The 72,089-nt window shown below is 42.9% G+C and overlaps 1 protein-coding gene and 1 long non-coding RNA gene across 3 annotated transcripts; one reads left to right on the forward strand and one right to left on the reverse strand.

Moving 5' to 3' along the window:
* Positions 1-823: 823 nt before the first annotated feature.
* On the reverse strand, positions 824-22,840 carry LOC135506044 (zinc transporter ZIP1-like). 2 transcript variants are annotated; one of them, XM_064925415.1, is made up of 4 exons: positions 22,427-22,840; positions 16,379-16,509; positions 14,941-15,255; positions 824-2,726 (listed from the first exon to the last, which is right to left on the reverse strand). In XM_064925415.1, the coding sequence occupies exons 1-4, from the start codon at positions 22,539-22,541 to the stop codon at positions 2,373-2,375; spliced, it is 915 nt and encodes a 304-aa protein (XP_064781487.1). In that variant the 5' UTR covers positions 22,542-22,840; the 3' UTR covers positions 824-2,372. The 2 variants fall into 2 exon arrangements, with proteins under 2 accessions (XP_064781487.1, XP_064781496.1); XM_064925424.1 differs by lacking the exon at positions 22,427-22,840 and adding an exon at positions 18,178-18,250.
* Positions 19,889-24,231, forward strand: LOC135506056 (uncharacterized). The gene is made up of 2 exons (XR_010450338.1): positions 19,889-22,221; positions 23,345-24,231. It is a non-coding gene; the product is annotated as an uncharacterized LOC135506056 (long non-coding RNA).
* The last annotated feature ends 47,858 nt before the right edge of the window (positions 24,232-72,089 follow it).

A 72,089-nucleotide genomic window follows, 5' to 3' on the forward strand; every position in this document is an offset into this window, starting at 1 on the left:
TAGAATAAATCAAATCAGTAAACATTGTAGTAACAGGCTCAGACAGGCAGGTCTAATGTAACTACAGTTACACTAGGCTACCTGCCGTTTGGGGCGGCAGGTAGCCTAGTGGTTAGAGCGTTGGGTTGCTAGATCGATTCCCCGCGCTGACAAAGTAAAAATCTGTCGTTCTGCCCCTGAACAAGGCACCGTTCTGAGGCCGTCACTGTAAATAAGAATTTGTTCTTAACTGCCTAGTTAAAAATATATAGTGCTTAACGCACACCAGTTTGTGATGTCTAAATACATATTTAAAATTGTATATGCACGCAATCCAAACCTCATTACCCAAGATGACCATTTTATTACTATTATCAAAATGTTTTCTTTGTTTGAAATTGTTCATCCCACAAACTGCTTCGATTGTAATACACAGGAGGCTGCTGGAATGGAGCAAATGGAATGGCAAACACATGAAAACCACCTGTTGGATACCATTCCACTAATTTCGCTCCAGCCATTACCACAAGCCCGTTCTCCCCAATTAAGGTGCCACACTATACCTACCGACGTATCTACATAGGTTTGGGGACACTTAGGCTGCGTTTACAGACAAATTCAGATCTTTTGCCTATAATTGGAGCAAAATATTAGAATTGGGCTGCCTGTGTAAACGCAGTCAGACCATCCAGTTATTTCAGGACACAAATCACAGGCTGACGATCACTTAATCTCAATTCTTCAAGCCTGCTCACCTACTAAAAATAAAACCCTGTGCTTCTCTTAGTAATCATGATGAGCGTGCATGTACCAAAAGCATACGCAATAGACACTTTAAACAAAATCCTAGTCAACTTGTTTAATCATTATTTTACTGTAACAGTGTCAGAGGAGATTGGAGGAGTAAAAGGAAGCTGAGGGTCACTTGTGAGTGTTATAAACTTGAAGCCTTGTTAACACAACAGAAACATGAGTCATGGCTGGGATATGTAAACTAACAACACAATGAGGAACAGAGTGAGGAAAATACATGCTTTAGTTGAACTTCTTAACCTCTAAAATAACTTCATAATCTCTCTTTAAAATATTATGGTCTCTAAAAAGTGATTGGATTATTGCCCTATATCAAACTTGTGATGTGGCACTGACAAGACACGCTCTCGATTGCATCATGCCGATTACGAAAGGAATGAAGCCTCCACGCAAAAAGTGATGAGGTAAAAACGACACATACCAAGATGGTGTTTTAACACTGAAGGAGAAGTGTCTCTCCCTACCAATCACTCAAGTATCTCATGTAAAATAATACATTGTAGACATTTATCATTGATATCCTATAGGTACATTTAACACATCTGTTGATTTCACAGACAATATTGTGAGGTTCCATGCAACGTCTTTAAAAGAAATACTGTAAAATGTTGGTCATAATGTTTTGTCTTTGCATATTAGCCACCAAGGTGAAACATCTGCCGATGTGCCCTTGAGCAAGGCACTTAATCCTAATTTACTCCAGGGGCACCGTACTACTATGGCTGACCCTGTAAAACACATTTCATTGCACCTATCCTCTTGACAATAAAAACAGCTTTAGTCATTTGTAAGGCATAGTATAGTTCAAGGTGAAAACAAGTTGTTCCACAACAGTGATAAAACATTTAATTACTTCAATTTAACTGTGGAGGCTACAAAAGTGCTCACATCCAAATAGTGCAAACATGATGCAATTGACATTTTAACTTGTATACATAATGAGATAGATTCGACAGATTCATTTGACTATTAAGAGATGTTAGTCTGGGTACCTATCTTTTTAGCTAACATTCCACTCCTTGCCACACCTGTCATTTGCTAAAGAGACGAGGCAATCATGTCCGTTTGAACAGCTCTTTTTTTCAGTGATCCTCAGTTATGTGAAAAAGATAAGTGATTGTTAAAGAATATAATAAGAACCACTGGTATGTATGCCACAGAATAAAAACAACCAATATTGCCACCGTGTACTTATTTTCCCAGTGCTAAAACAAATCAAATTAAGACGTAGAACCTAACTAAATATCATCTATTTGAAATCATTAAAAGTTCTTAAATGAAAAACTGTCTTACCATCCTTGGCTGTGAAATTAAAAATCTATGCTAAAAGCAGTATAAAAAACAATGAGTATCACAACCTTAAAAACAAAAATACTGAGTAAGAACAGCTATGACTCAAATACAGTAATCTCCCCTGCACACACCCTGCAGAAAAAAAGGACAATTTTTTTTTTATGTTGGCCGTCTCCCTGAGACACCTCCCCTCATGGCGACCTCAGTACACAACATCAAGTCCCATGAATCATATGAGCCACACCCATATTCCTGCTAGGTCAGTTGCCCCAGTGGGTGACATGCTCTCAACCCAGGAAGGTGAGGCCTGCCATGACGCTGAAGCCGAGCAGAATGAAGAACACCTTGAGCAGCTGGTTCTCCGGGGAGTTCAGCTCGTGAGGCAGGATCTCCATGAAGGTGATGTAAATAAAGGTCCCGGCCGCCAGCCCCTCCAGGATGGCCTGGATCAGAACGCCTGCCGCCAGCTGGGCCTCGATAACCCCGATGCCCACTGCGATGCCCAGCGGAGACATCATAGCGAAGACGCCCACGTAGGCCGCAACCCACATGGGCGGGACTGCGCTTTGCACCAGCTTCACCGATAGGCTGAACACGATGATGCTCTTGTGGACCACAATGGCAATGCAGATCTCTAATACCTGGATAGGATGGAGAGAAAACTAGATAAAAATGAGGTTGAAATTCCTCTCCTACTTCCTTTTAATCATTGCAGTAAGATTAAGAAAGCTGTATAAATATCAACACAAGCTGTAAAAATTACACATCTGTCATTTAGAATTCTTTAAAGTCTAAAAACAGGTTAGCTTAAATAATCACTTCAAGCCAGATAAGTCTTTGATCAACCAAAGAAAGTAGTTTAAAAAAGGACAAATTCCAAAGTTAATAAAATAGTCAGATGTTCAGACTTCAAAAGTAGTCTAATATCAAATTAAGTTCACATCCCAGGCCATCTGTTTTGTAGATCCAGGGTCGTATTCACTATGAAACAAACCGAAGCAAATGGGCCAAAACAAGGGACCTACCTGAATTTACCTAGAAACACTTGTTTTTGCTTTCACAATGTTTAGTTTCCACAACATTGCAAAATAGTTTCGCTACGGTGTCTAATGAATACGACCTTGCTATAGTCCACAATCCAAAATAAATTGAAAAGAAAATAATTTCCTATGCTCTTTTCCATTTGAGGTTGCGGCTATAGCTGGATCTACACAACCGATTACAGTCTGTCATGACGAGTCAACATCCTGTTTGAGATCTGAAAACGTGACATTTGATTTGAATGTAATTTCCCTCTAACAGTTAAGTTACGTTCCTGTCTTTCCTTCTCTTCTTTCTACCACAAATGAATCAATGTGTCAGCAACTTGCATGCCTTTATAGTGTATTGATTTATAAACTCAGCAAAAAAAGAAATGTCCCCTTTTCAGGACCCTGTCTTCCAAAGATATTTGGATTTTTACGAATTAACTACACAGATCTTCATTGTAAAGGGGTAAACACTATTTCCCATGCTTATTCAATGACCCATAAACAATTAATGAACATGCACCTGTGGAATGGTCGTTAAGACACTGACAGCTTACAGACAGTAGGCAATTAAGGTCACAGTTATGAAAACGTAAAACACTAATGAGGCCTTTTACAGACACTGAAAAAACACCAGATGCCCAGGGTCCCTGCTCATCTGTGTGAACGTGCTTTAGGCATGCTGCAAGGAGGCATGAGGACTGAAGATGTGGCCAGGGCAATAAATTGCAATGTCTGTACTGTGAGACGCCTAAGACAGCACTACAGGGAGACAGGGGGGGGACAGGTGATCGTCCTCACAGTGGCAGACCACGTGTAACACCTGCATAGGATCAGTACATCCGAACATCACACCTGCAGGACAGCTACAGGATGGCAACAACAACTAACCGAGTTAGACCAGGAATGCACAATCCTGCCATCAGTGTTCAGACTGTCCACAATAGGCTGAGAGAGGCTGGACTGAGGGCTTGTAGGCCTGTTGTAAGGCAGGTCCTCACCAGACGTCACCGGCAACAACGTCACCTATGGGCACAAAAACCCACAGTCGCTGGACCAGACAGGACTGGCAAAAAGTGCTCTTCACTGACAAGTTACAGTTTTGTCTCACCAAGGGTGACGGTTGGAATCACGTTTATCGTTGAAGGAATGAGGGTTCTTCTGGAGCGGGATCGATTTGGAGGTAGAGGGTCCATCATGGTCTGGGGCAGTGTGTCACAGCATCAGACTGCTTGTTGTCATTGCAGGCAATCTCAACGCTGTGCATTACAGGGAAGACATCCTCCTCCCTCATATGGTACCCTTCCTGCAGGCTCATACAGACATGATCCTCCAGCATGACAATGCCACCAGCCATACTGCTCATTCTGTGCGTGATTTCCTGCAAGACAGGAATGTCAGTGTTCTGCCATGGTCAGGGAAGAGCCTGGATCTCAATCCCATTGATCTGGGACCTGTTGGATCGGAGGGTGAGGGGCATTCCCCAGAGAAATGTCAGGAAACTTGCAGGTGCCTTGGTCAAAGAGTGGGGTAACACCTCACAGCTAGAACTGGCAAATCTGATGCAGTCCATGAGGAAGAGATGCACAGCAGTACTTAATGCAGCTGGTGGCCACACCAGATACTGACTGTTACTTTTGATTTTGACCCCCCCCCCTTGTTCAAATCAAAGTGTATTTCTCACGTGCGCCGAATACAACAGGTGTACAACAGGTGTAGACCTTACAGTGAAATGCTTACAGGCTCTAAACAATAGTGCAAAAAAAGTGTGTGTGTAGGTAAGTAAAGAAATAAAACAGTAAAAAGACATTTGAAAATAATAGTAGCAAGGCTATATACAGACACCAGTTAGTCAGGTAGTATGTACACGTAGGTATGTACATTGTGTCCCCCCCAGGAGTCTTATGGCTTGGGGGTAAAAACTGTTGAGAAGCCTTTTTGTCATATACTTGGCACTCCTGTACCGCTTGCTATGCGGTAGTAGAAAGAACAGTCTATGACTGGGGTGGCTGGGGTCTTTGACAATCTGGATAAGAGCGTCTGCTAAATGACTTAAATGTAAATGTAAATGTTTTAGGGCCTTCCTCTGACACCGCCTGGTGTATAGGTCCTGGATGGGCCGTACGCAATACCCTATGAAGTGCCTTGCGGTCGAAGGCCGAACAATTGCCGTACCAGGCAGTGATGCAACCATGCTCTCGATGTTGCAGCTGTAGAACCTTGAGGATCTCAGGACCCATGCCAAATCTTTTTAGTTTCCTGAGGGGGAAATAGGCTTTGTGCCCTCTTCACGACTGTCTTGGTGTGTTTGGACCATTCTAGTTTGTTGTTGATGTGGACACCAAGGAACTTGAAGCTCTCAACCTGCTCCACTACAGCCCAGTCGATGAGAATGGGGGCGTGCTCTGTGCTCCTTTACCTGTAGTCCACAATCATCTCCTTAGTCTTGGTTTTGGTGAGGGATAGGTCGTTATTCTGGCACCACCCGGCCAGGTCTCTGACCTCCTCCCTATAAGCTGTCTCATTGTTGTCAGTGATCAGGCCTACCACTGTTGTGTCGTCTGCAAACTTAACGGTGTTGGAGTCTCTTGGCCATGCAGTCGTGGGTGAACAGGGAGTACAGGAGGGGACTGTGCATGCATCCCTGGGAAGCTCCAGTGTTGAGGATCAGCGTGGCAGATGTGTTGCTACCTACCATCACCACCTGGGGGCGGCCCGTCAGGAAGTTCAGGATCCAGTTGCGGAGGGAGGTGTTTAGTCCCAGGTTGCTTAGCTTAGTGATGAGCTTTGAGTACTATGGTGTTGAATGCTGAGCTGTAGTCAATGAATAGCATCCTCACATAAGTGTTCCTTTTGTCCAGGTGGGAAAGGGCAGTGTGGAGTACAATAGAGATTGCATAATCTGTGGATCTGTTTGGGCGGTATGCAAATTGGAGTGGGTCTAGGGTTTCTGGGATAATGGTGTTGATGTGAGCCATTACCAGCCTTTCAAAGCACTTCATGGCTACAGACACGAGTGCTACGGGTCTGTAGTCATTTAGGCAGGTTGCCTTTGTTCTTGGGCACAATGACTATGGTGGTCTGCTTGAAACATGTTGGTATTACAGACTCAATCAGGGACATGTTGAAAATGTCAGTGAAGACACCTGCCACGTCCTGGTAATCTGTCTGGTCCCGTAGCGTTTGTGTGTTGACCTGTTTAAAAAGGTCTTACTCACGTCGGCTACAGAGAGCGTGATCACAGTCGTCCGGAACAGCTGATGCTCTCATGCATGCCTCAGTGTTGCGTTCCTCGAAGCGAGCATAAAAGTGATTTAGCTCGTCTGGTAGGCTTGTCACTGGGCAGTCTGTAATAGTTTGCAAGCCCTGCCACATCTGACGAGTGTCGGAGCCAGTGTAGTATGATTCAATCTTAGCCCTGTATTGACGCTTTGCCTGTTTGATGGTTCGTCACAGGGCATAGCGGGATTTCTTGTAAGCTTCCGGGTTAAGAGTCCCGCACCTTGAAAGTGGCAGCTCTACCCTTTACCTCAGTGTGAATGTTGCCTGTAATCCATGGCTTCTGGTTGGGGTATGTACGCACAGTCACTGTGGGGACGACATCCTCAATGCACTTATTGATAAAGCCAGTGACTGATGTGGTGTATTCCTCAATGTCATCTAAAGAATCCCGGAACATGTTCCAGTATGTGATAGCAAACAGTCCTGTAGTTTAGCATCTGCTTCATCAGACCACTTTATTGCATGAGTCACTGGTGCTTCCTGCTTTAACTTTTCTTGCAAGCAGGAATAAAGGAGGATAGAGTTGTGGTCGGAGTTACCAAATGGAGGGCGAGGGAGAGCTTTGTACGCGTCTGTGTGTGGAGAACAGGTGATATAGAATTTTTTTCCCTCTGGTTGCACATTTAACATTATGATGGAAATTTGGTTGAACTGATTTCAGTTTCCATGCATTAAAGTCTCCGTCCACTAACAGTGGGTGAGTGGTTTCCGGTTTGCTTATTTCCTTATACAGCTGACTGAGTGGGGTCTTAGTGCCAGCATCTGTTTGTGGTGGTAAATAAACAGCCACAAAAAGTATAGCTGAGAACTCTAGGCAAGTAGTGTGGCCTGCAATGTATCACAATATACTCTACTTCAGGCAAGCAAAATCTAGAGACTTCCTTAGATTTCGTGCACCCGTTGTTTACAAATATGCACAGCCCCCCCGGAGTGTGCTATTCAAGCCTGCCGGTGCAGCGTGTCGCGCCAGCTGAATATCCATGTCGTCATTCAGCCACGTTTCCGTGAAACATAGGATATTACTGTTTCTGATGTCCCGTAGGATATTAGTGATCGTACCTAGTCTGATTTATTGTCCAATGATTGCACGTTGGCGAGTAATATTGAAGGTAACGGCAGCTAGCCGACTCGCCTTCTGCGGGTGCTGACGAGGCATTCGGCTCTTCGTCCTCTGTACCTGCGTCGCTTCCTCTTGCGAATAACTGGGATGTCGGCCCTGCCGGGTGTGTGGATAATATCATGCGAGTCTTGCTTGTTGTTGAAAAAAAATTGTCTAATCTGAGTTGAGTGATCGCTGTCCTGATATACAGAAGCTCTTTTCTGCCGTAAGATATGGTTACAGAAACATTATGTACATAATAGCACAATTGTTTTCGTAAAACTGCTGCCATTTCTTCCTGCGCCATTATTCAATTTCTGTTAGTCACGTATGTGGAACTTGTTCAGTTTATGTCTGAGTTGTTGAATCTTATATTCATACAAATATTTACACGTTACGTTTGCTGAAAATAAAACGCAGTTGGCAGTGAGGGTGTTTTTTTTGCTGAGTTTAGTAAAATGTCTCAGGACCTTGTCATTAGAATCCGCTGACTTGGTGCATGGTGTGCGAGTGATTTTGTACTAAGGATGTGAGAGAAAGTACATGGAAATCATGCATGGGTCTCACTTCCTCTACTCTAAAACCTCCTGACACTAGGGGTGATTGGAAATAGTTTTCCTAGGGCTTCCTCCTAAGCACAGAGAACTTTCACTATGCTTTTGTGATGGAAAGAAAGAGACTTCCCTGAATACCAACAAAGGACAATACAGTGAAAAGGAGCACCATGTGAAGAAAAAGTCCAAGAGCACATCACATGAAAAGCACAAGTTAGAACATGTACTTATTTTTTTTTACCCAGATAGAAATAACAAATTCTCAATGTACAACTTGATAAGAGCTTTTGATAAATTCTAGGTAAATAAGTAACTCGTTTGGGAATTGTAAATATATTTTTAGATAAATACATTTAAAAAAAAAAATCACTGGAGACACATGTGAAGCCAATCATATGGCAGCAACCTGCATAATGAGAGTTTCTTAGCAATTTCTCGCATGGAATAGCTTAATTTCTCAGAACAAGAGACTGATGAGTTTCAGAAGAAAGTTTTGTTTCTGGCCATTTTGAGCCTATAATCGAACCCACAAATGTGATGCTCCAGATATTCAACTAGTCTAAAGAAGGCCAAATTTATTGCTTCTTTAATCAAAACAACAGTATTCAGCTGTGCTAACATAATTGCAAAAAGGGGTTTCTAATGATCAATTAGCCTTTTAAAAATTATAAACTTGGATTAGCTAGCACATGCCATTGAACACAAGAGTGATGGTTGCTGATAATGGGCCTCTGTACGCCTATGTAGATATTCCATAAAAAAAAAAAAAGCAGTTTCCAGCTAAAATAGTCATTTACAACATTAATGTCTACACTGTTTCTGATCAATTTGATGTTATTTTAAAATGGACAAAAATATACATTTAGTCCCCATTTCGTTGTCTTTAGCGGATTTCACTCACGAACCTGCAGCCACTAGCTAGATTGTCAGTTGACGTCCGAAGTTTGCTCCGTTCTGCCACGGAGCAGTGCCACAGAGTTCTATTGACGAGTGACCACTTGATATTGTATTCACTCCAAACATGAAAAAGTGAAATGGGTGTATTTATTCAAATGAGCAGATCGCTTTATATACACTGCCGTCGGGAAAGTATTCAGACCCCTTTACTTTTTACACATTGTTACATTACAGCCTTATTCTAAAATTGATTATTTTTTCCCCCTCAAGCTACATACAATACCCCATAATGACAAAGCAAAAACAAAATTTGAAAATGTTGCTAATCTATTTAAATAAGTATTCAGTCCCTTTACTCAGTACTTTGTTGAAGCACCTTTGGCAGTGATTACAGCAGTGAGTCTTCTTGGGTATGATGCTACATGATTAGGAGAAACACTCCAAATAAAAGGTGTGCCATTCTTCTCTTCAGATCCTCTCAAGCTCTGTCATGTTGGATGGGGAGTGATGCTGATCCTGACTAGTATCCCAGTCCCTGCCGCTGAAAAACCCCACAGCATGACGCTGCCACCACTACGCTTCACCGTAGGGACGGTACCAGGTTTCCTCCAGACGTGATGCTTGGCATTCAGGCCAAAGAGTTCAATCTTGGTTTCATCAGACCAGAGAATCTTGTTTCTCATGGTCTGAGTCTTTAGTCGCCTTTTGGCAAACTCCAAGCGGGCTGTCATGTGCCTTTTACTGAGGATTGGCTTCCGTCTGGCCACTACCATAAAGGCCTGATTGGTGGAGTGCTACAGAGATGGGAGAGTCTTCCAGAAGGACAACCAACTCCACAGAGGAACTCTCGAGCTCTGTCAGTGACCATCGGGCAGTTGGTCACCTCCCTGACCAAGGCCCTGCTCCCCGACTGCTCAATTTGGCCGGGTAGCCAGCACTAGAAAGAGTCTTGGTGGTTCCAAACATCTTCCATTTAAGGATGGAGGCAATTGTGTTCTTGGGGACCTTCAATACTGCAGACATTTTTTGGTACCCTTCCCCAGATCTGTGCCTTGACACAATCCTGTCTCAGATCTCTACAGACAATTCCTTCGACCTCATGGCTTGGTTTTTGTCTGACATGCACTGTCAACTGTGGGAACTTAGACAATTGTATGCCTCTCCATGTCTAAATGGGTTTGGACTAGAGGTCGACCGATTAATCGGAATGGCCGATTAATATTAGGGCCGATTTTAAGTCTTCATAAATTGGAAATCGGTATTTTTGGACACCGATTTGGCCGATTTTTTAAAACACCTTTATTTAACTAGGCAAGTCAGTTAAGAACACATTCTTATTTTGTATGACGGCCTAGGAAGGGTGGGCTAACTGCCTTGTTCAGGGGCAGAAAGACAGATTTTTACCTTGTCAGCTCGGAGATTCAATCTTGCAACCTTACATTTAACTAGTCCAACGCTCTAACCACCTCCACGAGGAGAATGCCTGTTAAGCGAATGCAGTAAGAAGCCAAGGTAAGTTGCTAACTAGCATTAAACTTATCTTATAAAAAAACAATCAATCATAATCACTAGTTAACTACACATGGTTGATGATATTACTAGTTTTTCTTGTGTGTCCTGTTTTGCATATAATCGATGCGGTGCATATTCGCGAAAAAGGACTGTACTTGCTCCAATGTGTACCTAAGCATAAACATCAATGCCTTTCTTAAAATCAATACACAAGTATATATTTTTAAACCTGCATATTTAGTTAATATTACCTGCTAACCTGGCTCGTTGCGAACTCTGAAGACTATTTCTTCCTAACAAAGACAGCCAACTTCGCCAAACGGGGGATGATTTAACAAAAGCTCATTTACAAAAAAAGCACAATCGTTGCCAACTGTATCTAACCATAAACATCAATGCCTTAAAATCAATACACAGAAGTATACATTTTTAAACCTGCATATTTTGCTAAAAGAAATCCAGGTTAGCAGGCAATATTAACCAGGTGAAATTGTGTCACTTCTCTTGCGTTCATTGCACGCAGAGTCAGTGTATATGCAACAGTTTGGGCCGCCTAATTTGCCAGAATGTTACATAATTATGACATAACATTTAAGGTTGTGCAATGTAACATGAATATTTAGACTTATGGATGCCACCCATTAGATAAAATACAGAACGGTTCCATATTTCACTGAAAGAATAAACATCTTGTTTTCGAGATGATAGTTTCCGGATTTTACCATATTAATGACGGAGGGCTCGTATTTGTGTGTTCTATTATAATTAATTCTATGACTTGATAGAGCAGTCTGACTGAGTGATGATCGGCACCAGCAGGATCGTAAGCATTCATTCAAACAGCACTTTCGTGCGTTTTGCCAGCAGCTCGTCGCTGTGCTTCAAGCATTGAGCTGTTTATGACTTCAAGCCTATCAACTCCCGAGATTAGGCTGGTGTAACAGATGTGAAATGGCTAGCTAGTTAGCGGGGTGCGCACTAATAGCATTTCAAACATCACTCGCTCAGAGACTTTGAGTGGTTGTTCCCCTTGCTCTGCAAGGGCCGTGGCTTTTGTGGAGTGATGGGTAACGCTGCTTCGAGGGTGGCTGTGGCTGTCGATGTGTTGCTGGTTCGAGCTCAGGTAGGGGCGAGGAGAGTGACGTAAGCTATACTGTTACACTGGCAATACTAAAGTGCCTATAAGAACATCCAATAGTCAAAGGTATATGAAATACAAAATCGTAGAGAGAGAAATTGTCCTAGAATTCCTACAATTTCTTACCTGTGAATATTACCTGCATTGTATATAGACTCCCCCTTTTTTTCTACTGTGTTATTGACTTGTTAATTGTTTACTCCATGTGTAACTCTGTGTTGTCTGTTCACACTGCTATGCTTTATCTTGGCCAGGTCGCAGTTGTAAATGAGAACTTGTTCTCAACTAGCCTACCTGGTTAAATAAAGGTGAAAAAAAAATAAATTTTGAAGACTCCTGTTAAAAGGAACCACCAGCTTTCATATGTTCTCATGTTCTGAGCAAGGAACTTAAACGTTAGCTTTTTTTACATGGCACTTTTACTTTCTTCTCCAATACTTTGTTTTGCATTTCATTTGATGCTAAATTTATGTTATTGATGTATTATATTAAGTTAGAAATTAGTGTTCATTCAGTATTGTTGTAATTGTCATTATTACAAATAATAATAATAATAATAAAATGCAAAAATAGCCTACAACCTGTTTTAGAGAAATGTAATCATTTCATATTGTAAAAGCTTTTGTTGTCTGTTTATATGCCCCATTTATTTATCCTATGGTTCTGACTGGTACAGGGAGTACACTAAGAACGGCCCATGTTCTGAATTCTGTCGCTGTACATTTCAAAGGTGCTGAATAGAGTTATATTGCCTACATCAGTCGTCGCTTACTCATTAATGTCTTAATCGAAATTATGGATTGCCCCTCAACCGCTTGTCGACCTCTTATACCATAATATGTACATCTCAATTGTCAGTAGGAACCACATTTGTTTAAGCAAGTCTGCCATATTAGCTGTTTAAAAATAATAATTTTTTGTTGCTGTAAAGGCAGTAAATGAGGTTGAATGAACTGTTTCGCTGCCAGACAAGGCTCCGCTGAAAGCCAGGTTTAGCAGTGGTAAGGTGTTGGGACAGCTTTATATAGGCCATAACAGTTTGTGGGCATTGTTTGTCACCGTTATAGTGCAATTAATATATTATTTAGTGCTGTGTAGTGGCTTTGCTGGCATGCATTTCACTTGTTTTTTCTTGGGCCCCACCAAGAATTACATGCAAAAATCATCACTGGAATGGTCCCACCTGATCTTGCCTCTAACTGCCTTCCATCTTTGAAGACAAGCATTATCATTGTTAGAGCAGCCACTTGAGCATCTGGTTAATATAATAGATCATCTGTGGCTATAAGGACATGCCTGGTGCCCAAAATTGATGACACATGAGTTGAGAGTTGAGTGGGGACAAACGGATTTGGTTCAGTCAGTTGTCGTAATGAGCACTATCCAGCTAGCTAGTTTATGCTTGTGGCTAGAAACGTCAGCAAGAATTTGAAACATGTCTGCCAAATTTGGGACTTGGGAGTATTCAGAATCATTCTTTTTTTATTGGACTACAAAAGCAATAAATATGCTTTAGCGGTCACCCTGCCCTGATATTAGCTACTACACTTAAGTGGTATCTAGATTTTCATTTCATATCATACTTCTCACATCCCATGATTTACGGTATTACCAGCATAGCCCACAAGGGGTGCTATGCAAGAAAAGCCCATTTAGCCTATACTACCAGAACGCTAACAAAATTTGCAAACTAGTAGCAAAATCTCAAACTAATCTAACGAATAGCAAAGACAGGCAAACCCAGCTCAAAGTTATACAAGCATAGGGAGTAGCTACCGAATGTCATTTTCAGTGAGTGTGGACATTTACAAGTTTTGATGCAGGCTTTTCTGAAGGAATAGCAGCATGTGTACACGGAGCAGAAGGGTGAACAACAGAAGGTGAAAAAAAGCGCTAGTAGGAAGCACAGGGCATAACTTATCCAGAGCTCTTTGACATCTGGCAGAAAGTCATTCTAAAAGATCTGATGGCAAACATTTAGTAGTGAATTGCATACAAGTGTAACTTCATCCCCTCATGTGCGCTGCACAACAGAGACTCAGCGCTTAGATATACACTGAACAAAAATATAAAAATGCAACATGTGAAGTGTAGGTCCTATGTTTCATGAGGTGAAATAAAAGATCCCAGAAAAACATTTCTCTCAAATTTGTTTACATCCCTGTTAGTGAGCATTTCTCCTTTCTCAAGATAATCCATCAACCTGCCAGGTGTGGTATATCAAGAAGCTGATTAAACAGCATGATCATTACACATGTGCACCTTGTGCTGGGGACAATGAAGGCCACTCTGTATTGTGACACAACTGCACATTTTAATGACACAGATGTATCAAGTTGAGGGAGCGTAAAATGGGCATGCTGACTGCAGGAATGTCCACCAGAGCAGAATTTGTCAGTACGTCCAACCTGCCTCACAACCGCAGACTACATGTATGGCATTGTGTGGGTGAGTAGTTAGCTGATGTCAACGTTGTGAACAGACTGTCCCAGGGTGGCGGTGGGGTTATGGTATGGACAGGCATAAGCTACGGACAATATACACAATTGCATTTACCGATGGCAATTTGAAAGCACAGAGATACAAACCGTGACGAGATCGTGAGGCCCATTGTCATGCCATTCATATGCCGCCGTCACTTCATGTATCAGCATGATAATCCACGGCCCCATGCTGCAAGGATCTGTTCACAATTCCTGGAAGCTGAAAATGTCCCAGTTCTTACATGACCTGCATACTCACCAGACATGTCACCCATTGAGCATATTTTGGATGCTCGAGATCGACAGCATACTTCAGTCTCCACCACTATCCAGAAACTTCGCACAGCCATTGAAGAGGGACAACATTCCACAATAAACAGCCGGATCAACTCTAATCGAAGGAGATGTTGCGCAGCATGAGGCAAATGGTGGTCACACCAGATACTGGTTTTCTGATCCATGCTCCTACCTTGTGACTAACAGAGATCTATACATACACCCACTCATGTGAAAACCATAGATTAGGGCCTCGAATACATTTAAATTGACTGATTTCCTGTAAAACAGTAAAATCTCTGAAATTGTTGCGTTTATATTTCTGTTCAGTATAAATAATTCAAATTGTATTTTCACTTGAAGAAAATAAGCAGCTGAATAATATTGGAATAAATTTGAAAATACACAAGAAGTGGCATGCATTTGGAATGCATGGGTGCATTTGTTTTAGCTGACCCAGTGCCACAGGTGGGCAGACATTTCCCTTTTAGGACCAACGGAAGAACGGTCTAATATGTTCTCCGGGCAAGCTAAAACTAATCGACCTATTGCGCAATTTAAGTACATCTCGCTCTCCACCGCCTACCTTTGAGTCTGTGGTCTGCAGTCCGATGGCCAGGCCCTCAAACACAGAATGGAGGGAGAGTGAGAAAAAGAGCATGAATGAGCGAAAGGAGGAGTGGGCCTGGAGGTCCATGTGGACGTGGTGGGCACTACCCTCCAGGTTGGTGGATACGGCTTTCTCCTGCCCATGGCTGTGCCCTTTGGCCCGCATCAGAGGTGCTCCCTCCTGGTCTGACCCTTGCATGGCATCTTGTCTGCAGTTCAGAACGATCCTCTCCACAATGAGCACAGTGAAGAAGCCTGCAGCCATGATGAACTCTGGGAGGGGGAAGCTGGTCTGTTTGAGAGAGAGAGGTGAAAACGACCAAAAGTAGGAGTTCTGTTTAAATAAACGCTAAGGATAAGGGTTATATACACACACACACACACACACACACACGACCGTTCAAAAGTTAAGGGTCACTTAGAAACATCCTTGTTTTTGAATGAAAAGCACATTTTAGTCCATTAAAATAACATCAAATTGATCAGAAATACAGTCTAGACATTGATAATGTTGTAAATGACTTGTTGCTGGAAACGTCTGATTTTTTTATGGAATATCTACATAGGAGTGATGATTGCTGATAATGGGCCTATGTTCAATGGCACGCTGTGTTAGTTAATCTAAGTTTATAATTTTAAAAAGGCCAATTGATCATTAGAAAACTTTTGCAATTATGTTAGCACAGCTGAAAAATGTTGTTCTGATTAAAGAAGCAATAAAACAGGCCTTTTTTTAGACTAGTTGAGTATCTGGAGCATCAGCATTTGTCAGTTCGATTACAGGCTTAAAATGGCCGGAAACATAGAACTTTTTTCTGAAACTCAGTCTCTTCGTGTTCTGAGAAATTAAGCTATTCCATGTGAGAAATTACCAAGAAACGCTGTGTACTACTCCCTTCACAGAACAGCGCAAACTGGTTCTATCTAACCAGAATAGAAAGGAGTGGGAGGCCCCGGTGCACAACTGAGCAAGACGACAAGTACATTAGTGTCTCTAGTTTGAGAAACTTATGCCTCAAGTCCTCAACTGGCTGCTTCATTAAATAGTATGCGCAAAACACAAGTCTCAACATCAACAGTGAAGAGGCAACTCCAGGATGCTGGCCTTCTAAGTGACCCCAAACTTTTGAATAGTAGTGTATATCATAAGTAAGTGGTCCTTAACACATCACCAGGTATTGAACCTGTGGATTAATGATAATAATTTCTGCACTAACTAGCACATTTCCCCATGAGGGAACACTGTTTTACAGATACAATAAAACAAAAGTATAACTAATATCAATTATAACACTTAATACATTGGTTTGTGCCATGGATAGTCATATAGCTTTTGTCATTTTACAAAGGGGATAAGAGTGTGGCCAGGTATCAATGATTCTTTGTGATGTTACTGACAGACAGAAGACACTTACGTCCACACCCCGTGCGGCCAGCTCAGCATTGATGTCTGACAGGTAGTCTGGGATGATGTCCAATAGACAGGCAGCCAGGAAGACACCTCCGGCAAAACAGCTGATGAAACTCAGGACCACACGATGGGTTTCTACATGATACAAAACGCTACTGTTTAATGCTCAACAGACAGAACCTGGGGTTTTCCCTGACCATGTGACCTGACCAGGAACAACTTTGGGCCCTGATCAGGTGATCTGTTAATGAACCCAGAGCTCTTCCTATTCAGGTCACATGGTGGGGTTAGAAAAAATATATATAATAAAAAAGCCTGACCCTAGCCATATACAGTGCCTTCAGAAAGTATTCACACTCCTCGACACCCCCCACCCCCCAAAAAAGTGAATTTAAAATAGACTGGATTAGACTGAACTCCATCAATTAAAAAGTTGACATGTCTTGAGCCAATAAGTATTCAAACTCAATTTTTCAGATGAACTACATGTTCACACAAATGGTTCTCCAATCGAATGTGTTCCCGCATAGAAATACTTAGGCATTTGGATTGATATGGATATGACGTTTAAAAAAAACAGATGAGCTTGTTAAGGAGCTAAGGTTTAAAAAGTTGGCTTTTTCTACAGCAGGAAGCAGATTATTCAGTCAACCTTTTTAACCCTAACCCTTTTATCGGTTCTTGTTTATGGTGACATTCTATCAAAGAGCAGCTGCTACTACTACTCTTAAACCTTTGGATGCCATCTACCATAGTGCCCTCTGTTTTGTTACAGGTTACAGTTGATACAGTTTATCACTGCATCCTTTAGCAAACGGTTGGCTGGACTTAGCTAAAGACCTGTAAATCTCTACATTACTCCCTTTTTGTTGACAAGGCCCTACTTCAGCAGCAAAGGTAGATAAGACGGAAGTAGACACTGGAGTTGCCTAACTCGTTCAAAAGATTGGTTAATGGCTACCTGAAGTCAACTGAAGTTGTCTGTTTAACTTAGGTTGTGAATCAAGGAAACTATGGATTTCTTTCAGTAAATGTGATATAAGCTGTGATATGAATAATGTGTGAATATCTGATGACTGATCATTTCATCTGACTTATGGGTCTAAATCAGCTGTTAACCCATCAGAAAAGAGACAGCTTATAGAGATACCACTGATAAAAAAATAAAACTGGAAGTTATCAAGAAGTGCAAACACACACTCTGGGAGCACTGTATTGAAACGGCCATAATAGCTCCTAAGGTCATCCTCTACTTAAAGGGGGGAAAAAGGAGAAGCAACAGAGATAACCATCATGCAGAGACCTGAAGTATTTGAGCATAATTGCACAAACAGAAGTGAAAACAACTCCTCAGCAAATCAGCCATTGCAAAACAAAAACTCTTAATATGTGACTGAAGGGATGGTATTGGCCCATACAAAGTTATGCACACATTAAACGGTCTCTTACAGTAAATGTTATGGTCCTTCATTGTTTTAGTAGTGCCCGGAGTCATAGTGTATAATATATATTGACAGTGATACAGAGACTGCTGGCCTAAAGAGAAAGTTAAAAGCAGGGGTATATTCACTAATAACCAAACTGAGGCAAATAAGCTGAAACTGGGAGGGACCTAAGTGAACTTGCACAATAGCAAAACATTTGTTTTTAGGCCTTTTTAATAAATAATTTTATATATATATATATATACACATACACACACTTTAAATGGTTGCTCAATGTTAAAATGTTAGATTTTTGTCTACAAATGAAATGTATACATATTACTAGTTTCCATCGCAAAAAGTTACGGTTTGCACTAACCTCTGACCCTAAGCAGGGCTGAGTTCAGTCTTTTTTTTAACATTCTGAAATGTTCAATTGAACAGAAATGGTGCTGTACTGAATGACCAGTTGAAAAATTGGGAGGGGTTGCTTTGTGAACGCTGTCAGCATGGCCACTGCCCTTTAAATACACCTCTCATTGCTTCAAGCCACACCTACCAAACGGACCTCAAAGTTTGTACAAGAACGTTTTGGGGAATCATGTCATTCAGTACAAACTGTTCTGCAACGTATCAAACATTCAACTGAACTGAATGCACCTCAGTTGAAAAACAGGGTGGGGTTGTGTTATGGGTTGGGGAATGCTGTCAGCGTGGCCACTTCCCTTTATATACGCCACTCAGTGCTTCAAGCCACAGCCACCAAACGTACTTCAAAGTCTGTTCAAGAAAGTTTTGGATAAATGTGTCATTCAGTACAAACCCTTCTGCAACATAGCAAACTGAATGCACCTCAGCTTTTGTTTCCCTTCAGCTGAAGGTCGGAGGGGTGATTGTTCACTGGAATGTGCCATCTCAAGGGGCTTATCCCTGTCAGGTGACTCTAGTCCAGTGGTATTCAAAGCTAGCGGCCCTGGAGAACTGCAGTAGGGTCACCAGTAACTGTATTTTTAGGAGTACAGATTATTGTATGGGACAATATACAAATAGAGACATTTTTGCAAATGTATTTATTGGTTTCTTTTGATTTTTAAGGTTATTTATTGATTTTTGGGTGGGGTAAAGTCGGGAGAAATCCTAGCAGAAAAGAAATAATGGATTCCCCGCTGAAAAAGTTTGAATACCACTGCCCTAGTCTGTCTCCTTGGAGGAGACTCATGATAGTAAGAAATCAATTAAGCAAATGTGCTAATCTTGGCCTAAATCAATTATGCAAATAGTATAATTAAGCAATAAATCCCAAGGGGTGTGGTATATGGCCAACATACCAGAGGTAAAGACTGTTCGGTACCACACAACACGTAGCCCTTAGCCGTGGTATATTGGCCATATATCAAACCCCAGAGGTGCCTTACTGCTATTATAAACTGGTTACCAATGTAATTAGAGCAGGGATAATAAATGGTTTTGTCATACCCATAATATTTACGGTCTGATATACCATGGCTATCAGCCAATCACCATTCAGAGCTCCAACCACCCAGTTAATAATACATCGCACACTTCTCAAGCAAAATAAGAATTTTTGGAGAGAACACCATTGTTATCTACAGGGGGAACTGGTTCAGAGAACAGAAGCAAAAACAGTAAAAGAACATTTTTTGAGGAACAGAACTGATAATGAAAGTGATCTATACTGTTCCAGAACAGAACTGTTACTTTAACATTGTAACCAGTTCCCAAACTTTTATTTAAATTAAAATGTTTGTCACATGCGACAAATAAAACAGGTGTAGACCTTGCTTACTTATGAGCCCTTAAAAAAAAGATTACTTATTATTAATAACCAACAATGCAATGTTGTTTCCTAAATATACTAATTGACTCAGTACTGGAAACCGTTGTATATAGCCTCTGTTATTTTATTGTGTTACTATTTTTATTTTCATCCATTTTTTTAAATAAAAATTATAATTCTGCATTGTGGGTTAAGGGCTCGTAAAAAGGAACTCAAGTTCTTCGGCATACACATCACAGACAAACTGAAATGGTCCACCCACACAGACAGTGCACAACAGCACCACTTCAACCTCAAGGGGCTGAAAAAATCGGTCTAGGCCCCTAAGACCCTCAAACTTTTACAGATGCACAACTGAGAGCATCCTGTCGGGCTGTATCACCGCCTGGTATGGCAACTGCACCTGCCGCAACCGCAGGGCTTTCCAGAGGGTGGTGCGGTCTGACCAACACGTCACCAGGGGCAAACTACCTGCCCTCCAGGATACCTACAGCACCCTATGTCACAGGAAGACCAAAAAGATCAGGGACAACAACCACCCGAGCCACCGTCTGTTCACCCCGCTATCATCCAGAAGGAGAGGTCAGTACAGGTGAATCATAGCTGGGACCAAGAGACAGAAGCTGTTTTTCCACTCTCAAGGCCATCAGACTTAAATAGCCATTACTACGCAGCTTCCACCCAGTTACGTAACCCTGCACCTTAGAGGCTGCTGCCCCATATACATAGACTTGAAATCACTGGCCACTTTAATACTGGAACACTCGTCACTTTTATAATGTGTACATATTTTTGTTTTACTCATCTCATATGTATATACTGCGTTCTATTATACTCTATTTTAGTCTATGCCACTCCAACTTTGCTCATCCTAGTATTTATATATTCCTTAATTCCATTATTTTACCTTTAGATTGTGTGTGTGTGTATTGTTAGATATTATTGCACTGTTGGAGCAACACGCAAGCATTTCGCTACACTCGTAACATCTGCTTAACAAAATTTGATTTGTTGAGCTAAATGTAAACTTTTTTTTTTATGGAACAGAAATAAATCGAATCAGTTCATAACTTTAGTTTGCTGGTGGAAACTGGAACAGAAGAAAAAAAATAACGTTTCTGTTCACGATTGGAAAATTATTACTTTGGTTCCAACTCACGGTAAGCTATACACAGATATTTTAGAGGCATCTCTTTCAAAAGTAGACTTATGTGCTAGGTTTGTACTACGATTAACCAATCAAACTAATCCATAGTGGATAAATACATTTTAAAAAATCCTTAAAGCTCTGAGCCGAAGCTCCATCTTTTGTAGATTACTAAAATTGATGAATTGATGAAAATTGATGAAACTAAAATTGATTGAAAAGTAAATTGTACTGTTACCCCCTGTATATAGCCTAGTTGCTGTTTTAGGGTTTCTCTTTAATTATGTGTTACGTTTCTATTTCCATTTTTTGGTTCAGTTTATTTAGTAAATACTTGAACACATTTATTTGTTTTTTACGGCGTTGTTGGCATACAATTAAGCATTTCACTCTAGGGTCTACACCTGTTGTAATCTTTGCATGTGACAAATAACATTTGATTTGATAAATTGACATTTGAAGGTTATAAACCAATGGAAGAAACAAGGATAAACACAGGCCCACAGCAAACACTGATTGGATTTGGCAAACACTTGCATACCTAGTTCAGTGGCAGAATGGGGATTCGATCCAGCCACCTTTCGGTTACTGGCCCAACGCTCTGACCACTAGTAACCAAAAGGTTGCTGGATCGAATCCCTGTTCTTTTTATTTATTTATTTTATTTCACCTTTATTTAACCAGGTAGGCCAGTTGAGAACAAGTTCTCATTTACAACTGCGACCTGGCCAAGATAAAGCATAGCAGTGTGAACAGACAACACAGAGTTACACATGGAGTAAACAATTAACAAGTCAATAACACAGTAGAAAAAAAGGGGGAGTCTATATACAATGTGTGCAAAAGGCATGAGGAGGTAGGCGAATAATTACAATATTGCAGATTAACACTGGATTGATAAATGATCATGTACAGGTAGAGATATTGGTGTGCAAAAGAGCAGAAAAGTAAATAAATAAAAGCTGTGGGGGTGAGGTAGGTGAAAATGGGTGGGCTGTTTACCAATAGACTATGTACCAATAGACTATGTTCTGCCAATGAACAAGGCAGTTAACTCACTGTTCCCCAGCAGGCCGAAATTGTAAATAAGAATGTTATTTTAACGGACTTGCCTTGTCACATGTAAGTAAAGGATAAATAAAACATGTATGGATGCCAGGCTACGGAGCTTCATAACCAACCAAACCTAAAATATTCGGTTTCACCAAAATAACGTTTCCAACAACAGAGGCAAATCCAATATATCTAGGAACAATACTTAAAATACGTCAGGTTGAACGCTTCCTTCGCTATCGAATAAGCGTTAAAAACACGTTTTTCTAATTCCCGTCTGTAAAAGTGGGAGTTAAGTAGTATTTTACTCACGTGACCGAGAATGGACAACATGGCAGCCCACACAGGCGGAAAATGGGACACCCTGGATAAAAACGTGCTTTAAAAAGCTTATTTGATAGCGTAGTACACATCAAACACGAATCGTAAGTATTGTTCTTATAGATAGGGTATGTATGTATCTTGTTGACGGGAAAAACTTGAAACCCAATAGTTTAGGTTTGGTTGATGAAGGAAAGGACGCAACGAGCCATCTGGCTTGTGTGAAAAAAGCAATTGCATACGGGGTTACAACATGAGACTAGCTAGCTAGTAATTATATACATTTGTAGGTTACCTACTGAAACTTACCTGTCCCACTGGTTTCTCTGAACCACTTCATCCGAGCAGGAATAAATCCGAAAAATAGCGTCAGGAGCAACAAACCCACGAGGGCACCTATTTTCACCTGTAACAAGTAGTCCATCTCGATTTGTTACTACCGGACAGAATCAAAACTGTTTTGGGATAATCCTGATAAATAGCGATTTAAATAAACGAACAGTGAAGGCAATGAGATGAATACGCCATACGAACAGGTTTGCGCTACTGAAAAACAAAAACCTATGCTATTCGAAAAGTCATCCTTGCTATATCGGCTAATTATGCGCCTGTTAGCTACATGTTTATACTGTCCTGCAATTTGTTGGACTTTGCACTACTAGTCTTCTGACCAGTGTTGCAAACAAATGTTCAGGTTAAGTTGCTTGAGGCACGTTGATTTGTTGCTAAATGACGTTGTGATGTCATTGCGTAAATCTGCGACATTACGTCGAATACACTAACGTTACTCATATTGACTGGCCATCTCGGCAAAAAATATTATTTGACACTTGTTCAGGTACAGACATCCACTCTTTTCTGTACAATTTTGATTGAGTTCTGTTCTGTTCAAGATCAAACATTCGTGACCAACTATATTCATTGGGTTTGGCTTGTCGAACACGTACTGCTGCTGCAGTCAGCCAAGAATGATTTGCAATTTACTGAAATTGCTGCTGGCCTGCTGCTGCCTGTGCACGAGTTGAGCGCCTGCTACTGACATCACTCACAATGCACTTTTGCAGCCAGGCACGTGTGTTGTGACTGAGTGTGACAGAAAATCGTTTTTGTGTCGTTTAGAGGGTAAATGCATGCATTTGAGCGTTTCTCACTTTTCAAAAGTTGCTAAAAGTTCCAAATATATTTTCTATGCTAATTTTAAGATTACACTACGATTTTCTTACACAGGGCAGCTCATTGCCGAGTCCACATAAAGGTACGAATCTTTCCTAGGCAAATGATGACGCCTGACTTGATTCTTGTGACCAAACAGGGAAATATAATCAATGATGTCTCACACCATACAAGGCCTACTAGGAATTTGGTGCCTTTCAGTGTGTTCCACAATGTTTTATATTTTTCCATGGTAGGCCTAGTTCTAGTTGTTACACAGCTTAATGGAAGCTCAGATTCATGATTATTCACATGTACAGACCCAGCAGTGCACCTGGCACCTACTAGCATACCCAGTTCAAAGGCACTCAAATCAAAGCTTGATGATTATTTGAATCCGCTGTGTAGTGCTAGGACATAAACGTCCCTATTATCTAATTGTGCTGTTAAAATGTAGACACCTGAAGTTTCCTAACCCGTTCACGGGATTGGTTACTCGAGGTTCCTATTGCAGGGATGGGAGACTCCTGGCTTCTGTAGGAGTTGTCACACTTTTTCTCAATCCCAATGAAACTACTTACGTTCTAAACTGAGGTCATGATTAGTTGATTATTAGAGTCAGGTGTGTTAGTTGGGGCAAAAGTATGACACCAATCAGGCCTGTGAGGCCTTGAGTTTCCCAATCTTTATAGGGTCTCCATCAAGCTAGGTAAATTTGCTTTTAATTTTTCCAGATTGCTGGAACAAAATTCAAAATGTATTTCCTCTAGATGTTCTGGTGCTGTTCAGGCAATTAACTATTGATGGGGGACTTATTTTTGGGGGGATTCCCATGACTATGTTTTTGTATTTTATTGTGTATTTGCTGATTTATTATAAGGGGTACATTTTTAGAGACCTAGGTCTCAAATGTCTTCCCTGTTTTAAAATAAAGATGAAATAAAAAATGTCTCAAGGCTAAACCTGTCTCCTCCCCTTCATCTACACTGATTTAAGTGGATTTAACCAGTGACATCAATAAGGGATCATAGCTTTTGCCTGCATTCACATGTTTGGTCTGTCATGGAAGGAGGTGTTCATAATGTTTTGTACAGAGTGTATAGCTGGCTCATTTGGATGTGTATTCTACCTGTGATCCAAAATCAAATGTTACTTGCTAGGACAAGGAGACATCATGATATTACTTTTGTCTTTACACATCTATTCAATACTGGCCACTACCCATCAAGTACTGAGCAAATGTCCAAATTAACAAAATTCACTGCATTTGCATTGCGAATGTTGCTTTGATGGATACCAAACATGTGACATGTCAAGTGTCATACAAAGTGGGTAATGTTGAACCTCCAACTCCTGTCTGTCACTCATCATTTAAATATCTTAAACATATACAGTTTAAGGTGTGGTCTGTACCTTGTGAATATTCCCTTTTGATAGCACAAATATTCCCATTTGTTCTCTCTGCTATAAAATATAGTTTTTCAGAATTACTGCCACTGACATGTTAATAAATGTCTGAGCCTACAGCCCACTAACATTTGACCAGTCAGGGTCCCACACACACCTACAGTACACTCTTCTCCCCGCCCCCACTTACTTATACATATACAATTCAAAGAAGATCTAAGTCTGTATTCACAAAGTGCCTCAGGGTAGCATTGCTGATCTAGGATCACTGATCAGGTCCGTCTATGTAGTCAGCAGATGCAGCTGCTGTTTCAGCACTGAGGACCGGACACCTGATCAACTTCCCATTATAGGAAAAGTCACATGTAATAAGTTATCGTGGCGATGACACACTTTGTCTTTTAATATAGAATTGATTACATTCTATTTTCGGGACTCCTCACATCTGGTTCTTGGGCCACAGTGCCGAAAATGATTCCAAAAATGTATTTTGCCCATGCCCTTAACACACTTAAGTCATTGTTATTGACAACCAAAGAAATGTGTGCTTCGGATATAAACAAGGTTTTTGGCATTCTTAAGAAAAAGGACTATTCAAATAAGTCAGTAGCTTTAAAAGTCCTCAGGGTGGCAGTAGCGAGCAGGAGTTATTCTTGGAGTCTGTTTGAGACCCTGGACTTTTTCCACATTTTGTTATGTTACAGCCTTTATTTTAAAATTGATTCAATCTACACACTACACCATAATGACAAAGCAAAAAATGTTTTTTAGATTTTTTTTTTGCAAATCTATTGCATTTATTGCACTTTAGAGAAAAGCTTTTTATTACATGTGACTTAATGTGTCCTATAATAGACTACCTAGGGGGATCTAATCAGTGATCCTAGATCAGCAATGCTACCCTGCGAATATAGACTTAGAACTTCCTTGAATTGGATTTGTGTAAGTAAGTGGGGGAGGAGAGTGTATTACAGGTGTGTATTCTGGCTGGTCATTTGGTAGTGGGCTGGAGCCTCTGGCCTTTGCCTCTTATCTGACCCCTCCCCTCTCTTCTTAATTTTATAGCAGAGACAACAAATGAGGATATTTGTGCAATCAAAAGGGAATATTCACAAGGAACAGACCATGCCTTCAACTATATGTTTAAGATATTTAATGGATGTGAGTGACAGACAGGAGTTGGGGGTTCAACATTACCCACTTTGTATGACACTTGAAATGTGCATATCATGTGACTGGATCACAACCAGTCATATCTAACACCCATAAAGCAGCATTCAGGGAATTTCATTAATTTGGACATCTGTTCAGTACTTAAAGGGTGAGTAGAAAAAATCTCACAATAGACCTCTTGAAAGTGGTAGCACATTACTGCCATCGAGTGGATGAAAATTGGTATAACACAGGTTATTCTGTAAATACACCACAATTCAGCCATATGAGACTTGACACAGGATTAATAATGGTAATTTAAACCCATGTCCGATTTAAGAATATTGGATACCTTATTGTACACACAATACATGCATCATAATACAGCCAGTGTCAATTTTGTTTACACTTCATCAAACGTGCTTTACCTTACATTTTTAAACAGGCCTACAAACAGGAAATGCTAGCTGAAGTGGATGGTGACTGCATTTGGCCAATAGTGAATAGATTTGTAAAGACAAAGTAATATCATGAAATCTCATTTTGTCTTCGCTATGTAACTTATAACCTATTTGATATCACAGGTAAAATGTAGCAATTACATTCACTTATTACTTATCAAGAGAAGGAAGGGAGGTACATAGTACTCATAGTAATAGCCATGTATTAATCGAACAGTACATTTTATGTCCCCAAAAAATGGTTGCATTTGTAGCCTACAGTCAAACATATGTTAACATTGTTTATTCCACTTGCTTTGGCAATCAAAAATGAACAGTTAACACTCCCTTAACAATCCTTATAGTTCATTCACATATGGTATGGCCCATGTTGACTCCAATGCTTACCACAGTTATCAAGTTGGCTGGATGTCCTTTGGGTGGTGGACCATTCTTGATCCACACGGGAAACTGTTGAGTGTGAACCCCAACAGCGTTGCAGTTCTTGACACAGCCCGGTGTGCCTGGCACATACTACCATACCCCTTTCAAAGGCACTTACATATTTTGTCTTGCCCATTCACTCTCTGAATGGTACACATACACCCAGGGCTGCATGCTACATGCTAATGCTTAAGACCACATAGAGAACACAGCCAGCACCAGGCTAGCAGGCCTGGACAGCAGTAGGCTGGACAAGAGAATGAGTCAAAATTCACCCAAAGCTGAAAAACTGCCAAAGAATGTTGACTGAGCTGGAACACTAGAGTGAGGCCATAGCAAATTCATTGAAATGAAACTTCACTGAGCCTCTTCTGACTGGAGTGATGCTTAGAATTCCATTTCCCTTAAATGGCACAAACATTTAAACTTTTTTTCATTTTACCACTACAGTCTGTTCTTAAGACGAAAATGAAAAATAACAACTTGTGTAGAAAGTAAACATCCACACCTCGATGGTGTCAAGTGTGCTTATGTCTGCGTAAGGAGGAAGTAGAAAAAAAGGCAACAACTATTTCTGGTCTAGCAATCGGTGACAGCAGAGTACGCTGCCCAACCATATGTTATTAGAAAGAGGAGATTATCCTGATTTTAAAATGGTGTCGACTTGAACAAATTAAAATATACACTTTGTGAGATGTTTGACGAAATAGACCAGCATACCTCTCCATAGGAAAACATTGAGGGGAGCTCAGAGTTCCAAGCAATGTTCCCTCTAAGTTGCGTGTGCAGTAGCCCGAGACTGCTGTGCAGCAGTCAGTGCAGAAATATCAGCCCACAGAGAGAAGCATGAGATTGCACTTCACTCAACTTTCTAAAGCAGCAGTCACAAACCGGTCAATCGCGATCGACTGGTCGATCTCCAAGGCATTCCTAGTCGATGGTAAAAGCCTTGTATTCATATATATTTTTTTATTTGTCTCGTGCTGTTTTTACATTTTCTGGGTCAAGGTTTCAAGACAGGCGTTATTACTGCCACCTTTAGGGAGTTTGGTACACATCCGGTGGATAGGGAGCCATTTATTATGTTCAACATAGGAGGGCCAATCACAGGAGGTAGCTCTTTCAGTAGTTTAGTTGGAATATGTCCAGTATTCAGCTTGAGGGTTTAGAGGCCATGACTATTTTCATGAATGTGTCAAGAGATACATGATTTAAAAACTTCAATGCATCCTATGATCCTAGGTCCTGGCAGTTCTGTGCAGACTCAGGACAACTGAGCTTTGGAGAAATACGCAGATTTAAAGAGGAGTCCATAATTTGCTTTCTAATAATCATGATCTTTTCCTCAAAGAAGTTCATGAATTTATTACTGCTGAAGTGAAAGCCATCCTCACTTGGGGAATGCCGCTTTTTAGTTAGCTTTGCAGTATCAAAAATAAACGTAGGATTGTTCTTATTTTCCTCAATTAAGTTGGAAAAATAGGATGATCGAGCAGCAATAAGGGCTATTCGATACTGCACGGTACTGTCTTTCCAAGCTAGTTGGAAGACTTCCAGTTTGGTGTGGCACCATTTCCGTTCCAATTTTCTGGAAGCTTGCTTCAGAGCTCGGGTATTTTCTGTATACCTGGGAGCTAGTTTCTTTTTCTTTCTTCCTTTTTTTTTTAGGGGTGCAACTGCATCTAGGGTATTGCGCAAGGTTAAATTGAGTTCCTCAGTTAGGTGGTTAACTGATTTTTGTCCTCTGACGTCCTTGGGTAGGCAGAGGGAATCTGGAAGGGCATCAAGGAATCTTTGTGTTGTCTGTGAATTTATAGCATGACTTTTGATGCTCCTTGGTTGGAGTCTGAGCAGATTTTTTGTTGCAATTGCAAACGTAATAAAATGGTGGTCCGATAGTCCAGGATTATGAGAAAAAACATTAAGGTCCACAACATTTATTCCATGGGACAAAACTAGGTCCAGAGTATGACTGTGACAGTGAGTAGGTCCAGAGACATGTTGGACAAAACCCACTGAGTCTATGATGGCTCCGAAAGCCTTTTGGAGTGGGTCTGTGGACTTTTCCATGTGAATATTAAAGTCACCATAAATGAGAATATTATCTGCTATGACTACAAGGTCCGATATGAATTCTGGGAACTCAATGAGGAACGCTGTATATGACGCAGGAGGCCTGTAAACAGTAGTTATAAAAAGTGATTGAGTAGGCTGCATAGATTTCATGACTAGAAGCTCAAAAGACGAAAACGCCATTTTTTTTGGTGTAAATTGACATTTGCTATCGTAAATGTTAGCAACACCTCCGCCTTTGTGGGATGCATGGGGGATATAGTCACTAGTGTAACTAGGAGGTGAGGCCTCATTTAATACAGTAAATTCATCAGGCTTAAGCCATGTTTCAGTCAGGCCAATCACATCAAGATTATGATCAGTGATTAGTTCCTTGACTATAATTGCCTTTGAAGTAAGGGATCTAACATTAAGTAGCCCTATTTTGAGATGTGAGGTATCACAATCTCTTTCAATAATGACAGGAATGGAGGAGGTCTTTATCCTAGTGAGATTGCTAAGGCAAACACCATCATGTTTAGTTTTGCCCAACCCAGGTTGAGGCACAGACACGGTCTCAATGGGGATAGCTGAGCTGACTACACTGACTGTGCTAGTGGTAGACTCCACTAAGCTGGCAGGCTGGTTAACAGCCTGCTGCCTGGCCTGCACCCTATTTCATTGTGGAGCTAGAGGAGTTAGAGCCCTGTCTATGTTGGTAGATAAGATGAGAGCACCCCTCCAGCTAGGATGGAGTCCGTCACTCAGCAGGCCATGCTTTGTCCTGTTTGTGGGTGAGTCCCAGAAAGAGGGCCAATTATCTACAAATTCTATCTTTTGGGAGGGGCAGAAAGCAGTTTTCAACCAGCGATTGAGTTGTGAGACTCTACTGTAGAGCTCATCACTCATCACAGGGGGCCAGAGACAATTACTCGACGCGACACATCTTTCTAGCTGATTTACACGCTGAAGCTATGTTGCACTTGATGACCTCTGACTGTTTCATCCTAACATCGTTGGTGCCGATGTGGATAACAATATCTCTATACTCTCTACACTCGCCAGTTTTAGCTTTAGCCAGCACCATCTTCAGATTAGCCTTAACGTCGGTAGCCCTGCCCTCTGGTAAACAGTGTATGATCGCTGGATGATTCGTTTTAAGTCTAATACTGCGGGTAATGGAGTCACCAATTACTAGGGTTAGCCTTTAATCCACCTGTCGTGTCAGATTTTGAAAATATGCTTTACAGCGAAAGCAATCCAAGCGTTTGTGTAAGTTTATCGATCGCTCGACAAAACATTATGAAAACCTAGCATCAAGTAGCTTGGTCACGAAAAACAGAAAAGCAATCAAATTAATCTTTTACTTTTGATGATCTTCAGATGATTTCACTCACGAGACTCCCAGTTACACAATAAATGTTCCTTAAAGATGATTTTTATATCCAAAATACCTCTGTTTGTTTGATGCATTATGTTCAGAAATCCACAGGAAAGAGCGGTCACAACAACGCAGACCAATTCCAGATAGTATCCGTATTGACCACAGAAACATGTCAAACGTTTTTATAATCAATCCTCAGGTTGTTTTTAAAATACATAATCGATAATATATCAACCGCAACTGTCTTTTTCAGTAGGAGAGGGAAAGGCAATGGCTGCCCAAACTCTGTTGCGCCAAGAAAAACGCTGCTGGTTCCCGGCCATACAATGATGCGATGTTATCGTTCTCGCTCATTTTTCAAAATAAAAGCCTGAAACTATGTCTAAAGACTGTTGACACCTTGAAGCGATAGGAAAAGGAATCTGGTTGATATCCCTTTAAATGGAGCAAAGGCAGGCTATGGAACATGGAGTTTTCAAAATAGAAGCCACTTCCTGGTTTGATTTTCCTCAGGGCTTTGCCTGCAATATCAGTTCTGTTATACTCACAGACAATATTTTTGACAGTTTGAAACTTTATAGAGTGTTTTCTATCCTATTCTGTCAATTATATGCATATTCTCACATCTGGTCCTGAGAAATAGGCCGTTTACTTTGGGAACGTTATTTTTCCAAACATAAAAATAGTGCCCCCTAGCTTCAAGAGGTTAATGGGGAAAACCGGTTGAAAACCGGTTGAAAGCCCAGTTATAGATCATTTGTAGTAGGCAATAGGGGATGGATTGCTTTCTACAAGAGAACAAAACATACAGTTGAAGTCGGAAGTTTACATACACTTCCAGGTTGGAGTCATTAAAACTAGTTTTCAACCAATCCACAAATTTCTAATTAACAAACTATAGTTTTGGCAAGTCGGTTGGGACATCTACTTTGTGCATGACACAGATCCCTTTTCCATCAATTGTTTACAGACAGATTATTTCACTTATAATTCACGATATCACAATTCCAGTGGGTCAGAAGTTTACATACTGTGCCTTTAAACAGCTTGGAAAATTCCAGAATATGATGTCATGGCTTTAGAAGCTTCTGATGGGCTAATTTACATAATTTGAGTCAATTGGAGATGTACCTGTGGATGTATTTCAAGGCCTACCTTCAAACTCAGTACCTCTTTGCTTGACATCATGAGAAAATCAAAATAAATCAGTTCAAGATGTCAGAAAAAAAATGATGGACCTCCACAAGTCTGGTTCATCCTTGGGAGCAATTTCCAAATGCCTAAGGGTACCACGTTCATCTGTACAAACAATAGTATGCAAGTATAAACACCATGGGACCACGCAGTCGTCATACCGCTCAGGAAGGAGACACGTTCGGTCTCCTAGAGATGAATGTACTTTGGTGCAAAAAGTGCAAATCAATCCCAGATCAACAGCAAAGGACCTTTTGTGAAGACGCTGGAGGAAACTGGTACAAAAGTATCTATATCTACAGTAAAACGAGTCCTATATCAACATAACCTCAAAGGCTGCTCAGCAAGGAAGAAGCCACTGCTCCAAAACTGCCATAAAAAAGGCAGTCTACGGTTTGCAACTGCACATAGGTACAAAGATTGTACTTTTTGGAGAAATGTCCTCTGGTCTGATGAAACAAAAATAGAACTGTTTGGCCATAATGACCATTGCTATGTTTGGAGGAAAAAGGGGGAAGCTTGCAAGCTGAAGAACACCCTCCCAACCATGAAGCACAGGGGTGGCAGCATCATGTTGTGGAGGTGCCTTGCTGCAGGAGGTACTGGTGCACTTCACAAAATAGATGGCATCGTTAGGTTGGAATATTATGTGGATGTATTGAAGCAAGATATCAGTCAGGAAGTGAAAGCTTGGTCGCAATTGGTTCTACCAAATAGACAATGACCCCAAGAATATTTCCAAGTTGTGGCAAAATGGCTTAAGGACAACAAAGTCAAGGTATTGGAGTGGCCATCACAAAGCCCTGATCTCAATTATATGGACAATTTGTGGGGAAAAACTGAAAAAGCGTGTGCGAACACATTGTTCGCTGGTAGGCTCTCATTGTAAATACAAATTTGTTCTTAACTAACTTGCCTAGTTAAATAAAGGTTAAATGCCTCCCCCCAAAAATAAATAATAATTCCTGCAATAAAAATAAAAAGTACCTCTTCAATTCCCTTAAAGATTGAGTTGGTGACCTCTAGTTGCCATTGTCTGTAAGTACACGTTGGAACTCGACTCAGAAGCAGCGTGTACACAGCTGAAACCAAGGAGGCCACATATGGCGGGAATACACAGGTATTGGTGAGTTACGTAAATAGTGCGTGAAAAACTAGGATAATATAAATACGGAATGGTGCACTACAGAGAACGGTCATCATATTGTAATTTGGATATTTTGCACTTAAAGTAATTCGTGTATACATATGATGTATTGTAATGTTGCATATGTGGCTAGTTAGCTAACGCATTTCTTATACTGGTATGCTGACTAACTAACCTTAGTTTGCCAGCTTGCTAGCTGACCTTCTATTGAGCATACGCCAAGCAGCTGTTTGGATTACCGCGTTATTCAGGCAACTCAAAGTAAACGAAACCTGCACTGAAAAAAAAGTGGTTGAACTTGTTAGGCACACATAATGGCAATGCCCGTTAGCTACATCTATCTGGTTAGCCAGTTCATGCAATGTTTTAACACTTGACATCAAAGATTATACCTATCCCCCGCCGACACTGTGACAGATCACGACGGTGGAGCAGGGGACGATGTGCCCGATCTCTCGGACAGTGATAATGAGGAGCAGTGGATGGAGGAGGCCAATGACAACTTTCAAGTTACTTGCTTATTCTGTGACAGGTCTGTATCATTGCTGTTCTAAGCAACTCAACAATACATTTAATCTGGGTTGAAGTAGTTGGGTCTCTCTGAAAGTGTTGTTGGTTAAAATAAGTCTTGTCCCTCATGTTTTCTCAGGTTGTCAAATTCTGTACCAGAAACACTACACACTGCCTAATAGAGCATCGAGTTGAGCTTGTTGAAGTGGTTAATGGGGCGGCAGGTAGCCTAGTGGTTAGAGCTTTGGGCCAGTAACCGAAAGGTTGCTAGATCAACTCCTCGAGCTGACAAGGTATAAATCTGTCGTTTTGCCCCTGAACAAGGCACTTAACCCACTGTTCCTAGGCAGTCATTGTAAATAAGAATTTGTTCCGAACCGACTTGCCTAGTTCAATAAAATTAGTGTAGACCTTTGGCCAAAGCAAGGTCCAGGTAAAAAAAAAGTGATGACCCAGATCTCATCCATGCTTCTTGTCAATAGGAAGTGTAGTTGTCTCGAAGCTGAGATTGAAGTTGGACAGTTTATAGAAATTGTCATTGCAAAATACCTGCTAGAAATACCTTTTGGGCAATTCTGCGCCAGGTGTGCCCAAAGCTAGTTATACTGATCAAAAATATAAACGCAACATGGATAATCCATCCACCTGACAGGTGTGGTATATCAAGAAGCTGATGAATCATGATCATTACACAAGTGGACATTGTGCTGGGGACACTCTAAAATTTGTCACACAACACAATGCCACAGTTGTCTTAGGTTTTTGAGGAATGACTGCGGGAATGTCCACCAGAGCTGTTGTCTGTTTTTGTTCAGTGTATAATATTTCGGATCTTACTGAAAGGAAATCCATAGAAAGGGTATTTGCGGTAAGATTGCTTGGCATGCTTTTGAAATCAGTGTCCAAAATAAATAATAGTTATGACTATAATTAGAAAGGGTCGTTTTTAATTAGCCATACATTTATTTAAAGAAATTGTATTCTTAATCTTAACAGTACTCAGATCATCCGATACGGTTTCAAATGACACCAACACTTTCTTTGTAGTATCTACAAACGAATCATTGTAGTGTCTTAATTAAGCGATGCCCACCCACCAAAGGATTTCAAATGTATGCCAAACATCCTTCCCCCCCAAAGGACCTTTCCAGGGATTTAATTTCAGGAAGATCCAAAACTTCAGAATTATCTTTGGGCCTGTATCTTGTGTGGAAAGCTCCATTGCTGATATTATTGCAAGCATACAGTGTGCTTTCTCCAACACCCATGTAAACAAAAATCCGTTATAGCTATGATTTGATTAATCATGAATTTTAGGTTCTCAAACCTCAAATGAATCAGTTACTTCTTAACGTTAAAACAGATCGCCTTTCTATGGCGTGCCAAGTACATCCCTGGTTTTCCAAGTTCATGGACAATTATGACTGTGTGCTTGCAGAAGTTCAGTGGGCAGAGCCTGTCTACGATATCTGAGTGTTCAATTCCCTGGGAGAGTGATGAGAACTTGAGGCCAGCTTTACAGGATGACCCCTTACTGCAGATAGGAACTGGCATTCACAGGTTCATTGTTCAACTGAAAGGCCTCAATTTAATCAAGTGCAGATAAAGGGTAACTGCATTACAGGTATATTTAGAATGTTTTCACCAGATGTGGTGTTTTGCATCAATATCCAATGTTGTTTTAAAGAAGATCTTGAACCTGTTTAAAACCAACAAAGCCTGCAAGCTGTTCCTATAAACAGTGAAACTGTAGTGCTGTTTTCTTTTATCTAGCATTATTTGACTGGGCATTTGGATGGGATGACGTCACTGGTATGGTTCAGACAAAGGAGGTTTGGAGCATTGCATGTTTGGCAGAGATGCAATTGTACACAGTACTGTTAGAGTAGGCAGTCATTATCTTTCTGTGTTTTAAATGTGTTCAAGTGAGTCCCCCACTCTCTTTTTCTCTTTCCCTTTTGTTAGATCTGGAAGAACTGTGTGAGGTGACGGGGATGTTGCCTGGCCCCTCTACTGGGGGCCAGTGTGAAACCAGCTACTCCCCTGATGCTATTCTGCAGAGGGCCCAGGCTGCAGAGAAGAGGGCCCAGGGCACAGAGGAAGCCCTGGTCAGAGCCATGGATGACCTACACAAACTCAAGTCAGTGCTGCCCACACTACTGTTAATTACTGCGACTACTACTGTTATAAGCATCACCACTACTACCATTTCTGATATTATTACAAAAATACAAATACTACATTAACCCCTTATACTCGAGGGAATTGGCCAATATGGATAGGGACACATTTAAATGTTTCTATCAGAAGAAATATGAGAAGCATATGCACCACCGTGGTAGAAATTGAAAGGGGAAGTAGTGGAAGGTGCTCAACCAATGTGAGTTGAGGTGCAACCCAAAAATTTGATTATCATTGAAAAGGGTAAGGAACAACACTCACTCACCATTGAAAACGCATTATTTTATTTAAGCTTTTAATAGTTCCTTAAATAAAATAGTATTTACCTCTGACATAAATTATAGTATGTTACTCCATTGCGCAATCAAACACATTTTCTCTTCCTCTCCTGGGGTGCTTGGTGGGAGAGGGAGTGAGTGTGTTTCTCTTCACAGCAGCTACCAGTGAAACTGGTACAGGGGTAGCGCAGACACTTTCATTAAGGAATCAGGCCAGAGTAATGGACTTTACTTTTTGACCAGGTTTGAGTGAAGTAACCACCTAGAATTTGCAGCTGGCACTGATGCGACCAATACATTTTTTTTTTTACTTGCACAGTCAAGTCAAAGGGTCGCATATTGCGACCAAATGGTCACACTCTGGATCCTTGCATTTGATTGCACTGGTGTTTCTCATTCTCACACTTGCACCTCCCATCTGCGGGCAGCAGGGGGACTCAGTGAACTGGTGAGGCCTTTCCTTTGACTTGGAGGAAAAGGAGAAGGGGGGGGGGGGAATTCCAATACTGCATAGAGTGGGGGGTAGAGAGAGGGGGGGGTATAGATGCGCTTTTTCCATTTACTGCTATGTCCTGTCGGAAGGTTGTGCTGTAAGTGTGTGACTGTGCTGCTGTAAATCTGTTCCAATATGTTCCGGATAGAAGTTGCCTGTACGCATTGCTCCAGGATCAGCCAATCTGAACCTTAATCCATTGGGGGGAATGCAAAACTGACCTTAGATCAGGGTCTAGGGGCAACCTCATCCTACTCTGTTGTAAAATACAATGGTATTTGTTTCAGGTTGCTGGCCCAGGGTCTATTATTGATTGCAGATTTGGGTCGGGGCCCCCGGGGCCTTGGGTGCCGTGGTTGAGCTCCGGGAGGACGAGGATGAGGCCTACTTCAGCTCATATGGCCACTACAGCATCCTTGAAGAGATGCTTAAGGTCCGCTGCCACAATGGCCTGCCTGCACGTATGCATACACTGATGCCCTCTATTAAACTGCTGTTTCTTCTTAACTCAGTAGCCACTGCAGAGAGAGGAGGGACGCAGGTTTAGCAGTGCGGTTTATGTGAAAGGCTCGATGTAGCATTAAATTAAAATGATCGTCTCTATGCAAACTACGATGTTGATAACATGACACTTTTCTCAAAGTGACAAATCAGCAATAAGGAGTGAGCTCTCATGCAAAACATCAGCATTACTATAACATGGTGGAGCTTTGAGATGTGGTGATTTATATTTCACACTTCTTAAGCATTGCAAGTTGTGTGTGGGTAGGAATGTGGTCAACCCTATATTCCTCTCTCACTTACCGCAGTGCTTCGACATGATTCGTTCCCTCTCTCCGATTGGTGCTTAGCACTATATATACGTCAGACTAAACTTCATCAAAAACCCTTCCTCGGAGGAAAGAGGAACCACGTGACAGGTTTGCGGTAGAAGATCGTCAACTCTTTTACGGGCTGCCATAAAGTGGATCACACTGTGTGTGTGCGAGAGAGAGCGTGCGTGCGTAAGACAGGGCGAAAGAGAAATTTAGTCTCACCATTTAACCCTCCCACTTCCTCCCCTGCCCCATCATCAAAGTTTAATCTGCATCTCTGGTCAAGTTATTGAAGATGAATCTGGAAGAATCAATTCTCTATTTCTAGAAGCTCTGGTTTTCAATCATCCTTGCTCCAAGGATCCTTTGCGCCTCCTCATGTCAGCCTAGTTTAATGAATATGAGGTCAGCTGTCATGTCAGATCAGTCTTTGGAACAGATACAATTAATTTATTTCAACACCATGAGGGGGGTTTCCTTGACGCTCTTATACCTAGTCCTGGACTAAAAGCAAGCTCAATGGAGAATCTCTGTTTCCGGGAAACTGCTCCTATGGGATTTAACTGTAATTTGGCAAAAGATTTGATCACTTTGTTCGGTTTCTGTCACCTCACCAAAAGCATGCGAAGGCATCATCCAAAGTCAGTGAGGATAAGTTGTGAGTTTTAGATAAATGTGTGTTTCATGGGTATGTAAAGGGCCTCCCTCTGAAAAGCGTAAGAATTTGATTGGCAGGTTAATTAGCCAGCCCTGACCAACTAGATTCCATGTGGAATGGTTGAAAGGAAGCCAGTCCTTTCTATTTCTATGTTTGAATAAGTCGACTCTTCTTTAGATTTCTATGCCTAGCAAGCATTGAACTCGTTTTTTGTGGAGTCAAATCCCCAGTCAGCTCTGATTCAACGAGATACACATACAAACATGGCACTCCAGAATCCTGTGGTCATCTCCCCTCTAGTTTTCATGGGAACTCTCCATCACATAGACATACAACCGTACGCCCGGCTGTGACACACACCGTGGTCTCGGGTGATTTGATAATTTTTTTCAGTGTGTTATGTTGTTTCTGAAGACATGCTCTATGATTATGTTTTCTATGTCCGTGGTAATGGATGACCTGAATGTCCTTTGTTCTTTCCTTTCGGGATAAAGTGCGCACAGAAAGCTACAGGGACGTCATATACCTCAAACCGGAAGTGTTCAAGGACAAGGTGAGCAAAGATCTCGGCAGTGCGGGTTTTAAAATATAAATTCACAATTGCTATAGCAGTGACGGCGCTTGATTTAAAACACTGCGACTTCATTACGTGCTGTAGCGCCTCTCAGCTGTGGACTGTGGAGTGCTGATAACGGGAGCACACCAACCCCCTTAGTGCCCCTCTTCCTCCCCCAACCCTGCACTGTCATTGAAGCAGGCAGCGTCCATCTCCAAGGCCATCCCTTATGTGCTGCCACCGGGTAGGCCCCGAGGGAGGGGGTAGAGGATAGCCGGGGGGAGAGGAGGGGAAACGGTTTAAGAGGATGGTGAAGAGTGCTGGAGCAATTTTCCAGTCAAAGGGGTTAGGGATTGGAGAGAATGGGTTGGAAACGGGACGGTTGCAGGAAGAAGACAAGCAGGGTTTGGACTGGGTTTTGTTATCCCTGTCATCGGGGTGGCGGTGGATGAGGGTTATGTCGACCTGCTGCAACCCCTGTCATCGTGATAAACACTCTGGCTCCTCTCCTGCACCTCGCCCCCAGTATGGTCATTCAGCGAACCAGAAAGAAGCATCTCTTAAAAATATGTTAGTGGGAAAAGATAGAGAGATTGTGTCAAAGGACTGGAGGCTGGATTTGAACCCATGTCATTAGACCAGCCAGACCAGAGGATAGGAGTATATCAGACAGAGAAATATTTGTGAGGGAAGTTGAAAATGGATTGTATTACGAGGAATATGGTTTTGCTGTTTTGTGTGTAGCTCAATCCTTTTATCATAGCCCCTTCTCAGATGTCACCAGGTAGGCCAAAACTCCATTCCACCAAAACAGGCAGTAATATCAGGTGGTCTTTTCAAAAGGCTTAGACTAAAAGAGCATTATCTTAATTTTCACAGTATTATTCCAACTTTCTGGTGTGGAAATATATATATATATATATATATATATATATATATATGCGTTTTTGATTGCACTGGAAACTGCAGGCCACTCTTGGACGTCTCTTAACTTCATAGAAAGTATATCGAAATGATAATGGACCTACAGTATACAATTTTCAAATACCTGCCCTTTTTCTATTGATGAACAAATCGGTCCTAAAAAGATCTGTGGCGTCCCTATGTGGACCTCGGGACTAAATTATTGGCCACCCCTGGTCAAAAGCCCTATTAGATGCATTTCTATCTACCCTTCTGAACATGCTAATCAGCCAATCCTTTTCTAGTTACAGTTGAAGTTGGAAGTTTACATACACCTTAGCCAAATACATTTAAGCTCAGTTTTTCACAATTCCTATAATTTAATCAGAGTAAAAATTCCCTGTTTTAAGTAGGATCACCACTTTATTTTAAGAATGTGTAATGTCACAATAATAGTAGAGTTATTATTTCAGCTGTTATTTCTTTCATCACATTCCCAGTGGGTCAGAAGTTTACATACACTCAATTAGTATTTGGTAGCATTGCCTTTAAATTGTTTAACTTGGGTCAAACATTTTGGGTAGCCTTCCACAAGCTTCCCGCAATAAGTTGGGTGAATTTTGACACATTCCTCCTGACAGAGCTGGTGTAACTGAGTCAGGTTTGTAGGCCTCTTGCTCGCACACGCTTTTTCAGTTCTGCCCACAAATGTTATATATGATTGAGGTCAGGGCTTTGTGATGGCCACTCCAATACCTTGACTTTGTTGTCCTTAAGCCATTTTTCCACAACTTGGAAGTATGCTTGGGGTTATTGTCCATTTGGCAGACCCATTTGTGACCAAGCTTTCACTTCTGACTGATGTCTTGACATGTTTCAATATATCCACCTAATATTCCTACCTCATGATGCTATATATTTTGAAGTGGACTAGTCCCTCCTGCAGCAAAGCACCCCCACAACATGATGCTGCCACCCCCGTGCTTCACGGTTGGGATGGTGTTCTTCGGATTGCAAGCATCCCCCTTTTTCCTCCAAACATAACGATGGTCATTATGGCCAAACAGTTCTATTTTTGTTTCATCAGACCAGAGGACATTTCTTCAAGAAGTTCAATTTTTGTCCCCATGTGCAGTTGCAAACCTTAGTCTGGCTTTTTTATGGCGGTTTTGGAGCAGTGGCTTCTCCCTTGCTGAGCGGCCTTTCAGGTTATGTCGATGTAGTACTCGTTTTACTGTGGATATAGATACTTTTGTACCTAAATCCTCCAGCATCTTCACAAGGTCCTTTGCTGCTGTTCTGGGATTGACTTGCACTTTTCACACCAAAGTACGTTCATCTCTAGGAGACAGAACACGTCTCCGTCCTGAGCGGTATGATGGCTGCGTGGTCCCATGGTGTTTATACTTGCGTACTATTTTTTGTACAGATGAACGTGGCACCTTTGGGCGTTTGGAAATTGCTCCCAAGGATGACCAGACTTGTGGAGGTCTACAATTTGGCTGATTTCTTTTCATTTTCCCATGATGTCAAGCAAAGAGGCACCGAGTTTGAAGGTAGGCCTTGAGATACATCCACAGGTGCACCTCCAATTTACTCAAATGATGTCAATTAGCCTATCAGAAGCTTCTAAAGCCATGACATAATTTTCGGGAATTTTCCAAGCTGTTTCAAGGGACAGTCAACTAAGTGTATGCAAACTTCTGACCCACTGGAATTGTGATACAGTCAATTATAAGTGAAATAATCTGTCCGTAAACAATTGTTGGAAAAATGACTTGTCATGCACCAGGTAGATGTTCTAACCAAGTTGCCAAAGCTATAGTTTGTTAACAAGAAGTTTTAATGACTCCAACCTAAGTGTATGTAAGGGAAAGTTTCCTTTTGTGGATTAAAGGTGCTCTTCTACCTCCTATTCTGCAGGTGGTGCTAGATGTGGGCTGTGGGACGGGCATCCTGTCTATGTTCGCCGCCAGAGCGGGAGCCAAGATGGTCATTGGAGTGGACAATCAGAAATCATCCTCCAGGCCATGGACATTGTCAGGTGAGCTGCCATTGTTATCCCAGGGAATCCTGGGAAATGTAGTGTGTTTTTGGTTGTACTCTACCGCCCCATTTCAAATGCCCCTCTATTTCATGCTAACTGGACATGAATATTATGCAGACGTTTTGCGTTCCAACTACGCAATTCTCTGTCCATGAACGAGATCCGAGTTAAAAGTATGCAGAAATGAATAGGTCCACTGAGTAAAACTAACATCCCGATTCTCGAGCTGCAACACACAGACATGTACAGAGTTTGTGTCAACGGACATGGAGATTAATACATAATGGTCGCATTTGTGAGAGTGCGATATACATTTAATTCTGCGTCCCATTAGTTGTATTTTCCACGTAACATTACGAGGATAACGCAACCTGAGACTGTAACTGTAATTATGATACACGTCACAAAAGGCATTACAAAAGTATAATCAAAACTAAATATAAACATCTTTGCATTAAATGGAGTCGGATGTTTGAAGATTACGCGATGGAGGATGAATGAGTGTCTGGTATTAGCTATAGATGCAATGCTTCTAAAATATCTTTGCACTAGATTTGAGATTTTATCAATTTCAAACCTTTTATAGACTTGATTTGGTACAATTCTATAATTGCGATCAAACTCACAAACTCACCAGTGTGCATGCGCGCAAGGGGAAGAAAACCCCAATTCGGCGCGTGCTACGAGTGCGAGTTAAATCTCCTATTTGCTGCACAAGTCTGGTACTCTTAAAAGTTGGGCAGGGTTGGCAGGACTGATTATGTGATATATAAACACACACCCCATTGTCGAACAAGTGTCTATGAGCTCAGGTAAGGCTTTATAGGGACGGTGTGTCAGTGTCCATACTTCTACTGCATATAACTTTAACCCCCGTATCACAGGGACCAGAAGCCAGTCAACAGGCGTGACTGAATACCTGTACTCATAGTAGGCATTATGGGTATGCGAAAATACAGTTTTATAGTACACTATTAAAAATAAAGGTTCAGGTTGGAACCAAATAAGGTTCTTAAGAGTGATTCCATTGGGTAACCATTCTAGGTTCTTTTGAATAACCTTAAATTGGATGCTTCTTTGAAAAACCACACACTATTTTATGCAAGTAAGTTGAGCCTTATTTGTATATTTCCCAAGATGCCTTTCGAGTTAATTTTAGTTACCAATACCATCCTTGACTGTTTGCTAGTTACAGAGACATGGTCGTTGCATTCATTCATTTTCAGTACTGTGACCTCCTCCAAGTAAAATCCTATGTGATATGTTATTGTTAAAATGTAATTATTGAACATAATACACAACATAGTTCATAACGCCTTGTTTTGGGGGTCTAGTTTTAACCTAAACTCATGGTTTACAGACCACATCAGGCCTGCAAGACACATAATTCTGACTTGCAAAGTCATGTAATTCCTATTGAAATCCAGCCAAAGTGCGGATCTGCAACATTTATAATTTTTATTCACCCACGACCTGCATTCAGAATGACTGCCAGGGTTGGGATGACTAACATTTGATACTACCTAAATCATCTAAATTGGAAGAACACTTTCAGTACCTGGTGCAGTAAATCCAAGTAACTTTTATTTGAGTAGCAGAAGATTAATTAATCAATCAAAACATGGATATTGAAACAAATAATAAAAAAATACACTTCAATGTTGTGATGCAAAATGCATAGCACTCAGAATTAAAAGGGTTTTACCAGGTATTGTTCATCCTGATCAGGCAGGTTTTTTGCATGGACGATACATTGGAGATGATATACGACAACTACTAGAAATAATAGAACATCATGAAACGTATAAGAGGCCAGGAATGGTATTTATAGGCATTTGATAAAGTAAGAATGGATGCCTGGATATTTTCAGTTTCTGTAATTGTCTTTTAAAAAGGTGTAAAAATAATGTATAGCAACCACAGGTGTAAAATAATTCAAAACTCTGAGAAGTAGCCATTATTTACTGTCAAGAGGAGCAAGGTGTCCTCTGTCACCATATCTATTTGTTATGGCCATCGAAATGCTGCTATTAAAATCAGATCCAATAACAACATTAGAGGATTAGAAATCCAAGGCTTAAAAACAAAGTTGTCCATGTATGCCGATGACTCAAGTTTTATGTTAAGTCTGCAAGCTAGATCCCTGCAATGTCTCATTAAAGATCTAGATAACTTTTCTGTACTCTCTGGACTAAAACCTAATTATGATAAGTGTACACTAGTACGTATTGGATCCTTAAAAAAATAAAACTTTTACATTACCTTGCAGCTTACCTATGAAATGGGCTGATGGTGAAGTAGACATACTCGGTTATTCATATCACAAAAGATATCAATAAGCTCTCCACACTGAATTTCAATAGAAAACTTGTAAAAATAGATAAGATCCTGCAACCATGGAGTGGTACGTACCTGTCTATTTATGGAAGAATTCCCCTGATTAACTCCTTAGACATATCTCAGTTTACTCACTTACTTACGGCGCTGCTTACTGCTGATGATTAGTTTTTCAAATCATATGAGCAAAAAATATTTTGCTTTCTGGGACGCTAAACCGAACAATATCATACAATATCATTTATGTCCTTCATGAAGTTATTAGAATTGTATGGCATTACCCCCAAAATGGAGGAGGCAGCGGGAGGAGGTAAGGAACTGGTCTGTCTGCCCAATATAACACAAACATATACATTTGGCATTGCTGTTATGATTTCAGTTGTCCTTGATGTCCTTTGTTTTAAATGATTATGCATTATTTTTTGCATTGTTTGCTGTTATCTTCTGTCTTTTCCTTTTCCCCTTTAGGGGGGGGGGCTGTGGGAGGGGTCTTGAATGGTTGAGGGACAGCTATTGGGTTCGGATTTCATAAGATTGTGATCATGAAAAAGGAATCTATGACATATATTCTATATCACTATCATACACACGCACCCTCACCCTACAGACCCGTGTTCAATCCCAGGCTGTGTCACCGGCCGTGACCGTGAGACCTATGAGGATTTTCTTGTACCATCGTGCTCTAGCTAGCTAGACAGTGTGTCCTCCGACACTTTGGTGAAATGTAGAACATTTTGTATGCTTTATTTGCCAGGATATCATACTCATTTCAGATTTTCTAGTACGAATTCTCTCCATGATATTGAAGAATAGAATCATAATTTTAGACCTGCAATTTTAGACCCACGTGTTTGACAATAGCTGAAAAAAACTATTATGTATTAGATAATGGCTTCTCAGTATACGTGCACCTAGTATGTTGATATTCGTTGCTTCCTGCATGCATTGCTACTAAACAGTATGTTCTAATAAATATTATGTTCATGTCAAATAGGCACGAGGAGCTGCTAATAATAAAAAGGCAGGCTTATCGATACACTTGCTACATTGTCAAGATCTTAAAATGTTCATAGATGACCAGCAGGGTCAAAATAATCAGTGGTTGTAGAGGGTGCAAAAGGAGTAAATGTCAATTGACTTTTTTCATAGCCGAGCATTCAGAGTTAGAGGCAGCAGGTACTCTAGAGAGAGCGAGTCGAAAAACAGCAGGTCTGGGACAATGTAGCATGTCCGGTGAACAGGTCAGGGTTCCATAGCCGCAGGAAGAACAGTTGAAACTGGAGCAGCAGCACGGCCAGGTGGACTGGGCACAGCAAGGAGTCATCAGGCCAGCTAGTTCTGAGGCAAGGGCTCAGGTCCTCTGGGAGGGAAGAGTGAGAGAGAGAATTAGAGGGAGCAATACTTAAATTCACACAGGACACCGGATAAGACAGGAGAAATACTTCCGATATAACAGACTGACCCTAGCCCCCCGATACAAACTACTGCAGCATAAATACTGGAGGCTGAGACAGGAGGGGTCTGGAGACACTGTGGCCCCGTCCGACGATACCCCCGGACAGGGCCAGGCAGGATAGAACCCCCCCCCCCACTTTGCCAAAGCACAGCACCTACACCACTAGGGGGATATCTTCAAACCACCAACTTACTACCCTGAGTATAGCCCACGAAGATCTCCCCCACGGCATGAACACATGAACCCCTACGGCCAACCCGGACAGGAAGATCACGTAATTGACTCAACCCACTCAAGTGACGCACCCCACTTAAGGACAGCATGGAAGAGCCACCAGTAAGCCATTTATTCAGCCCCCGTAATAGGGTTAGAGGCAGAGAATCCTTGTGGAGAGAGGGGAACCGGCCAGGCAGACAGCAACGACATCTAGGAATCTTTGGGTTGTCCAAGAATTTATAGCACGGCTTTTGATGATCCATGGTTGGGGTCTAACTAGATTATTTGTTGCGATTGCAAATATAATAAAATGGTGGTTCGATAGTCCAGGATTATGAGGAAAAACATTAAGATCCACAATATTTATTCCACAGGGAATAAAACTAGGTCCAGAGTATGACTGTAGCAGTGAGTAGGTCCAGAGACATGTTGGACAAAACTCATGGCTCCGAAAGCCTTTTGGTGTGGGTCTGTGGACTTTTCCATGTGAATATTAAAGTCACAAAAATGGGAATATTGTCTGCCATGACTACAAGGTCCAATAGGAATTCAGGGAACTCAGTGAGGAACGCTGTATACGGCCCAGGAGGCCTGTAAACAGTAGCTCTAAAAAGTGATTGAGTAGTCTGCATAGATTTCATGACTAGAAGCTCAAAAGACCAAAACGCAGTCTTTTTTTTTGTAAATTGAAATTTGCTGTCATTAATGTTAGCAACACCTCCGCCTTTGTGGGATGCGCATGGGATATGGTCACTAGTGTAACCAGGAAGAGCGGCCTCATTTAACACAGTAAATTCATCAGGCTTATTAAGCTATGTTTCAGTCAGGCCAATCACGTCAAGATTATGATCAATGATTAGTTCATTGACTAACTGCCTTGAAGTGAGGGATCTAACATTAAGTAACCCTATTTTATTTTGGCATGTGAGATATCACAATCTCTTTCAATAATGACAGGAATGGAGTAGGTCTTTATTCCAGTGAGATTGCTAAGTCGAACACCGCCATGTTTAGTTTTGCCCAACCAAGATCGAGGCACAGACACAGTCTCAATGGGGATAGCTGAGCTGACTACAATGACTGTGCTAGTGGCAGACTCCACTAAGCTGGCAGACTGGCTATCTCATTGTGGAGCTAGAGGAGTTAGAGCCCTGTCTGTGTTTATACGTATATAGGATAAGGGCACCCCTCCAGCTAGGATGAAGTCTGTCACTCCTCAGCAGGCCAGGCTTGGTCCTGTTTGTGGGTGAGTCCCAGAAAGAGGGCCAATTATGCCCCCTGGTAAACAGTGTATGGTCGCTGGATGATCCTTTTAAGTCTAATACTACGTGTAATGGAGTCGCCAATCACTAGGGTTTTCAATTTGTCAGAGCTATTGGTGGTAGGCTGGACGCATGACATTTTTAACAATGCTTTTTTCTGATAAAAATGTTTTGTTTATTGCATGCCACGTAGAGCCCAGTTTCATAATATGACCATATTTCCCAGCTGCAGGCCTTATTTTAGGGCATTTTTCATCCCAGTTTCATAAGCACCAACTATGACCATATTTCCTGCTCAGCTGCAGGAACCTCCCATATTTTAGGGAAATATAAGCATTTTGTCATCCTGCCAGCTCCTCCATTGTTTTCCTATGTTCTATTAACCATTTTAATCATCTTCTCTTTTCTAATTATGTAAGTCTGGGCAGCGCTATTTGTCATCAAATTTTTTTTGATTGAAACTCCCACCATTGTTTTCCTATGGAGAGGCATGCCAGTTATTTTGACAAATATCTCACAATGTGTATATTTTGTTGGGCACCATTTTTATCAGTAGAAGCACAGTTGACACCAAGGTTTTATTATATAAATATTTTTACCTTTATTTAACTAGGCAAGTCAGTTAAGAACAAATTCTTATTTACAATTGATAGTGGGTTAACTGCCTTGTTCAGGGGCATAACGAATTTTTAAACTCTTAGATTCCATCTAGCAAACTTTTGTTGTCTAACCACTAACAACCTGCCACCCCAAGGTGCAGATGTTTACTTTCTACACAAGTGTCAGGACCCGTTACGAACCTGGGTCTCCGGAGTGAGAAACAGTCACTTAACCAACTGAGCCACGAATAGTTCAGGCAAACCCAGAGCAAGATGAGGCATGACACAGAGTACAGGATTTTAAAGAAAAGGCTCTGTTTTCCATTGTCTCCTTATATGGCTGTGAATGAGCACAGAACTGAGGAATAAGAAATACAATCAGCCTGCCCATTTCATCTAGTGACCAAAACCCGGAACAACCCTTCCTGACCCCCCCTAAACGGCTCCTGTTCTGCCAGCATGGAGGGCCCTGAACTGACGTGATCAGGGTCCAGGATGTCTTTGGCAGGAACCTAGATCATTGGAAGATTGTCCACCAGATACTGCCAGGACCGCTGCACCACATTTATCCGATGGTGTGGCCTCAAATGACACGAGGCGGAGTCTGTCTGCGGGACAAGGGAGAAAAACAACAGGTTTTAACAATAAAATGTGAAATGTGGGATTAATCTTAAGGGATCTGGGTAAGTGTAGGCGATAAGAAACTGGGTTAACTCTCCTGGCACCTTGAAGGGACCGATGTATTTTTGGGACAGCTTGCCTCCACCCGTAGAGGTAAGTCTCTTGTGGATCTCTGGCCGGGGCAGAGGCCCGGGAGGAAAGCAAAGATTAAGCTCTTCCACAAACTGCATATCAATGAAGGCACTCTGATATGGAGGAGCATGAAAACACTCGTGCGGGGACATACCAGTGTAGGAGGATGTGATTCCCCAAACAACCATGTGGACGGGTTGTCACGATCATACATCGGAGGGTTTTCCAGCTCTTGATTCATTATTGGACTAGTTAAGATCCAGAAAAGTTGGCAGTTCCAAAACCTTACGTGGGGACCTCTGTCAGAAACCATATCTTGATGAATGCTGGAACACATGATTAATTACCAACTCAGCCGTTTCCTTGGCAGAAGGTAACTTAGTCAGAGGGACGAACCTGGCCGCCTTTGAAAACCTGTCGATTATGACTAGGATAGTAGTATTGCCATGGGATGGAGGAAGTCCAGTAATAAAGTCCAATGAGATATGGGACCAGGGTCTGTGGGGAACAGGTAAAGGGTGAAGGAGTCCTTGAGGGCGGAGGTGAGAAGATTTGCCCTGGCACACACAGGCATTGACGCAACGTCTTCTCTTATGGTAGGCCAAAACTTACGCTGGATGAACTTGCGACCTATGACAGGTGAGGCGAGAGGAGTGCCCCCACAGAAGGACCTGAGTCCTCACTGCCTTGGGGACAAACAACCGATTGGCAGGACCTCCTTCGGGTCCGGTTCGCTAGCTGAGATCCGTCTCCCCGGGCCGATCATTGAAAACATCAGAAGCTCTTCAAAGGTAAATGATTTTATTTATTTGGTTATCTGGTTTTTGTGAAAATGTTTTTTGCCGTAAGCACTTGAAATGCCCCCTAGCCAGTGTCTCCAAATGCCATCTTAACCGCTAGTTCACGCCCCCACATAGTTCCTCTTGGGGTAAGCATGAAGCTTCTTGTCTTCACCCCTCTGAGACAACAGCTCCAACACCAACCTCTGATGCGTCAACCACAAATGGTTCATCCGTGGTAGTATCAGGATGGGAGCAGCATATTTGGAAGGCCGTCTCAAAATCTGAGAAAAACCTTGCATTGCACCCTTGGTTAAAGCTGAAGAAAAGCTGAAGTTCTTGATGAACTTGAGAGCCCAGGAAACGCTGAACTTCCTTATTTTGGGCCATTTTATTTCCTGGGGTCCATTTGACTTTTCAAATCCCAGAAACTCGTTCACATTTTTCCGTTAACGTACAGATGGCTGTCCAGGAGGCTTTGAACTTGAGCCTGAGGGAGCTTTAGGATGTCATCAAAAACCACAAATATGTTATATCCCTAAGCACATCGTTTATGGCGCTTGGAACACCGCTGGGGCGTTGGTCAAGGGCATCAGTTTCATAGTGACCAAGGCGTGTTGAAAGCGGTCTTCCGTCACATTCTGATTGGTATGCCCAGCTTTTGTTCCTGGAGCGCTCACTGTGGCCAATGCCTAATGGTTACTTATGGCATTGAGTCCCCGGTGTTGGTAATGAGACCTGCTCCCGGTGTGGACGCATTGCTTCCATAGTTATCCAAGATAGGGAAAAGATCCGAAACAAACAAAACATTATGGGGTGGTAGCATGGTGGCCCTCTGTTTGCTAAACACCAGTTTGAGGTCATGGTAACTCCCAGGTCGATGGATTCTAAAGACTCGGGAGTTTCTGGAAAATACTGTATGGGAAATATAAGGATCAATTCCTGGTGAACTCGGGAATTCTGGAAAATACTCATGGACCCCACTGCTTGATAGTGCCCACAGACCAGTGATGTGAATGGCTGTGAAGCCAGGGGTATCAAGGACGAGAGGGAACTCGGAACAGGAGATCAAATGAAAGTTCATTGTCTTCCATCCAATGTATCTCATGGGTTCAATGTAGAGGTTGCCCATTGCCCAGACAATCCATGAAGTTACTCCTCCAGAGTTGTTTTCCCAGGAGAGGGTGACTGGAATGATGCATGGGAGGAGGTTATGTTTCCTATTTCCCCCGGTCTGTAATATCCATTTTAATCAGCGAGAATCTTCTCAGCCTTTCCAATCTAATTATGTAAGTCTGGGCTGGGACTGATAGGGGCTAGAGGTCTACGGTTGTCATCAAATGGTCAATGCGTGAGGCCCCAAAATACGGTTTCCCGAGTGCCAGTTCATCTTGGATAGTGTCCCTTTCACCATTGTTTTCCTATGGAGAGGCATGCCAGTCTTGGTGGATTTTTGGCTGACAAACCATCTCACAATGTGTATTCCTCAGCAAAGACTCTTTCACAGCAGGAACTATGGGCATCCATTTTTTTCCGAGGGTGATGATATAAGCATCAGTTGACACCAAGGTTTTATTATATAAATTGGATCACCTTTTACAGCTTTATTTAACTAGGTACTGGGACGGGAACTGTCCGGGGTAAGACAATCAGATAAATGAACAAATCTCCGACAGAAGATATTTACATTAAGGCCTCTTGCTGAACCAGGCGGCTTCGTGGCGTTGGACAGTCTCCTGGTGGTGGGACAGCATGGCAAAAAGGTCCTGGGAACTGGCTGCCTTGTTCATTTTGGCTCTGTGTTTCTGTCAGGACCCGACGAACCTGGGTCTCCGGAGTTCACTTAACCAACTGAGCCACGAATGTCAGCAGAACCCAGAAGATGAGGCAGACACAGCAGTACTTAAGACGATTCCATAAAGTAAAAAGGAGAAGTCCTTAAATACAAAAATGGCAAATCTGGTAGGAATAGCACAAAAAAAGCCTCAAGAGACACTTGCATCCACCGGAATACACAGAACAACGGGCTCAAGGACAAAAACAAAAACAGTGCTAACCAAACACAGAGCACAGAACTGAGGGAAACTAAGGGTTTAAATACAATCAGGGGAAACCACAGGTGCAAATAATAATGGGGAACAAGGGAAAAAACATAAGGTCAAAAAGCACAATGGGGGCATCTAGTGACCAAAACCCGGAACAACCCTGGCCAAATCCTGACAACAAGTTCTTTTTTTCCGGTTTCGTCCAACGAACAGATTGTAGTGTTAAAATAAAAAGGATACATTTCTTTGTGTCATTTAGGCGAAATGGAATTCTAAGTATCACTCCAGTCAAAACAGGCTCTGCGAATGTTCAATCCCATTAATTAGCTATGGGTTCACGCTAGTGTTCTAGCTTAGCCAATGTTCTTCTGCCGTTTTTCAGCCGTGGAGAATTTTGACTTGTTCTATTGTCCAGCCTAATGGTGGGGGGCTTCGACGGCTCAGACCCTGTAACGGGTAGAGGAGAGACCTGAGAAGGCTTGGCCTCTGACTCTGACTCGTTGCTTAATGCGGAGAACCGGTTGACAGTTTCTGTTGGCTGAATGAGAGACACCAGTTAAGCATTCTGACAGCATTTCCTTCCAGAAGCCATGAGAAAATTGTCCTGCTGCGTGGACTGTGTGAGGGATTTATACTACTATCTGTACTTATTGGTGGCACAGAAGCTGATTTATCCTTTCCTACACTTAAATTACCCTTGCCTAACAATTTTGTCTGAAGCTGGGCTTGTAGCACGGCTATCTTTACCATAAGGCCATTGTTCTGCAGTATATTATGAGTACAGCGACTGCAATTAAATTGCATAATGTTAATGTTACTACTTAGTGTGAAGCGTCTGTGTGTAGCTGGTGAAATGAGTCAGGCGCAGGGCAGCATATATGAGTAATGAAAGCAATTTTACTCAAAAATATCAAAATACACGTTGTATAAATACAAGGCCACAAATACGGACCGCAATACAATAAACAATTACTCACAAACAAACATGGGGGAACAGAGGGTTAAATAAATAACAAGTAATTGGGGGATTGAAACCAGGTGTGTAAGACACAGAAAAAAACAAATGGAAAATGAAAAGTAGATAGGCGATGGCTAGAAGGCCGGGGGCGTCGATCGCCGAACGCTGCCCAAACAAGGAGAGGGACCGACTTCGGCGGAAGTCGTGATGCTTAGCTTCGGCTGGTGGAGGTCCTGTAGAACCATGTCCAGATAAAGCGTCTGATGTGAAAAAGTTTAATGAAAAATGTAGAGCGAGGGAAAAGTAAAAAATAGTGATGCACCGATTTAAAATTTTTGGCCAATACCGAGATCTGATATTTCCTTTGCCCCCAAAAAAACCTGATACCAATATTTAAGATTTTAGCAGCCTTTTAAGCATTCTCGTACAGTTAAATAGTTAGACCACTGTGTCCATGTGTGGGTGTTAAGGCACTGCATCTCAGTGCAAGAGGCGTAACAACAGTCCCTGGTTCGAATCTAGGCTGTATCACATCCTGTCGTGATTGGGAGTCCCACAGGGTGGCGCACAATTGGCCCAGCGTCGTCCGGGCCGTCATTGTAAATAAGAATTTGTTCTTAACTGACTTGCCTAGTTAAATTTAAGGTTACACACACACACACACACACCACACTGACCCAAAAATTATTTTGTTGCCATTTACGTTTGTCCCCATTACCAGTAAAATGTAATCAAAACATATTTCTTTCACTGACTTGCTGTGCTGTTTCTTTGTTCATTTTGTTCAGTAGTTTCATTCTCAACCAGGATTTCTATGGGAACGCCGTTTGGGTCTTTGCATGTCTAAAAAAAAACGAAACACTATTTGACGTGTCAAATAAGCTGGTTGACCAATGAGGACCTGAATATGACTGCAAGTCACATAATAATTTAACGTGTTCATACATTTTTAATACGTAGGTATTACACATTGATTACACTTACTATTTCATATGTCACAACGATTCATCGATACGAATGCTATGATGCTGGTAAAATTGTCTCGCGCACCTACAGTGCTGGTCATAAAAAAAGCTAGCTAGCTCATGGATACAAACAATGTTCTTCCCCAAAAACATAGCAAAATGACAATAGCTATAGTTGGCTAGCTAACTATATAGCTAGGTGTCATCTAAAATAACCCTAATTTATAAGACATTTATTATTTGACTAAAGGTGGTCGGACCCATCTTTTTGTATTTATTATGTATCCCCATTTAGCTGCTCTTCCTGGGGTCCAGCAAAATTAAGGCAAGTTTATACAATTTAAAAACTGTCACGCCCTGACCTGAGTATTCTTTGTTTTCTTTATATATACTGCTCAAAAAGATAAAGGGAACACTAAAATAACACATCCTAGATCTGAATGAATTAAATATTCTTATTAAATACTTTTTTCTTTACATAGTTGAATGTGCTGACAACAAAATCACACAAAAATGATCAATGGAAATCAAATTTATCAACCCACGGAGGTTTGGATTTGGAGTGACACTCAAAATTAAAGTGGAAAACCATACTACAGGCTGATCCAACTTTGATGTAATGTCCTTAAAACAAGTCAAAATGAGGCTCAGTAGTGTGTGTGTGGCCTCCACGTGCCTGTATGACCTCCCTACAACTCCTGGGCATGCTCCTGATGAGGTGGCGGATGGTCTCCTGAGGGATCTCCTCCCAGACCTGGACTAAAGCGTCCGCAAACTCCTGGACAGTCTGTGGTGCAACGTGGCGTTGGTGGATGGAGCGAGACATGATGTCCCAGATGTGCTCAATTGGATTCAGGTCTGGGGAACGGGCGGGCCAGTCCATAGCATCAATGCCTTCCTCTTGCAGGAACTGTTGACACACTCCAGCCACATGAGGCCAAGCATTGTTTTGCATTAGGAGGAACCCAGGGCCAACCGCACCAGCATATGGTCTCACAAGGGGTCTGAGGATCTCATCTCGGTACCTAATGGCAGTCAGGCTACCTATGGCGAGCACGTGGAGGGCTCTGCGGCCCCCCAAAAAATGCCACCCCACACCATGACTGACCCACTGCCAAACCGGTCATGCTGGAGGATTTTGCAGGCAGTAGAACATTCTCCACGGCGTCTCCAGACTCTGTCACGTCTGTCACGTGCTCAGTGTGAACCTGCTTTCATCTGTGAAGAGCACAGGGCGCCAGTGGCGAATTTGCCAATCTTGGTGTTCTCTGGCAAATGCCAAACGTCCTGCATGGTGTTGGGCTGTAAGCACAACCCCCACCTGTGGACGTCGGGCCCTCATGGAGTCTGTTTCTGACCGTTTGAGCAGACACATGCACATATGTGGCCTGCTGGGGGTCATTTTGCAGGGCTCTGGCAGTGCTCCTCCTGCTCCTCCTTGCACAAAGGCAGAGGTAGCGGTCCTACTGCTGGGTTGTTGCCCTCCTACGGCCTCCTCCACATCTCCTGATGTACTGGCCTGTCTCCTGGTAGCGCCTACTTGCTCTGGACATTACGCTGACAGACACAGCAAACCTTCTTGCCACAGCTCGCATTGATGTCCCATCCTGGATGATCTGCACTACCTGAGCCACTTGTGTGGGTTGTAGACTCCGTCTCATGCTACCACTAGAGTGAAAGCACCGCCAGCATTCAAAAGTGACCAAAACATCAGCCAGGAAGCATAGGAACTGAGAAGTGGTCTGTGGTCCCCACCTGCAGAACCACTATTTTATTGTGGGTGTCTTGCTAATTGCCTATAATTTCCATGTGTTGTCTATTCCATTTGCACAACAGCATGTAAATGTATTGTCAATCAGTGTTGCTTCCTAAGTGGACAGTTTGATTTCACAGAAGTGTGATTGACTTGGAGTTACATTGTGTTGTATATAAAGTGTTGTGAATAAAGTGTTCCCTTTATTTTTTTGAGAAGTGTATTTTGGTAAGGTCAGGGTGTGACATGGGTGATGTATGTGTTTTTGTACTGTCTAGGGGTTTTGTAGGTTTATGGGTTCGTTTACCATCTAGGTGTTCATGTATGTCTATGGTTGCCTAGATTGGTTCTCAATTAGAGGCAGCTGTTTATCGTTGTCTCTGATTGGGAACCATATTTAGGCAGCCGTCTTCTTTGGGTATTTCGTGGGTTTTTGTCTATGTGATGTTGCATGTTTGCTCTCAGTGTTTATAGCAGTCACGTTCGTTTTGTTTGTTTAGTGTACTTCGTGTTATTTTCGTCTTACATTAAAAGAATGGATTCGCATCACGCTGCGCTTTGGTCTCCTCACTATGACGTTTGTGACAATAACATTACAATACATTCACAGATTTCACAACACACTGTGCCCTTAGGCTCTTACTCCACGACTACCACATATCTACAGTACTAAATCCATGTGCATGTTATCGTGTGTGTGTCGATGTGCCTGTGCCAATGTTTGTTGCTTCACAGTCCCTGCTGTTTCATAAGGTGTTTTTTTTTAATCTGTTTTTTAAATATAATTGTACTTTTCAGTTACTTGATGTGGAATAGAGTTCCATGTACTCATGGCTCTATGTAGTACTGTGTGCCTCCCATAGTCTGTTCTGGACTTGGACTGTGAAGAGACCTGTTGTGGCATGGGTGGCTGAGCTGTGTGCCAGTAGTTTAGACAGACAGCTCAGTGCATTCAACATGTCAGGTTTTACTTCAATACCTCTCATAAATAAAAGTTGTGATGAAGTCAATCTCTCCTCCACTTTCAGACAGGAGAGATTGACATTCATATTATTAATATTAGCTCTGTGTACATCCACGGAGGATTAACTTTTTCTTTGCCACCCACTCTGGAAATAACTGCAGCTCTTTGTTGAGTGTTGCAGTCATTTCAGTCGCTGTAGTAGCACACGTGTATAGTGTTAAGTTATCCATAGACACTCTGGTGTTACTCAGTCAGTGGCATATCATTAGTAAAAATTGGAAAAAAAACAAGGGGCCTAAACAGCTACTCTAGGGAAGGATTCTAACTTAATTATATTTGAGAGGCTTCCATTAAAGAACACCCTCTGTGTTCTGTTAGGTAAGTAACTCTTTATCCACATTATAGCAGGGGATGTAAAGCCATAAAACATAAATTTTTCCAGCAGCAGACTATGATTGATAATGTCAAAAGCTGCACTGAAGTCTAACATGACAGCCCCCACAATAATTTTATCATCAGTTTCTCTCAGCCAATCATCAGTCATTTGTGTAAGTGCTGTGCTTGTGGAGTGTCCTTCCCTATAAGCATACTGAAATTCTTTTGTCAATTTTTTAAAACTGTGAATGAGCATTGTATCTGGTCAAACACCATTTTTTTCCAGAAGTTTACTTAGGGTTGGTAACAGGCTGATTGGTCGGCTCTTTGAGCCAGTAAAGGGGGCTTTACTATTCTAGGGTAGTGAAATTACTTTAGCTTCCCTCCAGGCCTGAGGGCATACGCTCTCTAGTAGGCTTAAATTGAAGATGTGGCAAATAGGAGTGGCAATATCATCAGCTATAATCCTCAGTAATTTTCCATCCAGATTGTCAGACCCCAGTGCCAATACTTTTTTCACCTCTTCTACACTTACTTTACAGAATTCAAAAAGTACAATTCTTGTCTTTCAGAATTTTGTCAGATATACTTGGATGTGTAGTGTCAGCGTTTATGGCTGGCATGTCATCCCTAAAGTTTGCTTATCTTGCCAATGAAAAAGTCATTAAAGTAGTTTGCGATTTCAGTGGGCTTTGTGATGAGTGAGCCATCTGATTCAATGAATGAAAGAGCCGAGTTGGCTTTTTTTCCCCAAAATTTCATTTAAGGTGCCCCAAAGCTTTTTTACTATCATTCTTTATATAATTTATATTCGTTTCATAGTGTAGTTTATTTTTGTTTTTATTTAGTTTAGTAACATGATTTCTTAATTTGCAGTACTTTTGCCAATCAGTTGGGCAGCCAGACTTAATTTGCCATATCTTTTGCCTTATCCCTCTCCACCATACAATTTTTCAATTCCTCATCAATCCAAGGGGATTTAACCGTTTTTACAGTCATTTTCTTAATGGGTGCGTGCTTACTAGCACTTGGGGGTCTATAGCAGATTCCCACAAGAATTTGCTTTAGGTGAGGCAGATGAACCTGTAGCCATATTACTTCAACAATATTTAACATTAGATAGTCTCTAAGCTTTACAGGAATGTGGTTCTGAATATAGACCGCAACACCACCTCCGTTGGCATTTCTGTCTTTTCGGTAGATGTTAAAACCATGTATTTGTCACGACTTCTGCCGAAGTTGGCCCCTCCTTGTTTGGGCGACGTTCGGCGGTCGAAGTTACCGACCTTCTAGCCATCACTGATCCTCTTTTCATTTTGCTTTGGTTTTGTCTTGTCTTGTATCAAACCTGGTTTTAAATCCCATTCATTACATGTTGTGTATTTAACCCTCTGTTCCCCCTCATTGTCCTTGTCGGTGATTGTTTGTTTGTAAGCATTGTGCAATATTTGTCCTGGTGTCTGACGGGTTTTTTACCCACTTGTATTATTTTGTATTTTTTGGTTTTCGTTTTTTTAGCACCTATTAAACTGCTCCATTTATACCAAGTTCTATCTCCTGCGCCTGACTTCCCTGACACCAGCACGGACCCTTACAGAATCACTGACCTGTCTATGAAATCGGTTATGGGGTGGAGGAGCGTGTCCGGGAGCACGCAGCAATGCTTCACCATCTTGGCACCGCCATGGACCGCGTTGTCCGGACTATGGACGAGAGGTCGACCGACTGATTTTTCAACACCGATACCGATTTATTGGAGGACCAAAAAAGCCGATACCGATTAATCAGACTTTTTATTTATTTATTTGTAATAATGACAACTACAACAATACTGAATGAAGACTTATTTTAACTTAATACATCAATAAAAATCAATTTAGCCTCAAATAAATAATGAAACATGTTCAATTTGGTTTAAATAATGCAAAAACAAAGTGTCGAAGAAGTAAAAGTGCAATATGTGCCATGTAAAAAAGCTAACGTTTGAGTTCCTTGCTCAGAACATGAGAACATATGAAAGTTGGTGGGTCCTTTTAACATGAGACTTTAATATTCCAAGGTAAGAGGTTTTAGGTTGTAGTTAATATAGTATTTATAGGACTATTTCTCTCTCTATACCATTTGCATTTCATATACCTTTGACTATTGGATGTTCTTATAGGCACTATAGTATTGTCAGTGTAACAGTATAGCTACCGTCCCTCTCCTCGCCCCTACATGGGCTCAAACCAGGAACACATCGACAACAGCCACACTCGAAGCAGCGTTACCCATCACTCCACAAAAGCCGCGGGGGAAGGGGAATAACTATAAGTCTCAGAGCGAGTGACATTTGAAACGCTATTAGCACACACCCAGCTAACTAGCTAGCCATTTCACATCGGTAACACCAGACATTAGGCTGATAGGCTTGAAGTCATAATGTCACACCCTGACCATAGTTTGCTTTGTATGTTTCTATGTTTTGTTTGGTCAGGGTGTGGTATGAGTGGGCATTCTATGTTACATGTCTAGTTCTATGTTTGGCCTGATATGGTTCTCAATCAGAGGCAGGTGTTAGTCATTGTCTCTGATTGGGAACCATATTTAGGTAGCCTGTTTGGTGTTGGGTTTTGGTGGATGATTGTCCTTGTTTCTGTGTTACTTTGCACCAGTATAGGCTGTTTCGGTTTTCACGTTACGTTTGTTTTTTGTATTGATTCATGTTTCAATTGTTTTATTAAACATGAATCTCAATAGCCATGCCGCATTTTGGTCCGACTCCTTCACCTAAAGAAAACCGTTACACATAAACAGCGCTGTGCTTGCGAAGAGCTGCTGGAAAAACACAAAGTGCTGTTTGAATGAATGCTTACGAGCCTGCTGCTGCCTACCATCGCTCAGTCAGACTGCTCTATCAAATCATAGACTTAATTATAACATAATAACACACATTAATATGGTCGAATCCGGAAACTGTCATTTCGAGAAACAAAACGTTGATTTCAGTGAAATACGGAACCGTTTGGTATTTTATCTAACGGGTGGCATCCCTAAGTCTAAATATTCTTGTTACATTGCACAACCTTCAATGTTATATCATAATTTTGTACAATTCTGGCAAATTAGTTCGCAATGAGCCAGGCTGCCCAAACTGTTGCATATACCCTGACTCTGCGTGCAATGAACGCAAGAGAAATTACACAATTTCACCTGGTTAATATTGCCTGCTAACCTGGATTTATTTTAGATACAGTGCCTTGCGAAAGTATTCGGCCCGCTTGAACTTTGCGACCTTTGCGACCTTTTGCCAAAGTCCAGACCTGAATCCAATCGAGAATCTGTGGAAAGAACTGAAAACTGCTGTTCACAAATGCTCTCCATCCAACCTCACTGAGCTCGAGCTGTTTTGCAAGGAGGAATGGGGAAAAATTTCAGTCTCTCGATGTGCAAAACTGATAGAGACATACCCCAAGCGACTTACAGCTGTAATCGCAGCAAAAGGTGGCGCTACAAAGTATTAACTTAAGGGGGCTGAATAATTTTGCATGCCCAATTTTTCAGTTTTTGATTTGTTAAAAAAGTTTGAAATATTCAATAAATGTCGTTCCACTTCATGATTGTGTCCCACTTGTTGTTGATTCTTCACAAAAAAATACAGTTTTATATCTTTATGTTTGAAGCCTGAAACGTGGCAAAAGGTCGCAAAGTTCAAGGGGGCCGAATACTTTCGCAAGGCACTGTAAACATGCAGGTTTTAAAAATATATACTTCTGTGTATTGATTTTAAGAAAGGTGCCAATGCGCTTCTGTTAAATCATTCCCCAGCGTTGCATCGATTATATGCAAGGCAGGATACGCTAGATAAACAAGTAATATCATCAACCATGTGTTATAACTAGTGATTATGATTGATTGACGGTTTTTTATAAGATGAGTTTAATGCTAGCTAGCAACTTACCTTGGCTTCTACTGCTTTCGCGTAACAGGCAGGCTCCTCGTGGAGTGCAATGAGAGGCAGGTGGTTAGAGCGTTGGACTTGTTAACTGTAAGGTTGCAAGAGTTGACAAGGTGAAAATCTGTCGTTCTGCCCCTGAACAAGGCAGTTAACCCACCGTTCCTAGGTCGTCATTGAAAATAAGAATGTGTTCTTAACTGACTTGCCTAGTTAAATAAAGGATTTTTAAAAAATAAGGCAAAATCGGCGTCCCAAAATACCGATTTCAGATTGTTATGAACACTTGAAATCGGCCCAAATGAATCGGTCAACCTCTACTATGGACCGCTGGGAGGGACAGGGAGTTCTTCCAGCGCCTCCACAAGCACAACCGGGGTCTTCTCTGAGCTCCCCTTTTCCACCTGGTTCCACTCCCTGCCCCAGGAGTACAACGGAGAGGCTGCAAACTGCCAGGGGTTCCTGCTTCAACTGGAACTATACCTGGCCACCGTCCACCCGGCTCCATCGGGCCATGAGAGGGTGTCCGCCCTCGTCTCGTGCCTCACCTGGAAAGTCCTGGAGTGGGCCAACGCCGTGTGGAGAGAGGGAGATGCACCGTTGGACCAGTTTGAGTTGTTCACCCACCGTTTCCAGGCAGTCTTTAACCACCCACCCGAGGGTAGAGCTGCGGGTGAGCGCCTCTTCCATCTGAGGCAGGAGACGAGGAGCGCCCAGGAGTTCGCCCTAGAGTTTAGGACCCTGGCTGCTGGCGCGGGATGGAGCGACAGGGCCCTGATTGACCATTACCGCTGCTGTCTGCGCGAGGACATCCATCGGGAGTTGGCCTGCAGAGACACCACCCTCATGTTCAACCAGCTGGTGGACTTGCTGACTACCTGCTGGCTACCCGCGGAGGTTCTGATCGAGGTCCGGTGGTTCCATTCTACCGCACCCCCTCTCCGATGCCCAATAAGCTGGGAGGGGCGGTGCGCAGGGAGACCAACTCTCACCACGGTAAAGGAGGTGCAGTGGTTCTTAGGGTTTCCCAACTACTACCGGAGGTTTACCTGGGGTTTTGGTCAGGTAGCAGATCCCATAACCTCACTGCTGAAAGGGGGCCCGTTGCGCTTGCAGTGGACAGTTGAGGCGGACAGGGCTTTTAGTCGCCTGAGGGTTCTGTTTACCTCGACTCCCGTGCTGGCCCATCCGGATCCCTCTTTGGCGTTCATAGTGCAGGTGGACGCGTCCGAGGCTGGGATAGGAGCTGTGCTCTCTCGGCGCTCGGGTACGCCACCGAAGCTCCGCCCCTGCGCCTTCTTCTCGAAGAAGCTCAGCCCGGCGGAGCGAAACTATGACGTGGGGGACCGGGAGTTGTTGGCTGTCGTCAAGGCCTTGAAGGTGTTGAGACATTGGCTTGAGGGGACTAGACACCCTTTTCTCATCTGGACTGACCACCGCAATCTGGAGTACATCTGGGCAGCGAGGAGACTGAACCCTCACCAGGCAAGGTGGGCCATGTTTTTCACCCGATTTTTGTTTACCCTTTCTTACAGACCAGGCTCCCAGATCGAAGGCAGAAGCATTGTCCCGGCTGTATGACACAAAGGAGCGGCACATGGATCCCACTCCCATACTCCCCGTTTCCTGCCTAGTGGCACCGGTAGTGTGAGAGCCTTACACGGACAGTGAGCAGGCGTTACGTGCAGAGCCCACTCCTGTCCAGTGTTCCGCTGGGCGTCTGTACGTCCCGTCTGCTGTTCGTGACTGGTTGAGCTATTGGGCCCACACGTCACCCTCCTCTGGTCATCGTGGGATCGGTCGGACAGTGCGCTGTTTGAGCGGTAAGTACTGGTGTCCTACCTTGGCTAAGGACGTGAGGGTTTATGTTTCCTCTTGCTCGGTGTGCGCCCAGTGTAAGGCTCCTACGCACTCGCCCAGAGGTAAGCTACCCCCCCTTACCCGTTCCGCAGCGGAATTGGTCGCACCTGTCGGTGGATTTTCTTACTGATCTTTCACTCTCATAGGGTAACACCGTGATCCTGGTCGTTGTGGATCGTTTCTCTGAGTCCTGTCGTCTCCTCCCTCTGCCCGGTGTCCCTACGGCCCTACAGACTGCGGAGGCCTTGTTTACACACGTCTTCCGGCACTACGTAGTGCCTGTAGTGTCTGATATGGGTACCCAGTTCACGTCTAGGGTCTGGAAGGCGTTCATGGAACGTCTTGGGGTCTCGATCAGCCTTAATTCAGGGTTTCACCCCAAGAGTAATGGGCAAGTGGAGAGAGTGAACCAGGTTGTGGGCAGGTTTCTGCGGTCCTATTGCCAGGACCGGCCGGGGGAGTGGGCGGAGTTCGTGCCCTGGGTCCGAGATGGCACAGAACTCACACTGCCACTCCTCCATTAACATCTCTCCCTTCCAGTGCGTACTGGGGTACCAGCCAGTTCTGGCACCTTGGCATCAGGGTCAGACCGATGCCGACTGGTTCAGGCGCGCGGGGGAGACATGGGAAGACATCCGTGTCCACTTTCAGCAGGCCGTGACGCGTCAGAATTTTAATGCAGATCGCCACCGCAGTGAGATCCCGGTGTTCACACCGAGGGGCCGGGTCTGGCTCTTGACCCAAAACCTGCCCCTCAGCCTTCCCTGCCGGAAGCTGGGTCCACGGTTTGTGGGGCCATTTAAAGTCCTGAGGAGAGTGAACGAGGTTTGTTATAGGTTACAGCTTCCACAAGATTACCGTATTAACCCCTCGTTCCATGTGTCTCTCCTCAGGCCGGTGGTGGCTGGTCTGCTCCAGGAGTCTGTGGTGCTGGAGGTTCCTCCACCCCCTCTGGACATCGGGGAGGGGGGGGGCCCGGCGTACTCATTTTGCTTCATACTGGATTCGTGGTGCCGGGCGAAGGGCCGTAAGTATCTCGTGGCGTGGGAGGGGTACGGTCCGGAGGAGAGGTGCTGGGTTCCAGTCGAGGACGTGTTGGACCCATCTATGCTGCAGGAGTTCCACCGTCTTCATCCGGATCGCCTTGCGCCTCGCCCTCCGGGTCGTCCCTGAGGCCGGTGTCGACGCGCTGCTGGACCCGTGCGTCGCGCTGCTGGACTTCCGCCGAAGTTGGTCCCTCTCCTTGTTTGTTCGGCGGTCGAAGTCACTGACCTTCTAGCAATCACTGTTCCTCTTTTCATTTTCCTTTGGTTTTGTCTTGTCTTGTATCAGACCTGGTTTCCATCCCATTCATTACATGTTGTGTATTTAACTCTCTGTTCCCCCTCATTGTCCTTGTTGGTGATTGTTTGTTTGTAAGCATTGTGCAAGATATGTTCTGGTGTACGACGGGTTTTGAACCCACTTGTATTATTTTGTATATTCTGAGTTTTTTGAGCACTTATTAAACTGCTCCGTTTATACCAAGGTCGATCTCCTGCTACAAAGATTTGCTACAATTGCATTATCTAGGTGAGTATCAGAGAGTCAGAATATGAATGTCATCTGTTACAAGCAAGTTATTGACTTCATGGACCTTGTTTCTTAGGGTACATATGTTAATATGGGCTATTTTTTAGCACTTTTATGGTTTGCTTGATTGATAAGCTTTCCAGTAAAGCATTAAAAACAGAGGTAGACTTACTCATGTTATTTACATTGGAGCTGAGCTCTGGTTTATAGGCTCATGATTACTGATTACAATAGCTGTAGGATAAACAAGTTGTTTTTGGTGCAATTAGGAGTACTTAAGTTAAATTACTTACATTGTGTTTGCCAATGCCTCTAAGGTCATGTACATTATATGCAGCATTATGATGACTCATTGTCACAATGGTAGGGGTTAACTGAGCTGGTCTTGGATCATTTACCAGTCAGTTTCAACGCCGCCTTGAAATGCGTGGACAGAGTCCATCCAAATCATCTTGGCTCCTGGACTCCGTCATTCCTGTAGAGTATCTCCAGCAGTGCTACATTAGTCTTTTAGCCAGATGTGTAACTCCAGCAGTCTACTGAATCGTTCACACCTATGGCCCAACGATTACTATATAAACTAGTAATATTATCAACCATGTGTAGTTAACTAGTGATTATGATTGATTGATTATTTTTTATAAGATAAGTTTAACGCTAGCTAGCAACTTACCTTGGCTTACTGCATTCTCGTAACAGGCAGGCTCCTTGTGGAGTGCAATGAGAGGCAGGTGGTTAGAGTGTTGGACTAATTAACTGTAAGGTTTCAAGATTGAATCCCTGAGCTGACAAGGTACAAATCTGTTGTTCTGCCCCTGAACAAGGCTGTCAACCATCCTGCACTTGGAGGGGAGTGTGCAGTCCCCCTAGTTTCCAGCATCGATCTCGGTACCAGCTTCCACACCACGACCTACCTCCGTTCCATCGGAGCCTGTCCGTGGAAACCCCTGTCCCTCCCTGAGCACTTCGGCGGCGCACCAGCAAGATGCAAGGGGTTTCCGGAAGAGACAGGGTTGCCACCCTCGAGGTCGAATCCTACGCTTCACCCTCTTCCGCTCTGTGTTTGATCATCCTGTGGAGGGCTGAGAGGAGGGTGAGCGTCTACTCCGACTACACCAGGGATCTAGGACTGCCATGAAGTTCCGGACCATCGCGGCCTCCACCGGATGGAACGAGTTGGCTCTGGTCACTGTTTTCCGCAGCGGACTGCGAGAGGAGGTACAGCTGGAGTTAGCCTGCCATGATGACAACCTGTCATTTGACCAGCTCATCAGCATGGTGATCCGGTTGGACAACCTCCTGCGGTCCAGAAGAAGACCTGCGCAGAATTCAAAGCCCATGGCTGCCCCTGCTCCGTGGCCAGAGCCGCCGATTACCTTCCCCCCTCCCAGGGGAACACCACCATTCTAGTTGTTGTGGACCGGTTTTCCAAAGCTTGTCGCCTCCTTCCGCTGCCTGGGCTTCCGTCGGCCATGCAAACTGCGGAGGCTCTTTGTACGCACGTCTTCCGGCACTACGGGATCCCGGAGCATATTGTGTCCGGTCGTGGCCCTGAGTTCACCTCATGGGTATGGAAGGCGTTCATGGAACGCCTGGGGGTCACGGTCGGTCTCAACACCGGCTATCGGCCTCAAGAAAATGGGCAGGTGGAGAGGGTCAAACAGGAGGTGGGAAGGTTCCTGCGTGTGTTATTGTCAGGATCGGCCGGGGGAGTGGGCGGATTTTCTTCCTTGGGCAGAATATGCGCAGAATTCCTTCCTCCACTCCTCCACTAACCCCAACACACACTGGAAAGGAGTGAGGTATCAGCCGGCCCTGGCACCTTGGCATCCGAGCCAGACCGAGGCTCCTGTGATGGACGAGTGGTTTCGGTGCACTGAGGAGATCTGGAACATTGCTCACACTTGTTTCCAGCATGCTGTGCGTCGGCACAAGGAACAGGCAGACTGCCACCGCAGTGAGGCGCCTGTTTTCTCCCCAGGCGACTGGGTCTAGCTCTCCACCCAGAACCTGCCCCTCTGCATGCCCTGCCGGAAGCTGAGCCCACGGTTTGTGGGGCAGTTTAAAGTCTTGAGGAGGGTTAATTAGGTAACGTACCGTTTACAACTCCCTGTTGATTACCGCATTAGCCCAACCTTTCATAACACAAAAACAATACGGGTCAAAGTTATTGGCACCCCTGTTATCCACTTGCACGGATAATGACATAGCTTTTTTCTCAAATGTTTTAAGAGATTGGAGAACACGTTGGGAGGCATCTTAGCTCATTCCTCCATACAGAATATTTCCAGATCTCTTGATATCCTTCATCTGCTCTTATGGACTGCCTTCTTCAATCCAAACCGCAGGTTTTGGGTTTAAGTCTGGAGACTTGTTAATTTTGTGGTCAATTAACCATTTCTTTGTGGATTTTGATTACTGCTTGGGGTCAGTGTTTCTGCTGCATTCATTAACTGTGGTGCTGCCATGCCCTAAAAATATGGAACATGAAATTTCTTTTTTTGCTGAGGCGCACTTTGAAGATGCTAAAACAGTCCATATGTACTTTTCCTCTGCAAACAAAACGAGTAATGAATAGAAAAATCAGACATCCCAGTTAGGGGGAGTGATGAGCTCTACAGCAGAGTCTCACAACTCAATCGCTGGTTGAAAACTGTTTTCTGCCCCTCCGAAAAGTTAGAATTTGTAGATAATTGGCCCTCTTTTTGGGACTCACCCACAAACAGGACCAAGCCTGACCTGCTGAGGAGTGACGGACTCCATCCAAGCTGGAGGGGTGCTCTCATCTTATCTACCAACATAGACAGGGCTCTAACTCCTCTAGCTCCACAATGAAATAGGGTGCAGGCCAGGCAGCAGGCTGTTAGCCAGCCTGCCAGCATAGTGGAGTCTGCCACTAGCATAGTCAGTGTAGTCAGCTCAGCTATTACCATTGAGACCGTGTCTGTGCCTCGACCTAGGTTGCGCAAAACTAAACATGGCGGTGTTCGCCTTAGCAATCTCACTAGGATAAAGACCACCTCCATTCCTGTCATTATTGAAAGAGATCATGATACCTCACATCTCAAAATAGGGCTACTTAATGTTAGATCCCTTACTTCAAAGGCAATTCTAGTCAATGAACTAATCACTGATCATAATCTTGATGTGATTGGCCTGACTGAAACATGGCTTAAGCCTGATGAATTTACTGTGTTAAATGAGGCCTCACCTCCTGGCTACACTAGTGACCATATCCCCGTGCATCCCGCAAAGGCGGAGGTGTTGCTAACATTTACAATAGCAAATTTCAATTTATAAAAAAAAAAAAAAAAAAAAATGACGTTTTCGTCTTTTGAGCTTCTAGTCATGAAATCTATGCAGCCTACTCAATCACTTTTTATAGCTACTGTTTACAGGCCTCCTGGGTCATATACAGCGTTCCTCACTGAGTTCCCTGAATTCCTATCGGACCTTGTAGTCATAGCAGATAATATTCTAATCTTTGGTGACTTTAATATTCACATGGAAAAGTCCACAGACCCACTCCAAAAGGCTTTCGGAGCCATCATCGACTCAGTGGGTTTTGTCCAACATGTCTCTGGACCCACTCATTGTCACAGTCATACGCTGGACCTAGTTTTGTCCCATGGAATAAATGTTGTGGATCTTAATGTTTTTCCTCATAATCCAGGACTATCGGACCACCATTTTATTACGTTTGCAATTGCAACAAATAATCTGCTCAGACCCCAACCAAGGAACATCAAAAGTCGTGCTATAAATTCACAGACAACAACAAAGATTCCTTGATGTCCTTCCAGATTCCCTCTGTCTACCCAATGACACCAGAGGACAAAAATCAGTTAACCACCTAACTGAGGAACTCAATTTAACCTTGCGCAATACCCTAGATGCAGTTGCACCCCTAAAAACTAAAAACATTTCTCATAAGAAACTAGCTCCCTGGTACACAGAAAATACCCGAGCTCTGAAGCAAGCTTCCAGAAAATTGGAACGGAAATGGCGCCACACCAAACTGGAAGTCTTCCGTCTAGCTTGGAAAGACAGTACCGTGCAGTACCGAAGAGCCCTTACTGCTGCTCGATCATCCTATTTTTCTAACTTAATTGAGGACAATAAGAACAATCCAAAATTCCTTTTTGATACGGTCGCAAAGCTAACTAAAAAGCAGCATTCCCCAAGAGAGGATGACTTTCACTTTAGCAGTGATAAATTCATGAACTTCTTTGAGGAAAAAATTATGATTATTAGAAAGCAAATTACAGACTCCTCTTTAAATCTGCGTATTCCTTCAAAGCTCAGTTGTCCTGAGTCTGCACAACTCTGCGTGGACCTAGGATCAAGAGAGACGCTCAAGTGTTTTAGTACTATATCTCTTGACACAATGATGAAAATAATCATGGCCTCTAAACCTTCAAGCTGCTTACTGGACCCTATTCCAACTAAACTACTGAAAGAGCTGCTTCCTGTGCTTGGCCCTCCTATGTTGAACATAATAAACGGCTCTCTATCCACCGGATGTGTACCAAACTCACTAAAAGTGGCAGTAATAAAGCCTCTCTTGAAAAAGCCAAACCTTGACCCAGAAAATATAAAAAACTATCGGCCTATATCGAATCTTCCATTCCTCTCAAAAATCTTAGAAAAGGCTGTTGCTCAGCAACTCACTGCCTTCCTGAAGACAAACAATGTATATGAAATGCTTCAGTCTGGTTTTAGACCCCATCATAGCACTGAGACGGCACTTGTGAAGGTGGTAAATGACATTTTAATGGCATCGGACCGAGGCTCTGCATCTGTCCTCGTGCTCCTAGACCTTAGTGCTGCTTTTGATACCATCGATCACCACATTCTTTTGGAGAGATTGGAAACCCAAATTGGTCTACACGGACAAGTTCTGGCCTGGTTTAGATCTTATCTGTCGGAAAGATATCAGTTTGTCTCTGTGGATGGTTTGTCCTCTGACAAATCAACTGTAAATTTCGGTGTTCCTCAAGGTTCCGTTTTAGGACCGCTGTTGTTTTCACTATATATTTTACCTCTTGGGGATGTTATTCGAAAACATAATGTTAACTTTCACTGCTATGGGCATGATACACAGCTGTACATTTCAATGAAACATGGTGAAGCCCCAAAATTGCCCTCGCTAGAAGCATGTGTTTCAGACATAAGGAAGTGGATGGCAGCAAACTTTCTACTTTTAAACTCGGATAAAACAGAGATGCTTGTTCTAGGTCCCAAGAAACAAAGAGATCTTCTGTTGAATCTGACAATTAATCTTAATGGTTGTACAGTCATCTCAAATAAAACTGTGAAGGACCTCGGCGTTACTCTGGACCCTGATCTCTCTTTTGAAGAACATATCAAGACCATTTCAAGGACAGCTTTTTTCCATCTACGTAACATTGCAAAAATCAGAAACTTTCTGTCCAAAAATGATGCAGAAAAATTAATCCATGCTTTTGTCACTTCTAGGTTAGACTACTGCAATGCTCTACTTTCCGGCTACCCGGATAAAGCACTAAATAAACTTCAGTTAGTGCTAAATACGGCTGCTAGAATCCTGACTAGAACCAAAAAATTTGATCATATTACTCCAGTGCTAGCCTCCCTACACTGGCTTCCTGTCAAAGCAAGGGCTGATTTCAAGGTTTTACTGCTAACCTACAAAGCATTGCATGGGCTTGCTCCTACCTATCTCTCTGATTTGGTCCTGCCGTACATACCTACACGTACGCTACGGTCACAAGACGCAGGCCTCCTAATTGTCCCTAGAATTTCTAAGCAAACAGCTGGAGGCAGGGCTTTCTCCTATAGAGCTCCATTTTTATGGAACGGTCTGCCTACCCATGTCAGAGACGCAAACTCGGTCTCAACCTTTAAGTCTTTACTGAAGACTCATCTCTTCAGTGGGTCATATGATTGAGTGTAGTCTGGCCCAGGAGTGGGAAGGTGAACGGAAAGGCTCTGGAGCAACGAACCACCCTTGCTGTCTCTGCCTGGCCGGTTCCCCTCTTTCCACTGGGATTCTCTGCCTCTAACCCTATTACAGGGGCTGAGTCACTGGCTTGCTGGGGCTCTCTCATGCCGTCCCTGGAGGGGGTGCGTCACCTGAGTGGGTTGATTCACTGATGTGGTCATCCTGTCTGGGTTGGCGCCCCTTGGGCTGTGCCGTGGCGGAGATCTTTGCGGGCTATACTCAGCTTTGTCTCAGGATGGTAAGTTGGTGGTTGAAGATATCCCTCCAGTGGTGTGGGGGCTGTGCTTTGGCAAAGTGGGTGGGGTTATATCCTTCCTGTTTGGCCCTGTCCGGGGGTGTCCTCGGGTGGGGCCACAGTGTCTCCTGACCCCTCCTGTCTCAGCCTCCAGTATTTATGCTGCAGTAGTTTATGTGTCGGGGGCTGGGGTCAGTTTGTTATATCTGGAGTACTTCTCCTGTCCAATTCGGTGTCCTGTGTGAATCTAAGTGTGCGTTCTCTAATTCTCTCCTTCTCTCTCTCGGAGGACCTGAGCCCTAGGACCATGCCCCAGGACTACCTGACATGATGACTCCTTGCTGTCCCCAGTCCACCTGGCCGTGCTGCTGCTCCAGTTTCAACTGACCTGAGCCCTAGGACCATGCCCCAGGACTACTTGACATGATGACTCCTTGCTGTCCCCAGTCCACCTGGCCGTGCTGCTGCTCCAGTTTCAACTGTTCTGCCTTATTATTATTGGACCATGCTGGTCATTTATGAACATTTGAACATCTTGGCCATGTTCTGTTATAATCTCTACCCGGCACAGCCAGAAGAGGACTGGCCACCCCACATAGCCTGGTTCCTCTCTAGGTTTCTTCCTAGGTTTTGGCTTTTCTAGGGAGTTTTTCCTAGCCACCGTGCTTCTACACCTGCATTGCTTGCTGTTTGGGGTTTTAGGCTGGGTTTCTGTACAGCACTTTGAGATATCAGCTGATGTACGAAGGGCTATATAAATAAATTTGATTTGATTTGATTTGATAGTAGAATACTTTATATATTTACCTAGTCGGCTTGTTGTATCTTCTATGCGAGATAAGTATTAATGCGTTAAATAAACATTGACACGCAGTCAATGCATACCAATTCTTACAATTGTGGGCAAAACAGCAGTTTTAATGTCCATTGTTATTTATTTATTAATTTATTTTACCTTTATTTAACCAGGCAAGGCAGTTAAGAACACATTCTTATTTTCAATGACAGCCTGGGAACAGTGGTTTAACTGCCTGTTCAGGGGCAGAATGACAGATTTGTACCTTTTCAGCTTGGGGGTTTGAACTTGCAACCTTCCGGTTACTAGTCCAACGCTCTAACCACTAGGCTACCCTGCCGCCCCATAAAGAGGGGGATCCCAGATTTCCATTCCTACTTGATATATTTCTCAACTCATAAATATGTGTGAACTACATAATTTTAATCCCAGTTTTTAGCAGCAGCATTGTTAAGCATGTGACCACTCACCAATTTGCGATGAATGCATAGGGGGAAATGGGGCTAAATGGAATACTGGGTAAAAACTTTTTTGGGGGGTTGGGGTGAGTGACAAAATTGTAATGAGACAGATTATATTTTTAGTTGAGCAAGAGTAGTGGCAACCCGGGAAGGTGTTGGGGGGGAGAAATGGTGACATGAAGTGGTTTCTGTGAGAAGTACAGGCAGTGGGGCGTGTTACCCTAACAGGTCGGGCTACATTATATTCACTGTGTTTATGCAAGTTTTTTGGGACATACAATTCATCAGTAGGATGCTAACTAGTTAAAAGATTGGCAACAACATGCATCAGACTATCTATAGCCACTATGCTGCATCAGTTGGGCTACAGGTGTTAATGCTTCTTGCTAATATCATTCCTGATATGGGCTATATGCATGGGCCAAGATGTTAAAATAATGTAAACAAATGATTTTACCAATATGTTATTGGCCTCATTTCTGGATGTATAAATTATAAATTTGGAGTAGAATGTCCTTTTTCACAAGTCACCAGAACTTAGCTTCTCTGTCCAACATAAGAATTATACGGGGGGGTGGCACCACAGACCCACAAAACAAGAGTATCCTAATGCTTTCTTTCACAGCAAATTTGGTTCTGATGTTGTACTCACACGATTGCTGTGATTTATTAGGAAACACATTTGAGTCTTTGCTTCAGCAGACACATTTGAAATATATTTTCAGTTGGAAAGTACACTGCTCAAAAAAATAAAGGGAACACTTAAACAACACAATGTAACTCCAAGTCAATCACACTTCTGTGAAATCAAACTGTCCACTTAGGAAGCAACGCTGATTGACAATAAATTTCACATGCTGTTGTGGAAATTATAGGCAATTAGCAAGACACCCCCAAAAAAGGAGTGGTTCTGCAGGTGGGGACCACAGACCACTTCTCAGTTCCTATGCTTCCTGGCTGATGTTTTGGTCACTTTTGAATGCTGGTGGTGCTTTCACTCTAGTGGTAGCATGAAACGGAGTCTACAACCCACACAAGTGGCTCAGGTAGTGCAGCTCATCCAGGATGGCACATCAATGCGAGCTGTGGCAAGAAGGTTTGCTGTGTCTGTCAGCGTAATGTCCAGAGCAAGTAGGTGCTACCAGGAGACAGGCCAGTACATCAGGAGACGTGGAGGAGGCCGTAGGAGGGCAACAACCCAGCAGCAGGAGCGCTACCTCTGCCTTTGTGCAAGGAGGAGCACTGCCAGATCCCTGCAAAATGACCTCCAGCAGGCCACAAATGTGCATGTTTCTGACCATTTGAGCAGACAAAGACTCCATGAGGGTGGTATGAGGCCCGATGTCCACAGGTGGGGGTTGTGCTTACAGCCCAACACCGTGCAGGACGTTTGGCATTTTCCAGAGAACACCAAGATTGGCAAATTCGCCACTGGCGCCCTGTGCTCTTCACAGATGAAAGCAGGGTCACACTGAGCACGTGACAGATGTGACAGAGTCTGGAGACGCCGTGGAGAACGTTCTGCTGCCTGCAACATCCTCCAGCATGACTGCTTTGGCGGTGGGTCAGTCATGGTGTGGGGTGGCATGTCTTTGGGGGGCCGCACAGCCCTCCATGTGCTCGCCAGATGTAGCCTGACTGCCATTAGGTACCGAGATGAGATCCTCAGACCCCTTGTGAGACCATATGCTGGTGCGGTTGGCCCTGGGTTCCTCCTAATGCAAGACAATGCTAGACCTCATGTAGCTGGAGTGTGGAAGGAAGGCATTGATGCTATGGACTGGCCCACCCATTCCCCAGACCTGAATCCAATTGATCACATCTGGGACATCATGTCTCGCTCCATCCACCAACAC

The sequence above is a fragment of the Oncorhynchus masou genome, chromosome 2, assembly GCF_036934945.1.
Source record: "Oncorhynchus masou masou isolate Uvic2021 chromosome 2, UVic_Omas_1.1, whole genome shotgun sequence".
Classification (NCBI taxonomy): Eukaryota; Metazoa; Chordata; class Actinopteri; order Salmoniformes; family Salmonidae; genus Oncorhynchus; species Oncorhynchus masou.

Excerpts from the sequence above, each read along its gene's own strand:
- LOC135506044 (XM_064925415.1), bottom strand. The coding sequence starts at position 22,541 with ATGGACTACTTGTTACAGGTGAAAATAGGTGCCCTCGTGGGTTTGTTG. Across the intron at positions 16,510-22,426 it reads CAGAGAAACCAGTGGGACAG|AAACCCATCGTGTGGTCCTG; the intron begins GTAAGTTTCAGT and ends TGTATCATGTAG. Across the intron at positions 15,256-16,378 it reads TGGCCGCACGGGGTGTGGAC|ACCAGCTTCCCCCTCCCAGA; the intron begins GTAAGTGTCTTC and ends TCTCTCAAACAG.